Source organism: Paramisgurnus dabryanus, chromosome 1 (genome assembly GCF_030506205.2).
Source record: "Paramisgurnus dabryanus chromosome 1, PD_genome_1.1, whole genome shotgun sequence".
Classification (NCBI taxonomy): Eukaryota; Metazoa; Chordata; class Actinopteri; order Cypriniformes; family Cobitidae; genus Paramisgurnus; species Paramisgurnus dabryanus.
Window position 1 is genome coordinate 73016118 of NC_133337.1, and position 71564 is coordinate 73087681.

The 71564-nt window shown below is 37.2% G+C and overlaps 3 protein-coding genes and 2 long non-coding RNA genes across 10 annotated transcripts in view; 2 read left to right on the forward strand and 3 right to left on the reverse strand.

Moving 5' to 3' along the window:
- Positions 1-2828: 2828 nt before the first annotated feature.
- Positions 2829-8561, reverse strand: LOC135734544 (carbonic anhydrase 4-like). Of its 2 annotated transcripts, XM_065253389.1 has the most exons (9): positions 8474-8561; positions 8266-8338; positions 8116-8142; positions 4829-4996; positions 4510-4661; positions 4372-4434; positions 3972-4044; positions 3703-3866; positions 2829-3611 (listed from the first exon to the last, which is right to left on the reverse strand). In XM_065253389.1, the coding sequence occupies exons 2-9, from the start codon at positions 8336-8338 to the stop codon at positions 3378-3380; spliced, it is 954 nt and encodes a 317-aa protein (XP_065109461.1). In that variant the 5' UTR covers positions 8474-8561; the 3' UTR covers positions 2829-3377. The 2 variants fall into 2 exon arrangements, with proteins under 2 accessions (XP_065109461.1, XP_065109462.1); XM_065253390.1 differs by lacking the exon at positions 4372-4434.
- A 7891-nt stretch (positions 8562-16452) lies between these two features.
- LOC135734543 (uncharacterized) lies at positions 16453-18360 on the forward strand. Its single transcript, XR_010527400.2, has 4 exons — positions 16453-16679; positions 16776-16933; positions 17246-17322; positions 17418-18360. It is a non-coding gene; the product is annotated as an uncharacterized lncRNA (long non-coding RNA).
- Positions 18361-20060: 1700 nt separating this feature from the next.
- Positions 20061-28147, forward strand: LOC135734542 (uncharacterized). Of its 5 annotated transcripts, none has more exons than XM_065253383.2 (20): positions 20061-21091; positions 21172-21297; positions 21392-21430; positions 21513-22436; positions 22544-22683; positions 22760-22961; positions 23067-23183; positions 23277-23479; positions 23546-23693; positions 24129-24830; positions 25107-25213; positions 25355-25474; positions 25568-25615; positions 25715-25798; positions 26021-26086; positions 26933-26984; positions 27077-27127; positions 27424-27468; positions 27553-27617; positions 27690-28147. In XM_065253383.2, exons 1-16 carry the CDS (start codon positions 21022-21024, stop codon positions 26975-26977), a joined length of 3141 nt encoding a protein of 1046 aa, XP_065109455.1. In that variant the 5' UTR covers positions 20061-21021; the 3' UTR covers positions 26978-26984; positions 27077-27127; positions 27424-27468; positions 27553-27617; positions 27690-28147. The 5 variants fall into 5 exon arrangements, with proteins under 5 accessions (XP_065109455.1, XP_065109457.1, XP_065109458.1 ...); XM_065253385.2 differs by having other exon boundaries at positions 24129-24818; XM_065253386.2 differs by lacking the exons at positions 25355-25474; positions 25568-25615.
- A 7815-nt stretch (positions 28148-35962) lies between these two features.
- LOC135734541 (uncharacterized) lies at positions 35963-47247 on the reverse strand. Its single transcript, XM_065253382.2, has 7 exons — positions 46894-47247; positions 44471-44594; positions 41878-41977; positions 40785-41795; positions 40201-40359; positions 36749-36838; positions 35963-36611 (listed from the first exon to the last, which is right to left on the reverse strand). The coding sequence occupies exons 4-7, from the start codon at positions 41754-41756 to the stop codon at positions 36297-36299; spliced, it is 1536 nt and encodes a 511-aa protein (XP_065109454.1). The 5' UTR covers positions 41757-41795; positions 41878-41977; positions 44471-44594; positions 46894-47247; the 3' UTR covers positions 35963-36296.
- Positions 47248-65265: 18018 nt separating this feature from the next.
- LOC135734473 (uncharacterized) overlaps positions 65266-71564 on the reverse strand; it is a 6923-nt gene continuing 624 nt past the window's right edge. The window contains exons 2-6 of the long non-coding RNA XR_010527352.2: positions 66496-66562; positions 66329-66361; positions 65872-65949; positions 65678-65775; positions 65266-65573 (exon numbers count right to left, since the gene is read on the reverse strand). This is a non-coding gene — a long non-coding RNA (uncharacterized lncRNA). The remainder of the gene's footprint in view (positions 65574-65677; positions 65776-65871; positions 65950-66328; positions 66362-66495; positions 66563-71564) is intronic.

Genomic DNA, 71564 nt, shown 5'->3' on the forward strand with positions numbered 1-71564 from the left:
ATGCAGCGTTCTATTGAAAATTAATGTATGTATTTCTGAAGTACCAAAATGCAATGAAGCAACTGAACGTCTGACTGGGGTGTCACTTTTCCTCATGCACAGCACGCATGTACACACACACAGGTGCACGTGTGCGCACACACAGGTGCACGTGTGCGCGCACACACACAGGTTGCAGGGAACTACACTAACCTTTTCCACTGGTGGCACTTGCGCTACCAACTTTTTCAGTTACTGGCGCAAAATATGATTTGGTCGCACATATTTTTTTTCAAGTTATATTAAGGCGCTCTGGATAATAATGAACAATAATGAAACTGTATTGCATACAGATATGCTTTTTATTTTACTTGCCATCTTTTAAACCACATGCCACCTTGTTTTCTTAAACGTTGCAGTGTTTCCCACAGATCTGAAATTTACTTGGTGGTGGTAGCCGGTGAAAAGGGCAATTATTACCCACTGACAAATAATGGTCTACTATACATGTGATGTAGAACTAATAATGTGTGACACAACACAATAATTTGATTCATTGAAAATTAATATTAATTTCACATTATATTTCATCAATCTAACCACCTTAAACTTTCTTTGCCATTAACAAAGCTGACACTGTTTGTCAAAGCACCACGAAAAGACTTACTGTTTTTGCACTGATATATGAAGCAATTAGACCCCTTTTATCAAACTCAATATAATACAATACTATGTATAGTATATTAATAGACAGTGCAGGTCTATAGATTATAAATGTGACTGATGTTATAATGGTTATAATTTCTATTAGAAAGGCACTTTTACTGCTTCTGCTCTATCTTTCTATTTCTCTCTTGCCGATTTAAAAAGCTTAATCCACTCATTATTTCAGATTTAAAAGTCTAACTTGCTGTCCCGGTGACAGACTTTACATTGCTTTGCTCGTTCAGTGCAATTGGCTTGACATTAGCATTGCTTTTTGCTACAATCTCTGTCCAAACTTAATATGGATATGGTTTAAGAAAATATATGGTTAATTAATAATAAGATTATTAAAAAAATGTGAGAAAGAAAATGCAGCGCGTGGTCGTAACAAGAACCCTCGCCATAGAAACCGGAGGCACGCTGAAACTGCACTCGAGCTTTAGCGCGGTAGCGCTCATGGACGTTTTCCGATCGACTCGGGTTATAAACACAACATTAATCAGACTTGGGACCCAAAGTAATTAAACTAGGACCTAACCGGACCCGACAGACCATTTAAAATATAAACCCGGAACCATACGAGTCCCGCGTCCTCAGTGAAGAAAGCCTCTGCTCAAGTTCAGAAACAAGGAAGACACTGCGCTTGCGTCGCGTCCCACCCAATTCATTGAGAAACAGCTGAGCACGCAAACGCACACTGATAGGGAGAGACACGACGTGCTTTCACGCAAAATGAAGCCAACGTGTTGATGGCTCAGAGCACGTTATAAAACGTATTCTTAAGATCCACATTTCTGTTTTAATAAATGCTCATAGTAAATCATAGCATATTGTCTAAAACATTAGGTAGCACATTTGCGACCCATTAAAAATTAGGGTCGCAACGGCAGTTCAAAAGGTCGCATATGCGACCATTTTGGTCGCAGTGTAGCTCCCTGGGTTGTTACCATAGCAAATAGGCTCACCCCAGAAATGATATATTATTTGTTAGTAGCCTAATGGTAAATGCTGCAGGTGAAGAAAGTGTACATAAACCAGATATTTACTTTGATGTCAGGGCTAGATTACAGGATTAAAACCTGTTGTGCATATTAATAAATTAAAGTGCTTAATTGTTGGCACTGACACTTATAAACACTAAATGGGTAAAAATTGAAATAAATAGGCTTATTTTTTGCAGCCAAATGCCAATACCTCTGTTTTTTTAAGAAATAAAAGCCAAATGTTTGAACACTTTACAGCCACGTCATTTTCTTTATGCATAATTTGTGTTGGTTGTTTAAAAACACACAAAATTTTTATCAGATTACTCGATTAATCGATCGATTCAGTGCTAGATTAATCGATTACAAAAATAATCGATAGCTGCAGCCCTATTACGTTTCGACTTCGGACAGATGCGAGAGCGCGTGCACGTGAGACAGAGAGAAGCGCAGCTGCTTATGATGCTGGATTTATTTCAGATGCTAGGAGTCCAAGACATGCGCATTAAGTCCATGTGCGTGCAAGAAGGAATCCTCTCTCTACAAGCTCTCGCGTTAAGTGAAGCCCACAAACCCCCATGCGAGTTGTCAAATGTGCATGTTAATGTTAAACTATAATAATAAATAATGGCATATCATTTTTGTCTTCAAAAAAAAAAAAAAAGTAAAAATCGAGAATCGGATCGAATCGTGACCTTAGAATTTAAAATGTAATCGAATTGAGGATTTGGTGAATCGTGACACCCCTAGCACTGATATATGTTAAGATATGTCAGTGCAGTTGGTTTTCAAATCAAGGCAGCTCAAACATACATTTAAGTCTGGAACTAGGATAAGCGCTGTCTGGGAAACCGCCCCATAGTGTTTGTTAGTTTCACCAGACATGCTTTTACCGCTTCTATCGATGTTACAGCTTAGAAACTAGCATACTAGTGGAGCATGTAGGGTTTTGCTAGACACTTCACATTGTTAACAGAATAAAGGAGATTTTTATAAGGAAAACTTGATATGGAGACAAATCGAGAGCACCCCCAAGACAGTGCGCAAAAAGGGAATATGGCACTTTATAATTTTTAGAGTAACCCATAGCAATAACTTTTAGAACAAACCGCTTTGTATGGAAATTATCCATAAATTGAAATCAAACCTTGTCTGGGGGTTGATTAGCTTTTATTATTTACACAAATACATTAAAATAAGTTAAATTACAATAAATACTTAAGTGGTTCAACTCTTGACAGGAGAACCACAGACAGTTCTACTAACACAAATTATACTTCATATACTGCATGTGGATTACAGATCCAAGCTTGGAACACATTTCAGTCAGCATTAGTATATAAAACACCCCTTAGTGTAAACACGGATAACAGTATTTCATAAATAGCCCATTAAACAAAATTAATAAACCACAGTAAAGTGTACATTTAACCTTCTTAATCTTAACACAAAGCCATAACACACCTTTAGAAATCTATGTGTGTAGAGCTGACTTCAAAGAAATAAGTTGTCATTTCTGAGGTAGAAGTGTAACAATGAACTAGCAGAATTTAGGTAAAAATATAAAAGCGGATTGAGCATTATTTGACAAGACAATTTTTTATTACCTAAAAATAAAATACACACTTAAAACAATTAATAGCCATTAAAAAAAGTAACTGACAATGTAATGAAACATCGTCATATACATCTTATTCCACATAATATTTTTTACCAGTATTCTTCCATTACTAGATCAAATGTAGATTGAGATACTTCAGTCTGAGAAACAGAAGGGTCTGATAGACAAGAGTTTGTGGGTAAAGGTACAATCGGACCAGCAACATCAGTTACTTGTGATGTCACAATCCTGCCGTTGATGGGCTGGATATGCCTAAAGTTGTTGGTCATTAGGGATGAGCTGCTTGCCTTGTTGATAAAGACATTTGTACTGAATAGGTCAATCTAAGACATTAAAAAGGCAGAGGTTTATAGTAAATCAAGAACAATCACACTTTCCTTTCACCAATGCAAAAATTGACTCAAGTACACTCACCAAATCCTTGCTGACTTTAACAGGCTCTTTAAAGATCGTCCACATCACACCTTCGTTGCAGTTGGGTGTGGTCAAAGAACCATGATAGCGATAATATTTTGTTCTGTCCACCCCAGGAAGCAAATCATTCATGGATATATATTCGGTAATGCACGCTTCATCACCTAAAAGGTTATTAAATAACATTTTTAAATTAAATTCATTTGAAAAGCTCTGTCTGTGACATCCTGTTGTCAGTTTCCATATGCTCTTAACTTGCATGTTCCTACCTGCATTTGCAACATCTGCAAGATAAGACGTTAACGTCTTCCAGCTCTCTGGCTTCCCAGTGTCATTAGTGCCCTGTGGGTCAAAGGTCAAGTTACACTGCATTGTAAAAAAATCTTGGCTGCCCTAAAGGTTTCAGTTTAATTAACTAAAATGTACAAGTCATTTTAACTCGACAAGAGATGAGTTTCTACAACTTATAAAATATACCTGAAATAAGTCAAGTTAATTTTTATCAACTTATCTCTATCAAGATAAATTATAGTAAGTTAGAATGGCTTGTAAATCTGAGTCGATTAAAATATTTATGGCAGCAAAGTTTTTTTACAATGTGGAACACCTCAATTTCATTATTTTGGATGCTACAGTACAGTTACTTGTTAGGAGGAAAAGGAAACACACCTCAATAAAGAAACCAAGGACAGCCAATGTTGAATCAGTTAATGCCTTATTCACTATGTGCAACTGAAACAAATGGCAAGTAAATGAGTACCACTAATAGTTGTGGTCAGTAAACAGTCCTTTGGGCATTCTTCATACCTCCATTGGGTATTGTTTGCCATCAACTGTGTGTTCAGATCCAGGCATTGTACTCCCATTACCCCAATGTAGATGAAACTGCATACTGGTAAACAAGCCTGGCAGATCACCACCTTCCACATGCATTTTCTCGTGATCAAGTGCAACCTTAACTAAAACAAAAGCCATACATTCAAACATACATAGATACCACTGATGTGTTTGTCCTTAAAGATGTGTTACACAGAAATGAACAACTCCTGTACAATATAGTGAAAATTACAAAATTACTTAGCAACACAAGTGTAAACACAAAAATACAATGTGACCGTTTACTTACTTGAATGGCCAGTATTTTTTATCTCAATTAAGTTTGTGTCATCATCATAACCAGTGAAATTAAATGATGTTAGATTAGTATTAGCCTGAACATCTGCAGTTACAATGTTTATTGGAGACTGCTCAGTGCCATTGCATTCTTTACTTATTGTTGACCAAACAGTATCACCTGAGAAGCACAAACACAAAAACTACCTTTAAAATCAAGTGCAAGCAGCAGGCATAAGATTTGCATTTATTTTTGTGTGCATGTGATAGATATGAGGAGATCAGATGCAAATCTGACATGAACATTTTTAATCAAACACTTAATAGGTCCCGCCAACAAACGACAACTTTTGAATGGCTCCAGGCCGGGACTTAGTGGATTTGAAGCGAAAGTATATTTGATCATCTCATTTGACAGAGGTGTTTATCGGATCTTGCATATGAGCTCTGGGGGGTATTGCACAAAAGTAGAATTAAGTAAGCCAGGATAACAGAAAAGGCCCAGCTTGACCTAGTTTAATCAGCCCATCCTGGCTTAGCCTGTTGCACGATTGGTAAGCCAGGATGAGAACGGGCAGCTATGTCAAGCCAGGTTTAGCTAGCTAGGATAAGTGCACGTTCACGGAATTCTTAAACAGACCACAGGATCGATCACAGAATCACTGATGCAAAAATGGATAAAACTCATAAAAATTCATCATGAAACTGCAAACACGTAACTACTAATATGTGTATCTATAGTATTTGATGCAAAAAAAAAGTGTGCATTATCTTAAGAAAGCTATTTATTTCCTATAACAATTTATATTTGGTGGAACTAAACCAAAATCATTGAATTATTTTAAGATTTATGTACAGGATTTGACCAAATGAAGAATTTTTTTAAGCAAAATATTAGGAAAAGGCAACAATAAAAATGCCACCTCCTAAGAAGCAAACATGCTGGTTCCTCTGTAATACCAAGAAGCCCTCAATATGGGATCCTTCAGTGCATAAAAATGGATTTCAACCCCACCCCCAAACTAAAGCTTCCAAAATTACAAAATTTACTGTGATCTTCATGAAGTTTTCAAACAGTTTTATCATTGACATGCCATAATACACTAAATAGTATATTCTGGATTGTTGGTGAATAGCCATCATGTTCAAACAAGGCTGGTTTGGACTGGAATATTGGGAAGTAAGATGGTAAGTCCCTTGAGGGGGCCAAAATGACATCTGGAAGATATGTACTGTACGGTACCTAAAAGATGGGGAAAAGGAATCATGTCTTCTGAAATGTATTTACTTTCATGCAGGACAATACACTATAGCATGCTGCAAAAAAAGCAACACTGACTATTTAAATATGGGCATGAAATAAGAAAAAAATTAAGGTACAGTATAAATATCCTCTGACCTTAGTCTCAGGAGTCTATGAAGCATCATTATATGAATGATCTGTGAGGTGGACAAAACTATTATTCATATTCAAACATCAACTCTGGGATGCAATACTAGCATCTTCAAGCGAAATAAAGACAGAAACTATAGACTTACAAGTTTAATAAATGGGAGAGTTAAAGTCTTGTCAAAAATATGCTCATATATTATTATGTAACCTCTGTTAAATAAATTATTTAATGTTTTTTTGTCATTATGTGTCCATGCAGCACATTTGACAGATATCTGTTTTGTGGATTATTTTAACACACTAAATTTTGATAAAGTGCATTTTGCATAATAATTTGGAAAAGCATAATTTGCATATTTTTTAAGTATTAAGTATCTTTTGACATTTTAAATATGTCAAATTATGTATTTAAATAGAATAACATGCACACTGTCATATAACTATTGAGATTAAAATACAATTTGTAAATTTACGGACTTTATTTTAAAAAACAAACAAAAATAGCATGTGCATAATAATTTGGACCATCCATCACTTTCAGAATATCAAGATTAAGAACATTTTGCATGCTGGAGACTTGATTGCAGAAATAAATCTACACATAAGGTAGTGTCTGCTGACATATTGTATCGTCTTTACTAATTTTAACATTAAAAAAGTCATATATCTGGCACAGGGGTGCAATCCACTGCATCCATTGACAATAGGGAAAGCTGTAACACAAAATAATGACTGTTTTACGGTTACTGCCCTAATGTAACACTATCTGTTCCTGTTACTTGCAGTCTTGTAGAAGTGATTTCAGTGCTAGACTGACATTTCTTACATCACCTGAGAATCTGTACCTCTCAGTCAGATATTTCTCATGCCTTAATACTAGTCTACATATGTCCTTAATTGAAACCGCCTTTCAAATTCATCCGCCATTTCTTATATCAACAATTGCATTACTAAATGTATTCATCAAACCCCTGACAGCAGTCTTCATAATAACTAAAATAACAGTACGCATACTTAGATAAATTACAGTATATCTAGTATTTTAATGCAGGACCATGAAGTGACTCAAACACATTAATATCTAGTAGGATTGAAAGAGGAACTAGCCGATTAATCTGAAATGATATAGTCTGCTATACCATGCTGTGGATGTTTTATGAGTCTGTGGTGTTTAGCATCATTTTTTATGCAGTGGTCTGTTGGGGAATTAGTATGAAGGTGGCAGACAGAAATAAACTGGACAAATTAATTAGAGGGGCTGGCTATGTACTTGGTATGGAGCTGGACTCTGTAATACTGTCAAAACTTAATTCAATTCTAAACAATCCCTTTCACCCACTACACAGGGTGCTGGCCAACCAGTGAAGTACATTTAGTCAGAGACTGATCACTGCTTACTGAGCATTTTAGAAGATCTTTTATACCTGTGGCCATTAGGCTGTATAATTCCTCTTTGTAAGTGCTGGGACAATTCACTATTGAAGTATTTACCCTTTTTTATATGGTTATAGTTTATTATTATTTTTTATTTCTTATCTATTAATTTTTTAATCATTGATGGGCATATAATTATGTTTTTATTTCTTTTCTTTTTTTTTCATTTCTATAATTGTAACATGAAAGCAATGTCCCCCTGGGATTAATAAAGTTCTTTGAATTGAATTAATCACTAGGATTAATCTTAGCCTGGTTGTTAGCCTGCTCTGGAGCAGGCTAGCTGCAAAGAGTAAATCTCCATAGTAACTTCATCTAGATTAATTTAGCCTTCCTTCATGCAACCGAGTCAGGTCTAAATTCAGCCAGGATAACTGGAAAATCCCAGCTTAATCCCTTATCTTGCTTTTGTGCAATACCCCTCTGATGTGTGACGCATATACAATCAACTAAAAACAAAAAGGTAAACTTACTACACCATGGCATGTGATAGCACCAAGCTAAGAAAAGAAAACAAAATAACGAAATGATTCAAGTTGCAAACCACTTTAAAACAAAGAGGAGAGAGATATGCAATTTAATGACACTGAGGAGTCAGATGTCATATGAAAAGCTTTACTTACCCACAGAGACTGGGGCAGTGTGTACAAAGGGCAACAGACAAACAGCAAGGCAGGACACAAACAAAACACTCATCTTGAAAAAAAAAAACAGTTTTTAACTATTACATGAAACCACTATATGGGGAAAGGTTTTAAGTCTAACAAAATTTACAACAATTAAAAGTAAGTACTCTATTTCACATATACCTTACAATTTTTTTTAACTTACATTTTAATGAATTTCTCTTTTTTTATTAAGAGCCAAAACTACGTCATTGAATTGAAGCTTTAACCCTACCCAAGTCCAACACACAAACTTTCAAATCTTTAAGATTGACAACTACTATGAACAGGTGTTCCCATTATGGGTGTCAAGTTTGTTAAAGCCAATTTGGATCAGGTGTAGCAGATTAATAGCAATTGTTTAACATCGTATAGGCTGTGTCCAAAATCCAGTGTTGGGCTACTTGGAAAATGTAGTGAGCTAAGCTACCAGTTATTTCACATTAAATGAAGCTTCACTACACTGAAGCTACCCCCCTGGGAAATGTAGCAAGCTAAGCTACATCAATAGTAGCTTGCTACATCCAAGCTACTTTTTTATTTTTAACCAGTTTTATTATGTAATTATTTATTCAGTTTCAATTTAGTATTTTGGTAATTATAGGCAATACAAGTGTAATGTAGGCCTAGATACTTCACATTATGGGACGGTTTGCTGGACTTATCCTACTCCCAGAATAAAATGCATGTTTGAGCTGCCTTAATTTAAAAACACATATCTTAACACAGGGGTCTCCAATCGTGGTCTATTAATAGTTTCAATTGTAATATTTATTACATGTTTTTATATTAGCTTGGCTTGATGACAAATCAGAGGTAGAGCACGAGTCTTCACAAAATGCGAGTGGTAATGTTTTGTATGAAAAAATACGGGACAAACGACGTCATGTGTAAATTCAAAATGACGTGCTTATTCTCAAATTCAGGACGACTTAAGAAATGTTTGGAAAATTGTAGCTTGTGTGGAAGCTACCTCTCTACTTGGTCAAAAAAGAGCTTAGATAATGAAAAGCTATTTGATTTAGAAAGCAGCTAAGCTACCGCCAAGCTGAAAAATGTAGTTAAACTACTAGTTTCGCTACTTGTAGTGAAGCTACTGCCCAACACTGACAAAATCAAAAGCCACTGCCAAAATCAAAAGCCACTGCCTAGTCAGTCAATGACTTAACAGACAATTGTTGTACTGCCCAAAAACTTTGGTACTATTTGGTACTATACCATTACATCAAATTCTCTAGATTCTAGATTAAACTAAATTCTCCCGGGTGAAAAAATAGTATGCTAAATATATTTAATTTTGATATACTTCAGTATACTTGCAGTTACACTAATGACCAGTATACTTAAAGTGTGCTGTTGATTAGTGTACTTAAAGAGTGCTATTTTGGAACAACTAATTTTGTACTTAATATATTTAAGTTGTATATTAACACTCTGGGGTCGGCTGCGGCGCGGGCGCCACAAACTCTTTATTTTTCGATCACTCCCCAAAGAGACTTAGATAACTCTGCTGATTTTTGACATACAGATATGATTTATACATCATTTAAAACGTTAAATTGTCTAGTTTTTTTCTGTCCACTCCCAATAAAAACAGCATGTTGTGCTTTTCGCAAAATTAAGAAAATAAACATGATGCGCGTTTTGTTCTCTCTCCCTCAGTGAAGTCCTTTCAGAAACACGTCAGAAAAATTAACTCTAACTTAACGAATATTTGTCATATAAACAAAAGATAAATGTCTACATAATGCTTGGAATGTCTGCTTTTGGAAGATGTAAGTGAAATCGAAAACAAATATTGTAATTCGTTGTTAACTGTATTAGAAGAGAGAAATGTACCGTCTTTCTTCTGTTGCTTCATTATCTATAATGAGCCACGCCCCGCTCCATTGAAGAAAAGAGCAGAGATCATCCATATTCATTAGTCAACCCCACAGTCAATGGACATTCCGTCTCTGCAGCCATTCACTGCTGTGTTAAAGGAACAGTATGTAAGAAATTTATATCAATTAATCATAAAATGGCCCTGATATGTCACTAGACATTAAGAAATCATTTTCATTTCAAATACTTATATCACTCACAACAGTGGTCCGGCCAGGATATTGTCATTTGAGAAGTGGAGTTGCAGCCCTCAACTGTTGTTTATGTTGTCATGTTGTGTATTGGCCACCAGCTGTATGATTGCAGTACCAGTTTTGGCCACAAGTTTTGTGATTGCAATACCAGTTTTGGCCACAATCCTACATACTGTTCCTTTAAGTTTTAATCCGAGTGCTGGAAACATGACATCTACTTGTTTACTCGTGACTGTAACTAAAGTTATCTCCAGACGCGAGTGTGACTCGATCGACGTCCAAACGCACACACAAACACACAATGCCTCATATTTGAAGCGCTTTGTGGTATCATTATAAAAGATGCGATTGCACACATCACATACTTGTTTACTCGCGCCTAAATCTCCAGACAGACGCGAGTGTGTGTGCTTCGTCAGTGTGACGGGATCGATGTACGACATATAAATCCTTATTTACTTGCGGATGTGTGTCAGTATCTCCAGACGCGAGTGTTTTCTTTGTCTTCCGTCAAACAGCTGAGGCGACGGGAACGCACATACACAAACACGCGAGTCAGGAAACTCGACACGCTTTTTGGTATTCTTATAAAATACGCGATTGCAAACAGTACAATCCTTATTTAGTTGCGTCTAAGCGCATATCTCCGCATAGCAAGTTTATTAAACACAGGATCACTCGCATGTGCACACATTCACTGCTTTCATGATCAACACGTGAGGTAATGGCGGCGGCTGTAAACAAACATTGATAAGTTTATCACGCGTGTCCCTGGTTGTGTTTCTACTATAATGATTACAAAAACAGGAGTCCAGACAACGATAGGCAGTTGTTCTTTTGAGCTTTTTACTGCACAAAAGTAAACCTCTCGCTGGCCAACCAAACACAAACCCTGTGTTCACTTTATGATGGCCAAACAGTACCTTTACCATGATTAGGCTACTATGGTTTTTAAAAGGTAACTTATACTTGTGATATTAAAGGGATAGTTCGGCCAAAAACGATATTAAACCCATGATTTACTCACCCCCAAGCTGTCCGAGTTGCATATGTCCATCGTTTTTCAGACAAACACATTTTCGGATATTTTAGAAAATATTTTAGATCTTTCTGTTCATTAAATGTAATGTCACGGGGTCCAGCAATAGTCCACGACCTTCAAGTCCAAAAAAGTGCGTCCATCCTTCACAAATTAAATCCAAACGGCTCCAGGATGATAAACAAAGGTCTTCTGTGGGTAATCCGTGCGGTGTTGTTGTAGAAATATCCATATTTAAAATGTTATTAACGTTATAAACTACCTTCCGGTAGCGCCGCCATCTTAGACTCAGGAGAGAGTATTAGCGTAGTGTACGCACTTTTCTTAGTGACGTATGACAAATTCGGAGGGCGGGGGCACAGAGCAGCAGCAGAGAAACTCTGTACGCTGCGTAAGCTCTCATCCTGAATGCGGATCACTCCAAGATGGCGGCGCTACCGGACATTTTAAATATGGATATTTCTACAACAACACCGCACGGATTACCCACAGAAGACCTTTGTTTATCATCCTGGAGCCGTTTGGATTTAATTTGTGAAGGATGGACGCACTTTTTTGGACTTGAAGTTCGTGGACTATTGCTGGACCCCGTGACATTACATTTAATGAACGGAAAGATCTAAAATATTTTCTAAAATATCCGAAAATGTGTTTGTCTGAAAAACGATGGACATATGCAACTCGGACAGCTTGGGGGTGAGTAAATCATGGGTTTAATATCGTTTTTGGCCGAACTATCCCTTTAATAGAAAATATTTCAATAGAAATATATATATATATATATATATATATATATATATATATATATATATATAATGTGTGTGTGTGTGTGTGTGTGTGTTTACATTGTATTGAAAAGTAAACCTTATCATGGTTTTACTGAGGGTTACATTCCTGTTGAACATCCCCACAAGGCTCATTAGTGGCTCATTATTCAACTCTTTTGTCTCTCAGCTGTCAATCACTGATTATTCAGGAGCTTTCCCGCCTCCACGCATACAGCCTTTCCCAAGCAAAAGTGTCTTAGAAATTGTAAATCAATGCATTGCTTTATGTGATTGAGTAGGCCATATGATTTTCACATCATTTTGAAGAATAAACTCTAGACTACTAGATCCTGTTTGGAAAGTCTTGGGAAAACATGTTTAGAATGAGTTTTGTGGAGTTATATCAGTGACTTAAAAATTTTGCTTTTTCAAAAACCACGCATAAACATTTTTCTCTCAAAAATACAAACATGTACATACATGTTGATTATATGGTATTGTAGCCCAGTTTGTGATGAACACAGTGTTATGAGACTTTTGCCATTAATATGTTTTCAAGCAACTGAAAAAAGCACAAATGTCAGTGCATTTTAAAACTTCCCCAGGGCCCTAAAAACCCCTTAGACCCCAGAGGGTTAATTGTAACAAAGTACAACTTTAAGTGTATTTAGTGTACTTTTGTGTGCTAAAGTGGAACAACTTTAAGTGTACTTAGTACAATTTAAGCACATGACTGTGTTTGTGCTAAATTCATACTTGATAAGTGAATTTAGAGTGTGTTTTATTTATGTTATGAGTACATTACAAATGTATTATGAGTGTCTTGCAAACATACAATCAGTATACCTTGAATTGACTGTTTGAGTACATTCTATATATTTCTGGCCAATCCAAAATTCTAAAAACTGCCCTGGTGAAAAATGAATATGCTAAGTATATTATATTTTGTATACTTTTACATACTACATAGTAGGGGTGTCAACAATAATCGATTCGGCGATGCATCGCAATGCGCGCATGCCCGATTCAGCATCGATGCAGCAAAGTGCCATAATCGATTATGTCACTGTTTATTTTCTGGCCTCGAGTGGACAATAAAAACGCACCCCTTTCCATGGAAAGCAGACATATGGGCACATTTCGGATTCTACGAAGTTAATGGGAAACTAGACAAGACTTACGCTGTGTGTAAAATTCTCATCTCAGGTATATAATTGTCATTGTCTTAAAGCTGCTAAGCTTCCGTTTTTGTTGAGAATAGTTGCACTTGACTTTACTACTTGACTGATGAAAAATTTGCCTTGTCGTGTACAGTAGAATTCTGATGCATCGCAATGCATTGTAGAATCGAATTGAATTGAATCGTTACCTGGTGAATCGTAATTGAATCGAATTGTGAGGGCAGTGCCAATGCACACCCCTACTACATAGCTAGACTAGTAACGAGTATACTTCAAGTGCGTTAATTATTAGTTAACTTAAAGAGGGCTATTTTGGGAATAGATTACTTTAGCTGATAACGTAACCAAAATATTTTTTCAAAATAAAAGTTTCCAAATAAATAAAAGCTGATCAAACAGTCAAAAACAATTTATTTAAAATTTTTATTCACATCATTCAAAGTGTACAGTATTTGCCTAAAAATGGAACAATTACTCATTGAAGAATGTCAAGATGATTGAGTTTTCAACGTTGTTCTCTTCCAAATCAACTTTAGTCTGGCAGGTTTTGGTTCAGCATAAGGAAAGACAATAAGCTCAATTAACAAGTGTTTAACATTAAACATTGCATTTATTTAAGACTTGCTGTATTAAATCTATAGTTTACTGGCTAAAGAGAAAAATGGAAACTGAGCAGATAGTATATTTTTACCTAAACTTGAGCTTGACTAGAATGTCACCATATATTAAGTTTTCATTAAAATGACTTGCCTATATGGGCTGCAAAATCCTCCTTACATAAAATACTTTTTATTGTATTTAATTTAAATGTAAAACTTGTCAGAAAGAAAATGCAACAACCAGACAATGTGGTGGTTTCCTGGAAAGGGATTATCTTAAAGCAGGACTAGGCCTTAGTTTAATTAAGAAATATAACTAGTTTTAACAAACATCCCTTACTAAAAACATTACTTGTGTGCATTTTGAGGCAAAACATAGTTTCGACATATGCGGCTGCCCTGAGAATTTTTGCGTGTTTGTGTTTCACCTCCCACTCCTACAATGGGTTTAATGGTGCACTGGAACAATCCTTCCTAAAATGCATTAAACTTTCGTTTACAAAGACGTGAAACTTACTGAGTGGTCAGGGGTGTTCACTGATATGCTCACACAAAAATTGCTGCAAAAGATGCTTTCCAACAGGTGTTTTAGCATTCGTTGTTAACTTGTGGACCTATTTTTACAAACGCCTCACACCGGTACATTCTTCCACTTAGAGCTTGAATAATGGATACTCCAGCCCAGGTGGTGGTGCTAATCCACCATTTCCAATTGCAAGAATAGAAACAAAGTTCCCGGCGCGGAGTAATACCGTACCTCACAGCACATCTCATACAAGTCAATGGAGTTGGCAAAAACTACGATAAAACCTGTTGGAATGTGTATTTTGCAGCAATTTTGTGTGAGCATACCAGTAAACACCCCTGACCACTCGGTGAGTTTCACGTCTTTGTAAACGAAACCTGATAGCCTGCGCGAGGACGTGGATGTACTGAAGAGCTATTTATTTACATAATTTAAATGACTGTTAGTTTAAATGTATTTACATACATCATTAAAAAGTGTTTTGATATAAGATTTAGTTTTTGACCTTTATTTTAATCTGAGAATCCTAGTAACAATAATTTCTTCATTTTTTTCAGGCGTTATGAAAATGAAAAACGGTACATACCTTTAATTTGAAATATAACCCTCAGCCGCACTCATTGATAAAAATACTCCTCCGTGATCGTCATGAAAGCACTCGATAAAACAACATCCATCGGGGCTTTTAATTCAAAGTATGCATATTTGGAGAAATATTACTTCAATTTTATATGTTTATTTCAAATTTCTGCAGGGGGGGTAATATTTCACCCATTTTTATTCCAAACATGGCGATATGAGCAAGCTGGAGTCTGCAGTCATTCACACTCAGTTTGTTTCATTCATACGTGAAGCCGGAGGGCGCTAAAGTCTGAAACTCTCAATATGAAAACTTTCATAGAATAAGACGTCAGAGCTCAGCTCAGCTGTCAGATGTGAACTTGAACAGTGACGTGCAACGATCGATCGCTGTTTTTACAATAACATGCAAATAAAGATGTTTTGATGTTTTAAAACCATGGAGACAATAAACACGATTAAGATTATATATGGTTTGTCTGTATTTTTAACGCTATGTCTGTTATTTTCATAACAGTACTGTATATTATAATGCTATGCTAATCGAGCAAAGCTAACAGCATAAATAACATAAAATTGTTTATTTTCGGTCTTATTTTATGATTCAAAGCCACATCAGATCACGCATGATTGTTTAAGCACTCGACTTTTGATGTTATAATGTGAGTTTTATTATAAATGCTTTTATTTGTAGTGTTTTGATGGTATGCTAAGCTAACGTACTAGCTGTTCTGTAAACATCTGTGCTGTCTGGAGATATGAGATATGTGTTTCTAGGAATAATTTTGACTGGTAAAGCTTCTTTAAGGTAAGTTTCTTTTTGTAAGAAAGGACTTTAATAAAAAGAAAGTGAATTGAGACAAAAGGAGGAAATAAAACACTAAATAGAAATTATGAGCAATTATTATTAATAATAATAATAATAAAATAAACATTTAGACAGCCATATCCCGGATTAAAAGTTGTTAATGACTCATCCGGATGCTTATTTAATGAGTCTGTTTAAAACCTGGAGCAATAGGACAATAAACTACGGTGGCCTCGGGGTGCAAAAATAAATTACAATGGTAAATTACTTATTTACAAGATTAAAAACAAATTTACAACTTTTTAAACAAATTTATAATTTTTTTAACAAATTTACAAGTTTTTTTTTAACAAATTTACAAGTTTTTTTTAACACATTTACAATGAGTGAATAAATGTACAAGTTTTCTTAACAAATTTACAATGATTGAACAAATTTACAAGTTTTTTAAACAAATTTACATGTTTTTTAACATATTTACAATGAGTGAACAAATTTACACGTTTTTTTTTTTAAATTTACAAGTGTTCAAACAAATTTACAATGAGCGAACAAAATTACAAGTTTTAAAACAAATTTACGTTTATTACGGAAAGGGTAGGTACAATACGCTGACGTCACGCATCTGAGCCTCCGGTGGGAGGAAACCCGGAAGTATCGCCGTGAATCACATGAGAGTTGTGAATGCGATGTTGTGTATTAGGCTGTACATAATATTAACGGAAAGAGAGTGATAATATATAACCTTTCATCGCTTCCGAAGTGACTAAAAGGGATATTGGACCTTATTTTCAGGTAAGTGAAATAGTTTTAGTTAGCTAACGTTAGCTGTCCAAGTTGCACACGTTTTGGATGGCAGTTATCAAAATAATTCACTGACTTTCTCATTAGATTACAGACAACACGAGAGGGTGCTTCAAACTTTTTAATCAGGACTGCATTGTTTGTTCGCTCCCGGGGTTACATAGACTGAAACGAGGAAGTGTGACGAGTTTGTTTACATGGTGCTGTAAACTTCAACCCAGGAGGACACTTCAAAGGAATCAAGGGTGCGTTAACTTGTTCGATTATATAATCTGAATAATCTTTAAAAGATTAGGATTTTATGTAGTGACTAATGAGACGATTTGTTAAAATTACCTATATTTATACTATAAATTATATTTTCATTTAATCATTTAAACCTCTCTGAGTGTGACAGTATTGTAATGTTTTATCATATTACAAAAACTCTAATGTTGCCTAAGCAAACTGTCATTTATGTCAGATAGATAGATAGATAGATAGATAGATAGATAGATAGATAGATAGATAGATAGATAGACTGCCAAGACTGAAATCATGATTATGTTAATTTCCAGTGTCTGTGATATTGAAACACTAAAGGAAGAAGAGGAGGACCACCATTCGTTTCCTGAGCAGAAAAAAAATTAAGCATGTAATTCATTGATGAAAATTAGAACAAATAAATCTCATGACTTCATTGATCTTTCTTTTTTTACATGTAATTTTCTCCTCTTTCTCAATACACAGATCTAACAGTGGTTCTGGGGCATTGCAAGACTATGGTTACCTGGAAACATCTCCTATTATGGAAGATTATCGCAACATTTGTGTCTTGGATCATTTTTTCTTGTTTCTCTGCCACAGATTTAGCTGTAAGGTTTAAAGGTCCCGTTTATCCTGATCCCATTTTTTAAACTTTAGTTGGTGTGTAATGTTGCTGTTAGAGCATAAATAATATCTGTAAAATTATAAAGCTCAAAATTCTATACCAAGCGATATATTTTCTTTAATAGAATTTCCCTTTCAAAGCCTATAGCAAACGGCCAGTTTGGACTACAGCCCTCTACTTCTCGATTGAATGACATCCAAAGAAGAGTTTTTTACTAACCTCTGCCCACTGGAATATGTCAGTCGCCAGCTAAACTCAAGTGGCTCTACTAAGCTGCTGTTGAATCACAGCACACTAAACAAACTACATAATCAGAACTCGATAGGTATTTCTGAAGGAGGGACTTTATAGAACAAGGAAGACATCAGCTCGTTTTTAGTAAAGTAAAAACAGCGCTAGAGAGTATGTGAAAAATATTGTCTTTTTTTACACACAAAACATGAACACACGCTATATTGCACACCATAAACACAATCATAGTTTGTGTTAAATACTCTCATTCTCACGGCACCCATTCACTGCAGAGGATCCCATTGTAAGCAATGTAATGCTTAATTTCTCCAAATCTGTTCCAGTGAAAAAACAAACCATCTATATCTTGGGTGAAAAATTACTTTAATCCCAAAAACAAACGTTTTTCATTTAAATGTTTTTACTTTGCTTTATTGTTACAATTTGTACAGTAGATAGAAAATATACATTGGAACAAATGTATATACAGTGGTGTGAAAAGGTGTTAGCCCCCATCCAGATTTCCCATGTTATTATTGCATATTTGTCACACTTTAATGTTTCAGATCATCAAACAAATTCAAATATTAGTCAAAAATAAAACCCAAGTGAACACAACATGCATTTTTTAAATGAAGGTTTTTATTATTAAGGGAAAAAATCAAAACTACATGGCCCTGTGTAAAAAAGTGTGTTAGTACCCACTGGCTTTTAATGTAAATATGTTTGGTTCTAAAAATGTACATATATATTTTTTCATACTTGAGACAATATACATTGAAGTTCATTTATAAATAAAACTATATTTTGAACAATGAGTGAAATTAAGTTTCTTTAATGTAGAAATGAGTTGTTCTAAAACTGTACAGTTATTTACTTAACACGTATCTAATGTGTGCATTGCATGTCTGTTAGAAGTGTGTGTGCGCTATTCCTGGGTTTATAAGCATGTGTTAAGCAGCCAGTAGTTAAAAAACGAGTCCAACTTAATTTTTACTGACTTCCATTTCTCTAAATATACTATTTGGAGGGTTTAGCCTCCGCCCACATCTCCATCAAAGTAAATGCGTTCCAGGTGGATTCGGAAGTCAGTTCTGGTTTTGACAAAAAAAATCACACCATGTTATCCCTGTGATTCCTCTGATAGTGTCCTCCTGGGTTGGAGTTTACAGCACCATGTAAACAAACTCGTCACGCTTCCCCGTTTCAGTCTATGTAACCCCGGGAGCGAACGAACAATGCAGTCCAAAAAGTTTGAAGCACCCTCTCGTGTTGTCTGTAATCTAATGAGAAAGTCAGTGAATTATTTTGATAACTGCCATCCAAAACGTGTGCAACTTGGAAAGCTAGCGTTAGCTAACTAAAACTATTTCACTTACCTGAAAATAAGGTCCAATATCCCTTTTAGTAACTTCGGAAGCGATGAAAGGTTATATATTATCACTCTCTTTCCGTTAATATTATGTACAGCCTAATACACAACATCGCATTCACAACTCTCATGTGATTCACGGCGATACTTCCGGGTTTCCTCCCACCGGAGGCTCAGATGCGTGACGTCAGCGTATTGTACCTACCCTTTCCGTAATAAACGTAAATTTGTTTTAAAACTTGTAATTTTGTTCGCTCATTGTAAATTTGTTTGAACACTTGTAAATTTTTAAAAAAACGTGTAAATTTATTCACTCATTGTAAATTTGTTAAAAAACATGTACATTTGTACACTCATTGTAAATATGTTAAAAAACATGTAAATTTGTTTAAAAAACTTGTAAATTTGTTCAATCATTGTAAATTTGTTTAGAAAACTTGTACATTTATTCACTCATTGTAAATGTGTTAAAAAAACTTGTAAATTTGTTAAAAAAAACTTGTAAATTTGTTAAAAAAAACTTGTAAATTTGTTTTTAATATTGTAAATAAGTAATTTACCATTGTAATTTATTTTTGCCTTTCCAGGCCACGGTAATAAACTGAAAGGATGTTGTGAGATATAAATAAACAAACATTAGCTTAGCATTTTTGCTGTTTTCTCTAAATACATTTACATGACATGGGTCTAAAAATCATTTCATAAAATACAGAGTTTTAGAGGTATCATCTTCAGATTTAAAACAGAACATGGTCAGACCTGTGGCTTTATCTGCAGAGCATTTCTAGATTGCTCCAAGGCCAATTTCATTTAGATTTTCATAACAATATTTCATACATGTTTGGTGGAGTTAATAAAAAAGGAGAGGGGGTTCAGCGAAAAATCGGCAGCCGGCAGCAGGAAGTAGCTGACACTGGCAGCTGACGTCAGCTGACACTGACAGCCGGAAGTCTTACCATATTAGGAAGGACCTGCTATTTCGTGGCAGCCAATCAGTATCGTTCACCGTAGTAGCAACCAATCACATTTAACTGGAAACCCGCGAATCTTCATAATACCGGTGGTGTTTGGTTCGGTAAGTTCGTAGTATATTAATTATAAGATTAGTAAGTAATTGTTGCTTTGTAAGTTGGATTTTAACTGTTATGTTAGAGACAGTGTATCTGTGATTAACAGTTAGTTGAATTGATTAATTTAATAATTTGTAGAAATACCGCTTGTGTACCATGTGGTCCTGGTTTGTGAGGGGCAATCATTAACTTAAAATACTAACTTAATTTACTATTATTACCATTAAACATTAGCGTTTGTTAACATGTTAACTTAATCTATTGATTAGAATAAAGCTCATGCTGATTCATTGGAAGTACTGACAAGCTCAGCCTTGATGATTCAAGTACACCACTAACCATATCGTTTTTTGTGCATTTCATTTTTCAGGGGATTGTCTGATATTCAACCATTTACTGATTTTTGTTTTATTGCTATTGCTTTTTTAACAAAACAGTTCTTTTAAGAACTACCTTTCTTTCTCAAACTTTCTCAAACTCTTTACTGTCCTCTTTACCCACCTCTTGTGTAACTGCCTATCGATTATGGCAGGTAAGAAGCCAATTTTTTCCCTAAAATCTTACTAACTAAAGTTAATTTGAGCAGAACATGCAAACACCTCTCCATGGTTAAAATGTAATTGGACTTCTAAAATGTTTTACCTTTTATATATACTATGAATTTGTGTTGCTATTTTTAAAGTATGTTATTTTCTTGTATACACTGCATGTGTAGGAATACCCTTTGCTTTTGGAAAAGATGAAGTCTTTTCTGGGACAGGCAGCTGTCCCTACTGTACAACTGGGGTAATGTCAAGTCCTGAGCACTTTCAGGCAAAGCATGTAAAACATGCCATATATTTTGAGGACAATGGCATCCGTAAGCATTGTACAAAGCACACATGCATTTTACATGTTTGATGTAAGTTAAAATGTATTAACTTTCTTTTGTCTTTCTAGAAAAATATTGTGTTCCTTGCTTTTGTTTGAACACCCGACAACAAAAGAGGTGCCATTGGCATTGCCCGAAGTGTCAGCACATCTTGTGCCGTGCCCCTGACTTTATAAAGCACCTACATAATCATGGTATGTGCAATGTTATTAGTTCAATTTTCAAGTCTTGTTTCACTTTGTCATTCATGTTATGATTAACTCGCCTCATCTTTTGCCCTTTTTGTAGATCTTTCAGTTATAGGCAAAATTACCAACAAGCCAGACAGTATGTACTTTTGATGCTGGTATTTAAGAACGTTTAATATTGATCTTGGTCTACTTTAACATGTTTATATATTTTCCCTCAGAAGGGCCATCTTCAGAAAAATCACAGGCAGGGCAGCAGGTCAGGGAACAGCCACCTATCTTTTGTATTGATGAACGAAATGGAATTTTTGTCACCCCAAAAGATGCCCATGGACCTAGAGTCCCTCTTCACGTAAAGAAACACATGGTCTCGGGGTCTGTTGCCTGTGAGTCCTCTGTGTGTCGAGATTTTATGAGGATTGGAGTTGAAAGCGGCAATCCAGGCCTTGAATGCATTCACCTTCAGAGGACAAATAGAGCAGTGTGCTATTCTGCACCAGCCTCACTTAGGGAGGATTCTTTGCAGTCCATGGTTGACAATGGCCTGCTGTCAAAAACCCGACTAGATGAATGTGTGCAGCTAAGAAACCGAAGTATTGCTGGTGGTGTGGATTGTGTATTTCCCATTATTTGGCACGAGCAAACCTCTGTCAGTTTTTTTTATTTTTCAGTGTTTACTGGGGTAAAAGACAGCTGGTGTCAGTTCAAAAGGACCAGAGTCTCTTTTGATAGCCATCTGGGCAAGTGGCACTGCCAGTGCCGCAATAAAATAAGAAGCTGTGTCCACAGATACCTGTGCATGTGGTGGCTGTTTCAAGAGAAACCCCATATCCTTTCTTGTCAAACTGAAACACATGCTGAAGACAGTGATGTGGATGAAAGGGTCAGAGATGTTGCAGAGACAGAAGTGGCAACACTGGCTTCTACTGACATACAGGAGTTGACAGATTATTTGTGGAGACAAAAGAGGGTGCCAGAAAACCTTCCACAGGATTTGTCGACAAAAGAACGCCAAATCCCAGATTTCTTTGAACCTCTAGAGTCCAATTGTCCTTATTGCCCTGGTCCCACTCCGCCAGCTTTGGGGGAGAGGGTACTAATTACACGGCATGGGACAGTGTACGGAATATCTTCAGTGACTCGAGGTTAATTTCAGAAATGACATTTATACATTATGTATAGATCTCGTTCATGCATTTTCCACATTGTGTTTAACATTTAATTTTTTTTATACAATTTCTGTGTTCTCCAGATGTGCCAGTGTATGTGAAGAACTGCCTTGTCTGTAAACGTCCAGTGAGGTTTCAAGAATATCAGTCTGGTTTTCATAATTATGATAACAGGACCTTTTTGACCATTCCCCTCTGTTCTCTTCTGACATCTGGACTGGCAGTGAGTGAATTAATAACATGACATGAATTTCATAAATACTTCTACATATCAGTAATGTCTGTGTGTGTTTTTATAGAATCATATTGCCCTTGGACGTTTTCTGCAAACCATGGAGGATCATGCCAACATCACTTTTCCACACAATTTGATAAGAAAAGCATTTTATCATTTCTCTGCTCTGAGGGAGTACTCCTATAACTATTCATGTGTCAGATGTGGCCACAGTTCTCCGGTTTTGGTTGCCGATGGAAACTGGAAAATTGCATTTGATTTACCAGGTAAAACAGAGTGAGGGGGTATTGTGTGAATTGTTATATGTGAGTGCATATAATGACCTGTCTTGATAAATATTTGCTGCTTTTCTCATTGTCTTTGTGTATTAGCACATCTGTTTAGACGGCCAAATTTGGACAATATCAGCCAAGAGGATACTCAAGTTAATGTCAGCACAAGATGGGAGACGCTTGAGAAGGAAATGACTGCTGCTGGGTTCTGTGATGGTGAGTGCCATTTTGGTGGTGGAGTGGTGGTACCCATAGCTTGAATCCTGAAATGAAAGTTATATTTTCCTTTTTTTTTTAAATTAATTTTAGGCAACAAATGTGCCAATCCTTATTCACGTCCCTTGACATACACTGCCTTTACTCCTTGGCTGGGTAACTGTTCTAGGATAAGCGATATTGTTCCAAAGACAGAAGTGTACAAAGTTCTATCTCAGAAAGATCGTGCTTTCACCTCTAGCTGTGGCTTGGAGATCGATGAAGAAGCCATTATGCAAGTGCTGGAGTCCAAAACTGTATGTAGTGTACTTTATTCTGCTAATGATGTGTGTTTCTTTATTAACCATGACTTTTATGTTTAGCCAAAGAAAGAAGCCTTGGTCAAAGCCTGCAATGCCCTTGGAGTGTCACACGTGGGTAGTACCACTGACTTGATTAACCGACTTGAGGAGCTACTCCTTTACAAGGACTTGTACCCGAAAATGTTTGTTAAGCTTCAGAAGGCTGGTGGTAAGACATTATCATATGTTAAAGGGTTAAGTTCACCCATTTAGGAAATTGTTGTCATTACTCATGTCAGTCCAAACCCATAAGACCTTTGTTCATCTTTGGAAATGGAAATTAAGATATTTGATAAAATCTGAGAGGTTTCTTGAGCCCTCCATAGAACGCAACGAAATAACCACTTTATTTACCAGAAAGGTAGTAAAAAGTTTGTCTCCAGTAGATCAACCTAAATGTTATGAAGCAATAAAAATATTTTTTGTGCGCAACCCCCCCCCCCCCAAACAATTATGACTCTATTCAACTATATCTTCTCTTTCGTGTCAGCTGTTCACGTAGTGTGAACAGTCAAACGTTGTCATGCATATAAAATGTTTTGAGGATGTTTACTTTTAAATTAACAAATTTTCACAATTATTCTTTTTGTTTTGCCAAATGGAGGAGGTGTTTTGCACATGTCCTGCCCACACTCTGTGGTGTACTACCAGTCAGCACTGTGGTGGCAAGAGTCTGCACGCGATCATGGAGATGCTCTTTTGAGCTTTAAACACCCTCCCACAGTGTATGTATCAGACATTGCTGGACGTGTTGCAAGACACGTTAATAATCGCACCATCCAACGTTTTTTCCAGCCGTATGATGGACGACTTTGTGAAAACACTACTGCACACATCCAGGCAGCAGTGGAAAAACGACTTGAAGTCCGGTTCCCATGGGTGACAAGTGTTGGCTTCTCATCTAGAAAAGTCTCTGAAAATGAGGCCACCTATTCTTCTGACACTTTGTCCTCACTGCATCCTGTGACAGGAACCAATGCAAGATTCTCTTTGTATGATCGGTTCCATCAGAAAAATCAAAAGCGACAAGAGGAGGTTTTGAGAAGTTTGAAATTGGCACCACACGTGGCTGCTCTTGTTAACTCATCCGTAGCTGAACAGCTAAACCGGGAGTTGTCTTCCAGCAGATATTCTTTGTGTCAAATGAGAGATGAACATTACATGTTCTCCCTCCGACTGTACTTCCATCTTCACAACAAAAGAGTTAATGAAAAATACATGAAAACTTTGGGGGAACAGGCTAAGCATTCCATCCGCATTGGCCTACATGGGAAATTGACATTCAGGAGTGAAGGTAGTTGTTTTAGTGAGTACTTATTTTCAGTATTGCCTGTAATGCCCTTTAGATCGTTAAAGTTAGCCATAGATATGTATACATGTTGTTTTTTTGTGTGCTCTACAAGCTAGTTTAACAGAAGAAGGTAAAGTTCAATTGAATCACTGAAGTAATTGTAAATCAAGTTTTAGGTTTTTATACAAATCGTTATTTGGTAGCCAATATTCCAAATGCGCCATGTTTTAATACAAAACACCATTTGAATCAACATTACTTCACCATATTCTAAACTTCTGTTTTTTGTAGTTTCACAAAGTTCACCAAGGCCTGACACAGATTGCTGGGGACGGACAAACATACGTGCCAGGAAGGAAACCCCAGATTTCCAGTTGCAAAACCAACCAAATCCACTGGTATGTTTTCACATAAGGAACATAATGTTCAAATGTATTATATCCGGTCTTAATCAAAGCAGGCAAAAAGCATACTTTTTTTATATACAAATTCTAGTTTCTATCAAATTTCACATTTCAGTGTCCGTTTTATTTTTTTAGTTTGATCATGTTTTGGATGGGACCCAATCACCAGATGAGATCATAGGTGCAGTGGGTAAAACAGTGTTGAAAAGATCTGACTTGATGTCTTTAGGATTGAACCAGGAAGTGGAGGCAACAGTTAGTGGATTGGTTACATAATTTTATTTTAATATACTTGAAGTAACTGGGATCAAATTTTTTGACCTAACATTCTGGATCCTCGTGCAATAGGTGATGAACTGTTGCCTTTCTCAGCTATCCCACATTGCTGGAGAGAAGGTATTATGAGTGTCATTTGACAAACCTGGTTAATATAAACATAATTTATTATTATTATTATTATTATTATTATTATTATTAATACTTTTATTTTTACAGGGCAAGGATGTTCATGTTCTTGATTCATATGTGGTGGCCACTTGGCAACAACCTCTAAATTGTGATCCATTTCTGTCTCTACCAGTAAGTGTTTTTTGAAATGTTTGGTTTCATTTGATATCCTGCTTTAGAGGGAAATGTCACCCAAAAATACAGGGTTAAAACAACTTGAGGGCGAGTAAATGACGAATTTAAAATTTTTGTGAACTATCAACTTTAAGTTATCATCATCACTTCTTATTGTAATTTCTCAGAATTGCCACATTCAACAATATGTTCTATGTTTGTTTCTGTTCACTCCAACAGACTGATGCAGCCTCAAAAGACTGCATCCTATTTCCGATTTGCAAATCAGCTCACTGGACCTTATGTGTAAGTTGTTGATTTCTTCAAATAACATTCGTTTAATTTTGGAAATATTTTAATCCTTGCTTCCATCCAAGGTTTTGCCTGACAGCCATATTTTATATTGTTAATGTTACTTTCTATGGTAATCACAATTTGGCAAACTAACACACAGGCAGGCTATATTGTAGGAAGTTTGCTTTGTGTATTCTGCAGGTATTGCTCCAGAAACTTAAAAGGATACACATTCTTGACTCCACTGACCCTAGAGGTTATGGAGATGCTGACTGTGTATCCATGTTCAGGTTTACATACTGTATAATTCCATTCCATAGTCCAAAGTTCCGTTGGACAAAAACTGTTCGGTGTTCCAGTTATATATATATTGTTCATTTTTATATATATATTTAAATATTATGGAACTGTTCACTTGTTCCATATAACTTTCACCCCCAGTTTCACAGACAAGGCTCTAACTATTTCCAGACTAAAATGCATGTTTAACTGAAAGCAACTTGCACTTGCATATCTTAAAAGAAACAACGGCACTGACATTTTAAGATTCACAACAGTAATGTTTTTTCTAGGGCATATTTATTAAAGCTACTTAAATGTCCTAATTGCAGTAAGGCCTAATCCTGACATAATCTAAACCCTATCTGTGAAACCGGGTTTCAAAGTTTTACATATTAGTCCAGTGGTTCAGTTCAACATTTGTTCTCTGGCTTTAGATAGGCATAGACAGTGGCTCCTTAGTTAGGTATGCTGCTGTCTATGCCTGCTGCAAAATGGCTAAGTGGTTCAACACGGAGTTCATCTCTCTTGCTCTCGTGTGTGTATAAAATAACTAACTTTTTTCCCCTTCTATTTAAGCTCAATTGCAATAAAGATGGTTCCAGGATCTTGGAAGCTTGTTAAAAATAAGGTATTGATTTCATGTTACAACAATTGTTTTCTTTGCTATCTTTGGTGTATAAATAAAATGTTAGTTTCTCCATTAAGATTTTTTTTTCCCAGGGTGTTCCAGCACAGTTTGGATCTGTGGACTGCGGTGTATTCATGCTAATGGTAAGTTATTATGGTGGTTTTGTTTCCCCATAACATTTATTTTATGGATAACCGTAAAATAATTGTCATTAAAAGACATCAGGCTGATCCCAATGAATTTAGTTTTTTTCCTGTGTGTGTGTTCGGTTGTTTGTAGTCCTTAAAGTTCGTTCTTTAAAAAAACTCTCCCTTGCTTTGAACTTTGATTGTCATAACTTATTTATATTCCAGATATTGTTTTTGCTCTAATAGCAACATTACTCTACATAAAGTTCATAATCAACCACCTCTTTAAAAATGTGTTATCTGTTTGACAGTATGCACTGTACACCGTGTTTAACTGGGAGTTTGACTTCACCCAGGTAAGCACAATCCCTTCTTTCTATTTTTAGGGAAGGTATTACTTATTTTTAAACATTCTTTTCCAAATGTATCTTGCTTTTCAGCATGATATGGCCCATATCAGGCGGTGGTGGGTGAATCTGCTCTTATCAAAAATGACACATGGAAGGTATAGATAAGAAAATGTAAATAAAATCCATTTTGGTAATGTTTGGCAATAAAATGCATGTTTTTTTTCCAGAAAGAGGAAGTGCACATCAGCCTTGTCGGAAGTAAGCTGTGAAGAGACAAAACAACAGGAGGCAGGACAAGTACAGAACATCGATATCTTGATGGTAGAAGTATTCCATTCAATATGACAAAAGCAAAGTTCGAACAGGATTTCAAGCCTTTATTATCTCGTTATCTTAATTATAGTTTCTTTATGGCAAATACCATGTTAAATGTTTTCAGGTATTGCCTGTACCCATATGCACATTCTGTTTTAAGGGAGGTTAGGTCATGATGTTTGGAAAATGCAGTATTAATTTTTTTATTCGTTTGTAATACCCAATAGTTGCCAGACTCTGTCCTGTCTGAAATTCTTCTTCTCGTGGTCCTTGAGGAGGGGGATTCTGGATTGTTAAATTTGTCTTTAGTGTGTTCCAAATTCAGAAGTCTGGTGGATACAGACTCATTTAGGAGGAGGGCACACTTCTGCTGGCTTGACAGTACGTATATATTTTTTGTTTATATACATTTTCTTTTGCACATTTGATTTAAATGTGGTAAAAATAGAAACTGAGAAATGTAATGGTTTGGCAACATGTCTTCAATTATTCTTTTAATCATGCTAATTTTTATGTTTCTCAAATTCAAATATTCAGGTGTAACAAATTTGAGAGAGAAGTCTGTGACATGTCCAGAGTACTACCAGATGTACACACTGCAGCCCTGCAGACACTGCAAAGAAATTTATAAGAACTGCTTACCAGGTGTATAAATTATGAAAGAAAATGTGATCACTTCTAGCTGCTTAATGACACAATGTAATAAGAATAGTCATTCATGTGGCTGCATCCATGTGGCTGCATCCATGTGTACTGGTAATTTGGATATTAATGTCACAATTTTCTTATGAATCCTCTAGGTTATGTTGGAAGAGGAAAATTAGGAGAAGTGCAAGGGTTTTACTCGGAAAACACCCATCCAGGGTTTTGCAGTGATTGGTGCCAGCTACTGGAGAGTGAAACGTTCCATCAACCAGTGCCTTAAATTTTCTTTGTTTCTAATTCTTTTCTAGTTTTTATGGATAGATAGGAGGGTAGAAGATTAGTAGGAAAAACTCATTAGTAAGAAAATTAGTAAGTAAGAAAATAGTTTTTCTTACTAATCTTCTACTCTCCTATCTATCCCAGTGTAGAATTGTTATAACTTTGTTCTCTCGCAAATGACAAGTAGCCACATGTATGTACTGATGTCATTTATGCCCTTGGAACTAGTGTGAGATTGTGTACCGTAGAGTCTCTGGACTATTTTTCAATAAATGATTACTTATTTGATTGTACCTCATAACACCCATCCAGGGTTTTGCAGTGATTGGTGCCAGCTACTGGAGAGTGAAACGTTCCATCAACCAGTGCCTTACATTTTCTTTGTTTCTAATTCTTTTCTAGTTTTTATGGATAGATAGGAGGGTAGAAGATTAGTAGGAAAAACTCCTTAGTAAGAAAATTAGTAAGTAAGAAAATAGTTTTTCTTACTAATCTTCTACCCTCCTATCTATCCAAGTGTAGAATTGTTATAACTTTGTTCTCTTGCAAATGACAAGTAGCCACATGTATGTACTGATGTCATTTATGCCCTCGGAACTGGTGTGAGATTGTGTACCGTAGAGTCTCTGGACTATTTTTCAATAAATTATTACTTATTTGATTGTACCTCATAACTCCTGGTCTTCTTTCATCATATCTGGTCTGTGGTCTTTAAGCTGCTATCTCATAACTCTAGAAACATTTTAAATCATGTTAAACCAAGCTAGAACATTGTTAAACTTCAAACTTCTTAAATTTCAAACTTTCTGGCTAGGCTTTTTCAAGCAAACTTAGTTTTTCTACGAACTTTACAATCTAGTTAGAATTTTTGTTGATCATTCTAATTTCAGAAAAACAAATATCAAGCCGGTTTCAAAAGTTACAGCTGTTTTATGTATTGAAATGCTACAAATGTAAAACTGAACTTAAATGATGGCAAAATATGGTTTTAAATAAAGGCCATTGAGACAACGTTCTTTATTTCTTTTAGACAGGACTTTATTTTTGAATGTTTATGTACATTTAATAAATATACAATATGATTAGAGGCATTCGCTTTATTCCATTATTAAACAAACATGTACACTCATTCATAAATTATATTTATACATGTACAAATTCATAATTTCAAGTGTAGCTTAATGTTTGTTTTTGTATTATGATCTTCGTTAATTGATTTATATAAACCTTTTTAAATCAAATACAAAATAATTACAAATTTAAGTATTTCATTAAAATAAGTACTAAAATTATATATTAATTGATTTAATTTATTTGGAGAGTTTATTTGCCTTACTAAAAGGGGCATCCACCTCCGACTTCCGTTATTAGTGTCAGCTGACGTCAGCTGCCAGTGTGTGACGTCAGCTGCCAGTGTCAGCTACTTCCTGCTGCCGGCTGCCGATTTTTCGCTGAACCCCTACTGTAAAAAAGTATAATTTAAGCTCTCTATAACAACTTTTTTCATTTTAACAGTAACTAATGTTCACCTCTTAATAAACTTCCAAGTGTCTGCTTTCAAATGAGACCAAACTTATGCTTTTAGTGCAAAGACTTCATAAACTGTATCTATTTTAGTTTGGCTATGACAGTTTTTGTGGGGGGGTTCGGAAAATGGAAAGAGGGCTAACAGGTTAATGCATTTTAGGAAGGATTGTTCCAGTGCACCATTAAACCCATTGTAGGAGTGGGACATGAAACACAAACACGCAAAAATTCTCAGGGCAGCCGCATATGTCGAAATTTCAGTCAAAACCGTTCTATTTCATCTTAAACAATCTGAAAACAGGGCTTTAAGTGTAAAATACCGAACTTGTCCTTTAAGATATGTCAGTGCAAGTTGTTTTCAGTTTGAACAGCTCTTACATTTATTTTAGTCTAGGACTACTCTAATCCCTGCCCGGGAAACCGCCCCAATATGTATATATCTAAACTGAAGCTTGATTTACTACTTCTAATTAAATATTATATATTAAGAGTTAAAAATAACTTACCATGAGCTGCAAAGTCCTCCCTACAAATGTCTTTGAAAAACTTTAGCTTCTGAGGAAAGAATGCAGCATCATTAATACTGAATACAGTCTTACAACCTCTAAACAGTCAATAAATGGTTAACTTTCACGCTACATTACATAACAGATTTTTTGACGCTACCTTTATTCCTTAACATATATACATCAATATATATATTTAACAAAACAATCTGGTGTATTAATTTTCGATATAACAGGCTAACAGTGCTATCTTTCAAACCTTTAACATTAGCTATAAGCTAAGCTAACGTTACACAACAACTTATCACTAATAGAGAGTAATCGTTAGTATTGACAACATTTCGCATGCAAAATATGATTGTCTACTGATAAACTTCAGAATGGTCAAACGTTAATCAAATATATTAATTTTAAGATATTTTAACGTACCTTGGGACTGAATCCGTCTGACAAGAAAAGTTGAACGACTGGTAAAAAATCAAAATACGTGCGTTGTGACGTCATCCCACACGTCAGATGCATTATTCAAATCTCAGAATTCACTTCTCTCTGAAACGCATATACGAAAACTGTTTAAGTTAATTAATGTGTACAGAAGAAAGCGGTATGCAAATGACATAAAATCTATAAAAAAAAAACACCCATATTCCACTTACAAAAATGAACCATGTTTTTTGTGGTAAAAGTTTAGTAACCATGTTACAATTTTTTGGTGTATTGATTACTATTAGCAAAACCATGGTTTTACTACAGAAACCATGTTTTAACTATGGTTTTTGAATACCTTTGTTTTCAAAACCATGGTTATTTTGTGGTTAAACACAGTTAATTGGTTAATCCAATGCTTGACTAGTGAAGTTAAAGTGTACCTTATTTATGTTAATAGTACATTACAAATTTATACATCTACAATATAAAATGTAACTGAATATACTGCTCTCTCATAATTTTAAGTCTGCTTAATTTCTCCATAAAATAATATACATTTGTTCACCCCATATACTTTCAAAATATACTGTTTTTAAAGAATACTAAATAATGTATTTTAGAAATATGCTGTCAGTGCATTATTATAATGATAACTTTAAGCATACTGATTAAGTATATCTAAAATATATTTTAAAATAAGTTTAAATTTAGTATACTTTAAAAATTGCACAAAACTTTAACTTAAAGTATATTTTTCTAAAGTATACTTTTAGAAAATATACTAAAGTATAATTATTTTGAAGTATGCTAAAAGTTTAATTGTAAAAATACGTGCAAATATGTTGTAAGCATACTTTAAATATATGTACATTTCTTTGTAGGTATATTTGTAATGTACTATTGCAAAGTTAAATATACTTGAAATGCAATAAAGTATATTTGTTTTTCACCAGGGCTAGAAAAGTGAGCAAATATGAGTAATGACAACAAAGACTAAAAAGCGTATTTCTCTTTAAGAATTGATTTACTTCTAAACTGCTTATTAGACACAATTCTAACCTATGATATCTTGTAGGATATTACAAGCTATTAAAGTTTAGAAATCAACATTGATATTTCTTAAGACAATCTGTTTTTTTCTTCTGTTTTTTATGGACAGGTATTGTCTATTTGTTAAATAATTTCCTCATTAATGGCAGATGTTAAAGGTCTGGGCCCGTATTCATAAAGATTCTAAGAGTCCTCTCAGAAAACTCTTAATTTAGCTTAAAAACTTTTACGTAGGAGTCTTAGCTTAAGAGCGATTCGGGACTGACCTGAGAGCAACTCTGAGGCCTTGTCCCAAATGGCGCACTTCATGTGGACTTTCATTCTCGTGGCCTTAAATTGCGCATGCTCGCTTAGTCTACGAGTCAGTAGGGTGTCCCATCTGTCATTTTTACGCTTTGAAGTGTGCTCATCAGCGCCTCCTTTGCCCCCTTCTGCAGCAGGCTTTGCGCATTTTACCAACCCAGAAGTCCTTGCGAAAGAGCAAATAGACCAATCAGACCGAGGAAAGGGAGGAGTTCACACTGACGGGCAACTTCTCTACCTATTTCCGGTGTGACGCTCGAGTCTGTCCCAAAATATGACTCTGGGGCACCCACGTGGACTCACATCAAGGGTCCCTAAATTCTGGACTAGCTATGATGTCACCAAGTGGATAACAATATAAATGGGAGTGCTAATTATACACAGATGAAGGTAATTACATACAATATTCCAATAATTCATTAGTAAACAAAATATAAATTCCATAAATTTCGAACCATCAATATAAGTAGATTAAAAAATACAAGCAGCAAATACACACATAGGCCTACATTTAAATAAGACACATGCTTTTTCTTCTAATATACTAATTTGGATGATTATTTCTGTCTTTTTGAATCGTGTTACTGAACAACTAAATTATTTTTATTATTATCTAAACAGTTTTTCTGATTTCTTAACATTTACTTTGGATGCTAACCCAAATCAAATCAGCTTTTTAGACTTGTGGGTAGCTCGTAATTTTTATATAGGGATCCGATTAAAAAACCTTCAGCTCGTAATACACTATTGAGAGTGGATTCTTATTGTCATGAGCAGGGTCGTACGCAGGATTTTATAAATACCAAGGTCCATATGTATTTTTCTAGGGCATGCACCTCAGGAAAAAATTTCATATTTCTCTGCTCTACATATATGACTTCTAAAACATCAGAAAATCAATCAAATAAATATAGATGTCAGTATGCACAAGACTTGTGTTGTTTATTAGTAATACATTAAAATAATTATTTTACCATCCTGGGCACACTGCTGTGTCAGTAAAGTAAACATAGGCTAACTCAAGGGCGTAGGCAGAAATTGTATTTTGGGCGGGCCGGAGCAAAAGTGAGTGGGCCTATAGTTTATCAGAATAAAATTACTTAAATAATAAATAAACCTTAGAGTGGAAAAAAACAATAGACAAACTGCAAAAACAGTGACATCTTTACTTTTCAATTTTTGGCGAAGTCAATAATAAAACACTGTCTAAACATGTTCAACCAACAGAGCTCAATAAAGGCTGGACAAACCAGGCTTATTCAGACTAGTCAGCAGTGCAAAAACAGTTCACCTGAAATAAAGTAGGCTAAAAATAAATTGAAATGACGAAAACTCTCAGCAGAGCACGGTTTGAAATAAATAACAACACACTGCCTAAGTTATGTTAAATCAACCATATACAGTGCAATCAGCCTGTTGGAAATTAAGCTTTTGTGCCAAAAATAGCAACTCATTTAAATTAAACAATGTAAGTTTAACCTCCCTTGTGAAAAAAAAGTGTGCTTAAGTGTACTTTTATAAAGTGTACTTATTACATAAATAATACACTTTAAGTATATACACTTAAGTGTGAATTAAATGCAATCTTTTCGGCGCACTGAATGCACATTAAGTGTAATTAATTTAACATATATCATATATTAAGTTGAAATAAAATGTAATAAGTTGCCATTAAGAGTGATTTTTTGGAACAACTTAATTGGTACTTTATTACAACTTTATACCTACTTTCATAATTGCTTCTAGTGTTTTTAAAATATACTTAAAGTGCACTACACAATATAAAGACATGAAATTAATGTGATTTAAAATGCAATTTAATGTCTGTTAACAATACTCTTAAGTGTGAATTAAATGCAATCTTTTCGGCGCACTAAATGCACATTAAGTGTAATTAATTTAACATATATCATATATTAAGTTGAAATAAAATGTAATAAGTTGCCATTAAGAGTGATTTTTTGGAACAACTTAATTGGTACTTTATTACAACTTTATATCTACTTTCATAATTGCTTCTAGTGTTTTTAAAATATACTTAAAGTCCACTACACAATAGAAAGACATGAAATTAATGTGATTTAAAATGCAATTTAATGTCTGTTAACAATACTCTTAAGTGTGAATTAAATGCAATCTTTTCGGCGCACTAAATGCACATTAAGTGTAATTAATTTCACATATATCATATATTAAGTTGAAATAAAATGTAATAAGTTGCCATTAAGAGTGATTTTTTGGAACAACTTAATTGGTACTTTATTACAACTTTATATCTACTTTCATAATTGCTTCTAGTGTTTTTAAAATATACTTAAAGTCCACTACACAATAGAAAGACATGAAATTAATGTGATTTAAAATGCAATTTAATGTCTGTTAACAATACTCTTAAGTGTGAATTAAATGCAATCTTTTCGGCGCACTAAATGCACATTAAGTGTAATTAATTTCACATATATCATACACTGTAAAAAATGATTTGTTGACACAACTTGACTTGGTCAAGTCATCTTATTGCATTGACTCAGTCAAGTTTAGCCAACATTAGGAGTTAAGTTAACTCAACTTATATATATTTTTTGAAATAACTTGAAGAAAATTGGGCCAACGTACCATATCAATTAATAAGCATTTAGATTTTTTTGTTAAGTAAACTTAAACACATATTGGTTGAACTTAATTTTTCATGTTTTCACAACCATTAATAAAGTCTAATTGACATAAAATAGTAATTTTTCCTCAACATCAAAACTTAACTTTTTGAGTTTACTAGACTTCATTGCTTGCTTTGACAAGAAGTTCTAGACGGAACCAGATTTTTTTATGAAATCAACACAACTGCAAAATTGAAACTCTCAGCATTTATTTTTTGCTTGCAAAGATATAAAAACATCACAAGAAAAACCCTCACATATATTCAGCTCACACAAGCACGTGAAAACTTCTTTATGCACAGACTCATTCTTAGAGAATAGTGCAAATAACTCATGTCAGATATTTTCATGTCATGAACAACTGACAAAGAATTCACTGGTGTGTTTAACAACTTCAAATAAAACAGTCTTCTATTCCCAATCAAATGTCAGACATGACAAGGAAAGAGAGGACAAGGTAACAAGAACACAGTCTGTTATTCTAGAATTTTTTTAAACAATGTTAAAATATACAGCTCACAGAAACACGTGCGAACTTCTCTATACACTAGGGCTGCACGATAAATCGCATGTGATTGTCACGTGCATCTCGTCAGTAATGCTGGTTCCTTGATTAGAAGTAAATCACCATCAGCTGTTTTCAGATGGAGCTACATTTACTACACAGAGCCGTAGTTCACTGACAATTGGGGCAATTTGGCCCAGCTTCTGTGTAGTAAATGTAGCTCCATCTGAAAACAGCTTATGGCGATTTACTACTAATCAAGAAACAAGCATTACTGACGAGATGCATGTGACAATCACATGCGATTTATCGTGCAGCCCTACTATGCACAGAACCAGTTTACTCTCCTTGTCATTACAACTATAAAAATTCACTGTAAGCGGTGTTTAACGACTTCAAATAAAACGGTCTTCAATTCCCAATCAAACGTCAAACATGACAGGGAAAGAGGAAGCAGGACAAGGTAACAACAACACAGTCTGTTTGAAAAAATTTCAAGAATGCCAATGTTACACTTAAAACAATGAGATCTAAAATAACAATGGTCTTATAGTTTAAAACAGTGTAACAGTGTAAGTGCTAACAGTAGAAAGAAGAAGAAGAGGAGAAAATTGTTTCTTATCTCAGCAACTTGCTCTTCAAAGAGTGAACTCTTGCGGTGCAAGACTCTGATCCAACTCCAATGAACAGGCGCTGTATCACTTCAAAAGTGAATTTTAATTCCTTTGGGTAGTCAAGGTTTAATGCGTACACCAGGCCCATCAGGTTCAGAAAAGCATTAGGTATGTCACTCAGGTGACGCATCACCACTTCTTCCTCAATCACCAGGGCAACGTCATTGTAGAATTCTGGGAGAGGCTCCATCACATTTTCCACAACCACTAGGATTCCGATCACCACGCCCTTGATCACATCCTCTTCACGGTCACTGGGCTTTGTAGAAGGAAAACAAAATTAAGGTACTATTACTTAAAACCAATTTCACAAACAATTTAAAGTCCCCAGACCCCTACAAATAAGATATCTAATGTTCAATTTTCCCTTGTTTTGCCTTAAAGGTTTCAGCTTACCTCACATATCTTCATAAATTTAGAAGGAATCTCTCGCATGTACCACGGCAGGCCAAGCAATGCTGCAGTCCTCATCCTTTGGTTTGTTGTCTGTAAAATATAGGATGGTTAAAGTACCTGCTTTATTGGTTCAATCCTTTGTTTTTCTTTTCATTTATCCTTTCAACCCCTCCCTCTGTCTTGAAAAATAAAAACATTAATTTCAAATATGTGCATTTTTGTATACTTTTGTTGTAAATAAATCACCAATGATGTGGTACAACAACAGTTGTTTGTTACCTTTTTGTTCAGCACCAAAATAAGATGTAATAGTATATGTAACCAGCTCATGGCACTTAAACCAGGAGTGTCAAAGGGTGGTTTCACACTGGGCTCGTTTGCTGCGGTCTGAACTCCAAGCCCGATTGTTCCCGACCCTGGCAGCGTTGGTCTGATTTCACACTCAACTGGATTCTATCAAACCCTGGTGCGTTATTACGTCATGACAAACGTGCATGACGCATAAAAGAAAACAGAATGCTGGTCAATATATATAGTTTTTTTATTATTTCAGTGCTATTACTGAACAAGTGCGCACGCAGCACGGTTCGAGTGCAACCGAACAAAGAACACTTCCTACAGATAGTCTTGGCTTCGGTACCCCAGTGCACACCCGAGTCCACATGACAAAATCAATGTGAACGCTGTCACGTGGACTTGGGTGTGCACTGTTTCAGAAAGTAATGTGACCTGAGCATACGTTTTAGCCTATTATGATGTATTTTGTTAAATATATAATACATGTAAGGGATGATAGTGTTGATGATTTACCTTGGATACAGCGAGAGTGAGCCTTCAGTGTGTTCGCGCATAGTGTGTGGAATCAGAACAACAAATCTGAAAATCCAAGTCTCCTCAAAAGAGTAAGTTTGCAAGCAGCAAAAGCCCACATTATACGACACACACCATAAACCGGTGTTGTTCACTCAGCTGCGCATAATAGCACAGAATTCATTAAAAAACCTATATATTGACCCGCATTGTTTTCTATCATGCGTCATGCACGTTTGTGATGGCGTAATAAGGCACCAGGGTTCGATAGAATCCAGTTGAGTGTGAAACCAGACCAACGCTGCGAGGGTCGTCGGGAACAATCGTGCTTGGGCTCGGACCCCAGCAAACAAGCCCAGTGTAAAAGCAGCCTAATTCTGCTCCTGGAGGGTCAATAAGCTATTGCAGAGCTCCAACCCGATTCAACAAACCTGCCTGAAAGTTTGTAGTGATCCTGAACAACTTGATTTGCTGGTTCAGGTGTGTTTAATTTGGGTTGAAGCTAAGCTCTGCATGATGTTAACTCCCCAGGAGCAGGATTGGACACCCCTGCCTTAAATTCATTGGGGTTGTAACACTTTAAATCAGCGGTTCTTAACCTGTCCTGCAGGGATCCCCTGACAGGCAATGTTTCTGTTTTAACACTGAAATGGCACACCTGATTCAATTAATGAGTATTTATTAGAGTAAGAAGAGTAGGAATTTTTCAATTAATCAATTAGTCAACTACTCATTAAGCTACTCAATTGAATCAGGTGTGCCATTTCAGGGTTAAAACAAAAACATGACCTGTCAGGGGGTCCCTGCAGGATAGGTTGAGAACCACTGCTTTAAATTATTGAAAAGGATAAGTTACCAAAGATAATAATTGTCATTTACTCACCAACATGAAAGTCCAAACACATGCAAACATATTCATACCAATGAAAATGAACAATGGCTATTCTGTTAAGATCTAAAGGACAAGTCATTTTGCCTATTTTAAAAGTTTGTGTAATGAACTGATCATATCAGTTTTTACTACAGCATACTACAACAACATCAAACCTTATTAGTTCTTGTGTCATGACATTTGATCAAAAGATCAACCAATGAGGCTTGATATTCATGTAGTGACATTTTTATGTTTTCATCATACAAAAACTTCAAAAGACTTTGAATATGACATGCAAATTGAATAGGTTACTTTTTAGATGCTTACTCTGAAGTCATTGTATGAAAAGATGTCACTATCAATAGGTTTATTATGCGAGTACCCAGCTAACAGAAAAAAGTTCTAAGAATGTTCCCTGAAAGTTCCCAATGTTCCCAAAAATGTTCTGCCAACGTAAAAAGTGTCCAGTTTTCTTGACGTTCTAAGAACGTTTTTGTGTTGTCTGAATGTTAGAGGAACGTTACGTTTTACCATTTTTAAACGTTATGACAATGTCATGTTTTAATGTTTACACAATGTTTAAAACAACAACAACTGTTTTTTATATTGACTCGTTTGCTTGTTATGTTAATGATAGAGAAACATTGCATTTTATTATTTTAAAACTGTTATAAAACATTATTTCTGAATGTTCAGTAAATATATTGCTATATAAAACACAATTCACTTATTAGGTTTAGATGTTGATGTTTTGTTTCATTTTAAGTCACCATTGTTGTGATTAGTGTTTGTTTTAGTTGGACTCTTGACTTTTTGCTTGCTAGCTTGTGTTAACTTTGTCTTAATACATCACATTTGTTATGAACATGTAAAGTTAATAGTGTAATTATGTGGTGGTTGGTACATAATGGTAAAGATCATCTAATTAAAGTACTAATCAAAAGTTTATTTTTTGTCAACAATGTATATGAGATCCAGCACTTTCACAGCAGTTTGTCATTAAGGAGTTATAGAAACTTTTGCCCAAAAATATCTGCTGTATGCGGATTATTGAAGCACAGACATCAATAATCAAAGTTTCTAAAACTCCTTAATGAAAAACTGCTGTGAAAGTGCTGGATCTCATATACCTTATTGACAAAAAAAAAAAAAACTTTTCATTAGTACTTTAATTAGATGATCTTTACCATCATGTACCAACCACCACATCATTACACTATTAACTTTACATGTTCATAACAAATGTGATGTATTAAGACAAAGTTAACAAGCAAAGCAAAAAGTCAAGAGTCCAACTAAATCAAACACTAATCACAATAATTGTGGCTTAAAAAAAACATCAACATCTAAACCTAATAAGTGAATTGTGTTTTATACAGCAATATATTTAATGAACATTCAGAAATGTTCTATAACAGTTTTAAAATAATAAAATGCAATGTTTCTCTATCATTAACATAACAAGCAAATAAGTCAATATAATAAACAGTTGTTGTTTTAAACATTGTGTGAGAATTAAAACATGACATTGTCAAAACATTTAAAAATGGTAAAATGTAGCGTTCCTCTAACGTTCAGACAACACAAAAACGTTCTTAGAACGTCAAGAAAACTGGACACTTTTTACGTTGGCAGAACGTTTTTGGGAATGTTGGGAACTTTCAAGGAACATTCTTAAAACTTTTTTCTGTTAGCTGGGTAGTGAGTAAATGATCACAGAATTGTCATTTTGGGGAGAGAAAGGCTGGTTTAAAATAAATTGACTCACATTCTTATCAAGGCTCTCCAGTATGGAAGTCATTTCTGGAACGTCCTCATAACGCTTTGACCGAAATAACTGTATCAGCTTCGAGAGATGGCCATCTAAGCCTTCCAAAAAGGACTTGCTCAGGTCCTTTGACACAAGCCTGGTGAATTCTTTGCTGATCTATAAAACAAAAATACATTTACAAATTGAACAAAGATACCAGGGTCTCAGTGACAGTCTTAAAACATTAACAAGTTTAAAAAAAATGTCACTTGACATGAAAGAACTGGTCATATAATCTTAGGATATTACATTTGCCTTTATCCTCTAATACAGAGGTTCTCAACGTTATTCCTGGAGGCCCACTGCTCTGCATATTTTGTATGTATCCCTTATTTAACACACCTGATTCAAATTATCAGCTCATTAGTAGAGATCTCTATGAACTGAATTGATTTTGTCAGATGAGAGAGACATACAAAATGTGCAGAGCAGTGGGCCTCCAGGAACGGAGTTGAGAACCACTGCTCTAATAGAACAGCACAACTTTCACAGGCCAATATTTTCTGATTACTTCAAAGCACACAGAAATGAACACAATTTACCTGTCTTTCCGTGAAAATTGCTGGCCATCGGATTTTCATTTGTGACACTGGTGGCTCCTCATCAACGACTTCTTGTCTTCTCAAAGAATACGTGCTGCTCATAGCAGCATCAACAAATGTGATGTCTGGAGTCCTCTTCGTCATCTCCACAGCCATTTGCTCTCTTTCCTTTTCTAGACTTTCCCGGTCTTTGCCCTGAGGTAGATCTGGTAGAAAATTAGTTTCACATCGTCTTGGTTTCTTGACTTTGTTTCTCTTTCCTCTGGTCTCCCCAAGACCTCTCCTTTCAGAATTCACTTTCAGTTCCTGACAACCAGCATCTCTCAGCTTTTGCCTGTAGTTGCCCATTTTAAACTTCAAACTAATTTTCCACCCATACCACCCAGATGTGGAGCTTGGCTCTTTGAGACAGGGGTGTTTTTCAATTAATGCAGCCGCTACACTCTCAATCTCTTCATTCCCAGGATAGGCTTTGTATGAGTATATATTTTCTGCAAGTTTCTCAAGAATTTCAATCTTCATGTCTCTGGGAATTGACAGAAGTGTTCCATCCTTTCTAAATGCCTCATTACCTTGTCTTAGCCTCAGCTCCACATCATAAGTAAAAACAGGGATGGGAAAAGTGGTTGGCCATGGATGCGAACGGGCGACAGATAACTCTGAATGGATGCTGGGTGAAGAAGTTGATGTAGATGACGATTCACCTAAAATTGCAGTGTCTAAACTAGAGTCTGACAGTGTATCTGGACAGGTGAAAATGACCTTCAGTGTCACCTTGTCTTTGGGCAGATCAGCTACGCAGGTAAGGTTACAGAAATCATGGAAGTCTTCATCTTCATATTGAAGGTCAAAAGAATCTGTCAGCTGGAGCTTGCTTTTGAGTTCAAGCTTAAGGCCATCAACAGAATCTGGAACAGGATCAAGTCTAACTTTTTGAATGTTCTGTGGGGAGACGATCACGCGGAACAGCATTTTGAAATAGGAATAGAAAATTCCAGGGGTTCTCGTCAACTGGGGAAAAAATAAAAATATGTTATTAATTTGATTGATGATTACATATTTTAATGTGAACACCTAAAAAAAATGTATGTACCTTAGTGAAGCAAGAAGGTTCTTGGTGTGATATTTAACTTGCCAGCTCTGACATAAGGATAAAGTGGATGGTATCCATTAAGCTCCTGGTGTTCAACAATCTGTAGTTCAGAAGTGCAACAACTCGTTAGCTCATAACTTCGTAAATGCTCTATGTACCAGGCTTTGAAGGGCTTGAGGATGAATGACACTTTGTTGTTCACAATTATCATTTTAACAATTTTGCCAAAGTCAGGCAGTCCACTGGTGTGCCCTACAGACAAAAACATTCCCTCCGAGTACTTGGTACCATAGATGCATGCATGGGTTGAAAGAAGTACAGTGTTTAAGTTTCCATATTTATGCTCAATGGCCTGCCTCACTGAATGTTCAAGTGTGTCAGGTGAAACGACAGCAACACGTCCTACCTCTAGATCAGGTTTGAAAACACTTGGCAAATCCAAGAAGTAAGCCAAAGCAAGCTGATGCTTTTTTGCCTGAGTGAGCAAGACATTCTTGAAGTTTTTACTATCATGTACAACTCTCTTAAAGAATTTGTGCTTTGCCTCAAAGCGAATAGTCCAAAAATCTGTCAGAGGCCCAAATCGACGAATCATCTCAGGATAGTGTTCCAAGAAGTGATGTTTGGGGAGAATATGGAAATCTGGGAAACACTCTTTGAGCAAGCACCTGTGTTCTGAGATTTTGGACTCCAAGTAGCACAATGTCTCATCAGAAAATTGTCCAGTAGCTAGGAGCTCAACAATATCTTTCAGATCTAGTAAGATTTGCCAAGTTTTGTCTCCTTCTGGTACTCTGTGACCCATCATCAATGGCAGTAGCCTTAACAGAGTCCAGTTTTCATGGCAGTTTCCACCAATTGAATGTTTTGAGACAAAAGTCTTTGAAATTTGTTGTGGTTTGTTAGTTTTATCAGTAAACTTGAAAGGAAAAGACTTGATGACAGCATTAAGGTCATCTAATGTGAAGTACCTTTTGGAAATAAAGGACTTTATGCAAAGACTTAACTCTGTTGGTACTATACCTTCAAACAAGTCGTGCATAAAATCGGGAGGAAACCCTTGAACTGTCTGAAAATAATTCAGTTTCTCAAGAACACAGCCTCTCTTTACTCCATTCAGGGAAACCAGTGAATTCCTCTTCAATTCATCAAGGGTGTGTTTGTGAGTTTCAATTGTCCTGAGTGGAAACACCCCCTCTCTGACTTCATGCAAGTCAATATCCTTGCGACTAGCTAGGCAAAATCTGCAGAATTTATCTACATTGAAATTTTCTTGGAAGCCAGCTAGTGAGTGGGCCCCCAAGTTGTCCGCTGACACATACAACACAGAACCCTTGACACTTGTTCCCAATTTTTGAACATATAATCCTTCCTCTTCAAGGACTTGAATGTCCTTAATGACTGGTTGAAAAATGGCATCATAGCCATAAATCTTTACATCACTGCTATTACACAGACAAGCCAGATAAATTGATTGTACCGAAGACCTATACTGTGCTGGCAAGTTTGATATTAACCAATACACTGCACAGACCTTATGCTTTTTTTTTGATGTGCCCAGTGGGTTACATACCTCATAGTCATCTATATACATCCCAAGTGCAATGTTTAAACTCTCTGAGGAGAGCAAAGGATTCCCTTTGCAGCACAGTCCATCTCTGTATGTTTTAATCTGACCGGACTGGTCAGCAGTCTCCTGCAGGATTTTATCCAAAATGTCATCACGGTTCAACAACTCAGTCAAAACTTCCAAAATTGGAATATAAACAAACTTTCTTTGGGAGGACGAATCTAAAAAATATTCAACTGGCTCAATTACTTTGAAGTTGTCCTTGTAATAAGTGGTTCTTTTGTATTCGGATGCAAAAGGGCCACTCTTTGAAAGGGAAATTAGGGGATTTGTTTTTTCAACTATCTCAGCTAAGGCAGCAGTCAATTCATTGGTTAATAAACAATTGTGCTTAACCAATACACTTTCAATTATTCTTGGAGTGAACTCTTGCACAATTGAATAAACACTGCAAAGCTCATTTACAATTTCCTGTGTGGTGGCCTTTGAGACGTGTAAAGTTGTTTGCATGCGAAGTAACAGTGATGCTACTTTGTGTTTAATCAAATCCTGTAGGTCTTCAACATCTATGTCACTATCTACTGTTGAGCAATCCGGGCTGAATGAATGGGTTTCAGAGTCTGCAATTTCAGGGTTTGAAATTTCAGGGTTTGAATCATCAGGAATGCAAGCTTGATACAAGTCTGTTCGAAAATCTTGAAAAGTGCTGTGGCGATGATTCTTACTTTTGTGAGCACGGAAAGTGCTGCACACACTGGTCTGGAAACTACAGTTTTGAAAGGGGCACCTCACTGACTCTTTATTTTTAAAGTGTTTTGTAAGATGAGCAAAATACTGCGAAATACTGCAAGCCTCTGAAAAATTACACAGGTCACAGTTCACATTTGATGTTGCTTCAGGCAATTTTGAGGAGGCTTGAAGACATTGACTATGTTCACAAGTTAAATGCTTCTTCAGAGACAGTTCACTCCTAAATGTGCATACACAATCTTCATAGATGCATGGGAGAGGACTGTGACTTGCCTGATGACAGTGTTTAAGCTTGTAGTGTGTGATTAGGGCACGCTGGTTGGGCGAGGAAAATCTGCAAATCTTGCAACACCACCTCATCGATATCTGCTTCCACTCTGCTTGGGCTATACTGATCCTGCAAATAAAAAATTCAAAAGTAAAACTTCATCCAAGTACACATACATGTTACATACAGAAACATTCACTGAACATAGGGCTGCACAACTATTCAAATATCTAACTGTTAACATAATTAGCAATAACATAATTGTTCAAATGAGAACGCAGCACAATAGGAACTACCAGTGACGCAAGTGTACACTGAAATAAAAAAAAGGCTTGTTCGACTTCATGCGGCTCTACAAGAACCGACGGCCGGATGATGTCAAAGTACCGCAAGAATGATTAGAGAAATCATACGATGTCTAATTTCTTCTAGCTCTCACGGTACTTTGACGTCATCCGGCTGTCGGTTCTTGCGGCGCTGCATGAAGTTGAACAAGCTTAAAGTATCTCACCTGTCAGCTGTTATACTACAAACTCTTTAATTGCACCCTGTGTTTCACTTCAATACATATAAAGCACAAAAGAGAATGAGCATGCAACGTCGATTCGTTGTAAATTAGAAAGTCACAAAATAAAAGTAAAATACCACGTTACTACTTGTACGTCATGTTAGCTGAGAAGGATTTGCATGCAGGTATGATGTTCATTCTATTTATCAGGAGCAGTTTCTGTGTTGTATTAACAGTTTTTGTTAGTATTGTTTATTTACCATGGTAAGTATTGTTTCCACAACCCAAAAATGGCAATTTATGTTCATTTGTCTTATTCTGTATATAGCCTGATATTAACTTTGTTTAAAAACAAATATTTTTAAAAGACTCTGGTAAATCCAACATTGTATTAACAAAACTAGTTTGGTACAGCTATTAAATAGCTTAACCCTGTTAAGCGTTTATTTATCAGTATTAGTCATATTCTTACAATTTATGTGTTAAGTAAAGGGGGACAGTACTTGTTTGAGTCTATAGTTTTTGTGTAAACAAATTTATTATAATAGGCAAATAAAGAAATTGCAAACATTTATATAAAAGTTGCACATTAAGTAAGGTCTGAAATTAGCATTAGGTACAGAAATAGAATAAATAAATCATAACACTGTCTTAAATGTATAAATTAAATAAAATTATTTTTTTAGAGCTACAGAAGTGATTTTCTCTCTGTCTTGGGTTGTTTGATTAACATTAATGACACAGACTTAAGTAGGTTAATTGAGGTTACAGTCCAAATAAGCACAGACTGATTTCTGACTTTAATCTATACATACACTTAAGACATAAATAAATGTTTGTATTAGAAAAAGAATACTGTGTGGAGAATATTTTGTTTGTATGTGCCCTGTCAATGTAAAACGCGTTTCTCTTGTGTGTGCACTACTGAGTGCCCTAAACCGCGCGCACTACCGAGTGCCCTAAACCGCGCGCACTACCGAGTGCCCTAAACCGCGCGCACTACCGAGTGCCCTAAACCGCGCGCACTACCGAGTGCCCTAAACCGCGCGCACTACCGAGTGCCCTAAACCGCGCGCACTACCGAGTGCCCTAAACCGCGCGCACTACCGAGTGCCCTAAACCGCGCGCACTACCGAGTGCCCTAAACCGCGCGCGCACACAGAAACCGTGGGCGAATCCCAAACAGAGCAGCATAAACAGTCGCTGCATAAAAACGTTACGTTGTTATTCATTGCTTTATTCGCCAAATGTATGTTAATACACTATAGTATGAGACACAGTAGCGCAACTCTTTCTAAAGTTTACACATCAAGAGTTCTGATCTTTGAAAGGCGTACTCACTGTGATGATCACGTCTGTGCCTCTGTGCGTACAGAAAGCTGCTCCATTTAGTGCCTTTTTGCGGTTTAACACATCCACACCGCAGACATGTTGATTCAGACAAGCACGTGCATGTCGCGGTTTCTGTTTGCATCATCAGAACATTTCGGCTGTATTTCGGTGATAAAAGTCTTTCTGACGAAAGTTTTCGGTGGCCGAAAGTTCGGTGCATCCCTACTTCTATTATGTGAAAATGTTTTATATAATTAACAAAACCCTGAGCTTAAAATATTATGAGATCCGATCAATTAACATGCTAAAAAGGAACTTTACACGTTTTTATCCAAGTAATTTACCAACATTAACTTATAATAGTCAAAGAAGACTTCTCTTTCTGCTTACGTTTCGACAGCAACTCGTTGTCTAACACTGTATAGCTAACAAAAATGTGCGTGTGGCTCCTGATTAACGTTAAGTTAACTTACTAATCAAGTTGTCTGTTTGTCAAATGTGATAGCCTGAAATCAATACACGGTCGGTGAGCGCAAACGAAACAAGCCTAATTTTTACATGAAAGAGAGAATAAATTAGGGTACTTACTATAAAAATCCATCTGTAGTCGTTCCATTAAGAGCTCCTTCGTATTCTTTTTCCTCGCATCAGCAGCTCGTGTAATAATCTCGTCCTCTCGTGCAGAAAAATGGCGCTGGCGCGTCTTGCTCAAATTCGTTAAAGTAGTACGTCATTATGACGTAGAGATTCTGGCACATGCGCATGAGGCAGAAAATTGAAATAGCATATATTTTGTTGTTATATGAACACGTTATTTTAAGTTTTCAATTTCCCTTCAAGTTGAGGTTGTTATAACTCACCCTATTGCATATTGAGACGCTGCAAGTTGACAGGACATGATTTTACTTGTCCACCTGACTAAAACTCAGAATCATTTTTTACAGTGTATATTAAGTTGAAATAAAATGTAATAAGTTGCCATTAAGAGTGATTTTTTGGAACAACTTAATTGGTACTTTATTACAACTTTATATCTACTTTCATAATTGCTTCTAGTGTTTTTAGAATATACTTAAAGTGCACTGTTCAATCTACTGTCAAGCAATTAATGTGAAATTAAAAATAAGTTAATGTATATTAACAGTACATTTAATTACTCATTAAATGTAATGTTTCAAATAAAAGTTTGCCAAATAAATTCAAATATATAAAATTAAATCAGTTGAACTGTGATTTCAGTGCAGTGAAGTGATTTCAATGCATCTTTCTACAGTATGTACTTTCACTACTTCTATTGTATGTGAAATATGGTTATGTACTTCTCAAAATACTGAAAAACAAATCTAGTTAATTAAATATGTATTCATTTCAGTTAATGCATTGCAAACAAACAAAAACCACAATGCTTACACTGACAATAAAACAGTTTGGTAGTCAAATTATGAATCAGATTTTTTGTTTTGCAAAAGTACATTTAATAAATTAATTATGAGTTGTATATGTCCAAAAAAAAAAAAAAACTCATTTTAATATTGTTAAATTGGAATCAAACAAACAACTATCAATATTGAATAATTACATCCCTTAGAAAAAAATAAACTCAAAGTTATAATTTTTTTACATTTTAACAGACAACTAAAAAAGAACTGCATGAACTTTAAATTAACAAGTCTTTGGTAGGTCACATCAGTCTAATGATCATTTATTAAATGTGTTTAGAAATATTGCCATGAAAGTGTACTTTCTTTATGTAGCGGGTATTAACTCACTTACTTATGGACCAGGCATAATAATAAGATCAGAAGGGTGCACGGTACGAAGGAGGAGGTAGCAGTGATAGTGAGCAACAAGCAGAGACAGAAGGTAAGTTGATTAATAAATTATTTTACTTTGAGTATTGAGAAACCTTTCTTTTTCTTTCCTTAATCACAAAAATAGTAACAACAATGAAAATACAATTAACTATATATACTATGGGTGCACCCTCTAAATTACTTCTCATTTACAGAAATCAGTCACAATCAATGTACAAAGATGGTACAAATTATATATGTAACACACTGAAATCAGTATTCAAGTTCAAAGTTCTTATCAATTGGAGTATTGATCAGTCTTAAATTATCAGAATTGTGCTTCTGAAATGTTTCATTTCAATAAAGTAAACAAACAAAATAAGGAAACAGTTTCTGAAATGTATCCTCTTACTTGTCTGAAGAAAAATATTTAAAATAGAAAATTGTCCTTTCCTCTAGATTCGTGATCCAATCAAGTCGAAATGGGAGGCTCGCCATCAATTAGGAAAATCCAGCTCAAGGAATGTTCATCAATATTGTGTATCAATAATGATTAACAATTCTACATAATAAAGGAAACAAATAAAATACATACATAAGTGCCATCATCATAATAAATGACAATTTAGACAAATACCTGTCCATTCACGTGTTTCCTTCTCTTTTAGTCTTTCACAGGCACGTGCAACCAAAATGGCGTCAGCGAACAGCAGTGAACACAACGCACCATGTGGTTTTACATAATCACACTGCAATGAACAATCCAACCCATATAACATCACAATATAACACTATTTTGTCTCGTATGGATTAAACAAATAAAATGATATGACATTTAAAGTGTTGACATTCGTTTTTATGGCTAATATCATTGGTAATTATAACAAACTCACCAGGTACAAAATGAAAGCTCAAAAAGTGCTCAATCCACACAATCACGCTGTATAATTGAATATATGCATGTTAAATTCTGATTTCTTCAGTTTATATGAACTTAGGAGTCATATTTAATCAAAATAAACACTCTCGCGTCAGATCGAGTGTCTCTGTCGCTCTGCATCTCTCAGTCTGAACTAGACCTGTTCGAGTCGCGACTCACTCGGATCTTTAACCCGGATCTTTAAATTAACTCATGAGTCGCGAGTCTCTAGTGTCATTAACCCGGATCAGTTGAGTCCTACTACAATTCAATGTAAAACCATAAACAGCGCCACCACACACACAAACCTCTTTCAACATTATTGATGAGACTTCGCTCGCACTACAAATCCACTCGTAACCGGCTGATCTGCGCGAGAACTGACCCGAGATCTCACTCAGAGCCGGAAACATTGCAAACTCAAGAGACCTGCGGATCCGTGCGAGCCGCGAATTGACCCGAGATTCTCACTCAGAGCCGGAAACATTGCAAACTCGAGAGACCTGTGGATCCGCGCGAGCCGCGAACTGACCCGAGATTCTCACTCAGAGCCGGAAACAATGCGGACTCGAGAGACATGCGAATCTGCTCTGACTCGAGAGTCTCTCAACTCGTAACCGGCTGATCCGTAACCGACTGATCCGCCGGCTGATCCGTAACCGGCTGATCTGCGCGAACTGTCTCTCCGACTCTGGGGGCTAACGTACATAAGCAGGACAGTTCTTTTTTATATTTTCTCTATATTATTATGCTATTGTTATTAGGCTTCTTTTTTAAATGGTCGACCATACACACCAAACCTAAAACCTATAAGCATGTTATTTCAGAAGTGAAAGGCTTTTGTTATGGATTTGCTTTTGAGGAGACAGTCGCTCTATAGATCCACTAACCGGCTCCGGCTGATCCACGCGAATCAGCCGGTTAGTGGGATCTGTAGAGCGAGTCTTATGTCCATGGTCTGCGAGTCTGCAATGTTTCCGTCTCTGAGAATCTCGAGTCGCGTGGATCAGCCGGTTACAAGTGGGTCTGTACTGAGTTTCCTTGGCAATTTAGCAATACTGACTCAAATGACTCAAGTGAATCACAAAACCCGGATCACTTTAGTGAGTGACTCACAATAACCCGGATCCTTAAAAGGAATCGAGTTTGCCAGGCCTAGTCTGAACTGAGACTCGATCTGAAAGCAAAAAAAGGGCGGAGCTTACAATTAAACACTCTGATTGGTTTACTCATTTCAGATTTATAATTCAGATTGAATTATTCACATGTATTTCCTCATTTATAAAATAAATGTAGATGTATGAATAGTCTCTATTATATTTAAGCACACTTTTAAAATAATAATATTTAATTATTTAACCAGGGTTACATTTAAGTAAAACTAAATTAGACAAAGTGCATTTTTAAAAAGTGTAATTAGGTATGTTAAGAAATATTGTGATGAAAGTGTACTTACTATAAGTTAAGCTTAATTAGACAGTATTAAAAAGTGCATTTTTAAAAGTCCACTTAAGTGTGTTTATAAATATTATGTTGAAAGTGTACTTACTATAATTTAAAATTAATTAGATATTATTACAAAGTGCATTTTTAAAAAGTGTCCTTAAGTGTGTTAGTGAAATATTATTATGAAAGTGTACTTACTAAAAGTTGAAATTAATTAGATATTATTACAAAGTGCATTTTTAAAAGTGCACTTAAGTGTGTTTATAAATATTATAATGAAAGTGTACTTACTATAATTTAAAATTAATTAGATATTTTTACAAAGTGCATTTTTAAAAAGTGTCCTTAAGTGTGTTAGTGAAATATTATTATGAAAGTGTACTTACTAAAAGTTGAAATTAATTAGGTATTATTACAAAGTGCATTTTTAAAAGTGCACTGAAGTGTGTTTATAAATATTATAATTAAAGTGTACTTTCTTTAAATTAAGCTTAATTAGACATTATTAAAAAGTACATTTTTAAAAGTGCACTTAAGTGTGTTTATAAATATTATGATGAAAGTGTACTTAATATAAGTTGAAATTAAATACATATTCTTAAAAAGTGCAGTTGTAAAAAGTGCACTTAAGTGTGTTAATAAATAGTGTCATTAAAGTGTATTCCATTTAATTACGCTTAAGTGGTCTTTAATTTATATTATATTATATTATCAGCAAGTGCACTTCTCAAAAAGTATACTTTTATTATTTTAAGCACACAAAAAGTATGCTTTCAATACACTTAAGTACGCTAATTTTTCACAAGGGCTATAAGGCTGGCATACATCTATACACAACACACCACTTAGTTAAATCACTTCACGAGCAAAAATAAGGAAATTAGTTAAACAGCATGCCTACCTTTGTTGTTTTAATTCTACAAAACAAGACGCAAACGCCTGGGTTTGATGTTGAAAACAGAAATGATCTCATTATAGTCCAAAGAGTCACAGAGTTCTTTTTCAAAAAACAAAAGGTTGTTGAGGCGGGTAGTAACTCATGGATGCAAATTGGGTTGTGAAGGTGGTTCATCAATTGCAGTTAGATCGGCGGGTAACCTGTGTCAGACTGACCGGGAGAGAGCACTGGAACTGCCGCCAGGGAGCAAGCGGCAGCCGGCGCCACCAGCGTATGAAGAACTGGGCTGGTAATACTCGGTAGTTGGAGGCAGTGGCGTATCTTCTTCATCAAATCTTCCTTTTTTAAATAACACATTAAAGAAACTTTAGCCATTATTGTGGCAATGTTAATATTAGCTAAAAAAGCAGTTAGCAAAGTTAGCTGGCAAACTGCCAGAGCCCGCCGGCTGCCGCCCCCCACAGAGTCTATCTATCAGAACTCCTAGCAACCAAGCAACCAATTACGTTTCGGAAGCTTCCTACAACTTGCTTCAACAATTCCATTTTATTTAGAAAGCAAATTAAACACACACAAGTCAATAATAAATCCGGTTTATGTTAATATATTTTATTAAATACATTTGAATAATAAAAATAAACAAAAAATGTATTTTGGTTAAACTTGCCTGGGCGGGCCAGGGAGTTATGTGGGCGGGCCAGTGCCGCCCTGGCCCATTACTGGCTACGCCCCTGGGCTAACTGAATACAGGATCATTTTAGTGAATTAACTAAAGGCTATCAAAAATTTGTTTATTAAATTCATTCACAATATGCACACACTCATTATACACTTAATATGCTGAAATACAACATCAATAATGCAGTGGCAGAACTAGAATTGTATAAATGGGGTGTCCAAGGCTTTTTGAGGGGGTCCATATCCCATGAAAGAAAACAAAATGTAATTATTATAATACTTCACATTACCCCATATTAGATAAATATTCTTCTTGCCCTGAATTCATTAGATGCATTATACTAACTGTAAGATACAAACATAATGCAAGGCTGAACTTGCATAATATACCAATAATAATCCAACTTACTTCAAAGAGCAGGGCTCAACATTAAGGATTGTTGGTGTGACGGATGTAAATCAGAGTGCATGCTCAATGTAAAAATGCATTTCAGTAATAATCCCTTCTTTTTCATTTTTACGTATTTACTTGATGTTTATTTGTTCATGGAAATGTTTAATTTAGCTTTATACACATTTTTGTCACTCCTGTAAAAAAGAGTTTGTTTATTTGGCGCGATGACGTCATTACTGTTTGCCCGCGCTGCGTCCTCAGACCGCGTTGAGCGCGCTGGGGAGAGGTAAGCGGTTTGTGGTGCTCCTTCAATATGAGCCTTTAAAAGTTCACAAAAGTCCGATTAAGAGGATAAAATCAAAGACTTACACTGTATTCATTCCTGTACTCTCTTTATTTCATCCAGTGCTGTCCACACACTTCCTGTTGTCCTCCACAATAAATTCAACATCAGCAGCAATTTTTGAGTCCCATCTCTTCATTGAAACACAACGCAGATCGTAACAGAGAAAGAGTAGAACCGGTTACATTGGTGCCGTGACCCGGATGAAGATTTGCTCGCTGTGGATCTTCGTCCAATGATCAACATCATTTGATCGCCAGGGGACGCTGCATTTCATACAAGGTTTAGAGAACAATAACATAAATTGGACATTTTCTTGCATAAATAGTGCCATTCACAATTTTTTTCTTTCACCTGGTATGTTTTTATAATTCTGTTTTGCTTAAAGTGTTTAAGAACATCCTGCCATTGGTTAATTTTTATTCAGTGTTTGGTAATTTAAATGCTAATCAGAGATAATGGCACAAGGTTTTAAGAGAGACTATTTTGATTCTGATGGGAACATGTCAGATCCGAGTTTTGGGAGAGGGAGACTTTTCAGTGACAGTTCATTCACACCAATTGCAGGGAAGGGCAATGTAAGAGAGACACCACCTGCATTCTGTTCCACACGAGTAACTGAACAGACACCTCATCAGTTAGGCGGTGATCCATTATTAGTCAGTCCTGACTTAAGTAATGCAGCATTGCATAATCTCATTACACACATCGCCCAGCAAGTTGGGCAAACCATACTTTCCGCACAGAGTGGAGTAGGCACCAGTGAAAGAGATACCTCCAATGTGCAAACTCCGAGTTTAGGTGCAGGTCAGTCTTCCTCAGATTCCCCCTCATTCAATTTGACAGGGGTTAAATTAGTTATGCAGTCTGAAGCCAGAGAGCCCCCTGTATTCCGAGGAGACATATCAGACAAGCTCACTGTGCATGAGTGGGAAGATTTAATGGACACTTACCTGCGAAAAAGGGGAACACCAGTGGTTGAGCACCATCAAGAAATTCTTTCAAAGTTAATGGGTAAAGTTAAAGACATCGTTAGAATTATCCTTCGCAGTAACACTTCTTTGACTCCTTCTGAGAATCCCAAAGTGATATATGACATTCTAAAACAGCACTTTAGTGAGGTCAGGTACTCGTACATGCCCTTGGCTGACTTCTATGGTACAGTACCTCTACTAGGTGAGAACCCGGTTGACTACTGGCTCCGTTTAAATAAGGCTGTGGATGTCGCAGAAGAAGCCTTAGCCCGGCTTGGGCGACGGATGGATGACCCATGCCAGGAGGCAGCCATGATGTTTGTCAAATACTGTCCTGACCAGACTCTGTCAGCCATTTTCCGATTAAAAGCACCAGATAAGTGGACAGCTAGTGAAGTGCAAGAGCATCTTGACAGATATCAGGCTGAGCAAAAAGAACAGTTGGCAGCCAAATACAAGCGTAACACTGCCATGAGAAATGTTATAGCTCATACTCAGTCATGCCCTGTGGAGGTTGAGGTTGCGGCCGGTGGCTGCCCTGTTGTGTCATCTGACAATATCAACACCAGTGTTACATCTCACCCACAGAGCGAAGAAAATTGCATGAAGATGCTTATTGGTCTGCTCGACCGTGCTCTTACTCAGAATAGTCAAATGAAGATGAGGCGCTCCCGACCAGGCCAGTCATCTTATGAGAGTATGCAAGGTATGCCTTTCCCATGACCATTCCACCTTAGCAAACTGCCGACAACAGCGCCTTTGTCTTGCTTGTTTCCAACCTGGTCACATAAAGAGGAATTGTACAAATACTCAACCCGACCCTGAATCTCAGTTCACACACACGCCTCAGAGTTCGCATCCTTTAAAATAGTTGGCCCACACTCGGAGAGGGGATGTGTGGGCACAGTGAAACAAACCCTCAACAATGAAGATCTTGAGCAGGCTTATGAAAGTGCATGTAAACAAGCACCAAGTGAAGTTAAAGTGATTGCACAAAATATCCAAGCTCTTGAAACATTTGATGAGTTGTTTTATGCTCCAGTAATTGTTAATGACAAATTTCAATTGAAAGGAATGATGGACTCAGGATCGATGGCATGTACTTTAAGTGAGGATGCAGAAAGTAGAATGCTAAATGAAAATGTGCTGCTGAAACCCACCACATTGGCACAGGAAATAATGTTAGTAGGATGTGGAGGCAAAGTGACCAAACCTAAATGTATGTATGAAGTTGAGCTTAAGATATATGGAGAAAGATGTCTGGTGCCTGTTCTTGTTGTGCCTGGACAAAGAGATGACCTAATCATTGGAACAAATGTGATTAAGTTTCTTATGCACCAAATGAAAGGCAGTAGTGACTATTGGAGGATCCTTTCTAACAGTACTTTAGAACAGTCCTCGCTGTGTGAACTTTTCTTGGATGTAATGGCAAACACTTGCCGATGGAGAGGTGAAGATCTACCAGAAAAGGTGGGGACTGTCAAACTCCAACGTGCAGTCACATTAATGGCAAAACAGGAACATCTTGTTTGGGGAAGGTTGGCGAGTAATGCTCCTATGTCACCATGAAGCACTGTAGTTGTGGAGGCCACTTCCTCCAAGTCTATGCTTTGAGACATCATTATCGGACGCGTTGTTACGCCTCTGTGGGGTGATCGTTGGATCCCCTTAAAGGTTACCAATCTTTCAGACAAGCCAATCACTCTTAAGCGGAACCGTAAGCTAGCAGATGTGTTCCCATGCATAGCAGTGGAAGATTTCGAGCTGCTGCAGGGTTTCAGTCATGTTCAAGTGCCTGTGCCCGTAAAACATTGTTCTCCTGATGCCACACATGGGTTAAAAGAGAGGCTGGAGACTGTAGGCCTCAGTGGTATTGATATTGATTCATGTTCTGTCAATGACACCACAAAAGAGAAGCTCGTTCTGTTGCTTGAAGTCTACAATGATGTCTTCTCCAAACATGCACTGGATTGTGGTGAGGTTAAGGGCTTTGTCCATCGCATCCGATTAACAGACGACCGCCCATTCCGACTTCCATACCGTCGAGTACCGCCTGCTTCTTACCAAAAACTACGCCAGGCTCTTACAGAAATGGAAGAGCAGGGAATAATTCGAAAATCTGTTAGCGAGTTTGCTTCGCCCCTGGTATTAGTATGGAAGAAGGTTGGCAGCCTAAGAATCTGTACGGATTTTAGATGGTTAAACGCACAGACTATCAAGGATGCTCACCCGCTACCACACCAATCCGACTGCCTGGCTGCGCTGGGTGGAAACACTCTCTTCAGTAGTATGGATCTTACATCAGGCTTTTACAATGTCCCCATGGCTGAAGAAGATAAAAAGTACACCGCGTTTACAACTCCAGTAGGACTACATGAATATACTAGGATGCCACAGGGGTTATGCAACAGCCCAGCCTCTTTTATGCGTATGATGTTAAGCATCTTCGGAGACCTCAATTTAAGCAGTCTGTTGTGCTACCTCGATGATTTGCTTGTTTTTGCGCCTGATGAAAGTGTGGCTTTGGAACGCCTGGAGGTAGTGTTTCAACGATTGAGGCTTCACAATCTCAAGCTAAGCCCGAAAAAGTGCCATCTATTGCGGGCATCTGTTCGATTTTTAGGCCACATTATTGACGGACATGGTGTTTCTGTGGATCCTTCAAAAGTAGAGGCCATTGCTGAGCTGTCCAAAGCCGACCTTATGGAGGAAGACGGGTGTACACCATCTGTACGGAGAATTAAGTCTGTTTTAGGGATGATTCTCTATTACCAGCACTTCATACCAAATTGTTCCTCTATGGCCAAACCGCTCTTTTCCTTAACAGCTGGACAAAAGAGGAAGACAAAGGTTGGAACAGATGTTAAGGCTGGCACATACAGGAAGCTTAAACCTTCTGATTGGACTCCAGAGTGTGATGATGCGCTCTCCAATCTAAAAGAGAATTTACTTCACTGTGCAGTTCTAGCACATCCAGATTTTTCTCTTCCTTTAATCCTGTCAATTGATGCTTCTTTTGATGGACTGGGGGCTGTTTTATCACAGGTGCCAGCAGGTGAGGAAAAAGCCCGCCCCATAGCGTTCGCAAGCAAAAGCTTAAGTAACTCTCAAAGAAAATACCCTGCACACAAGCTCGAGTTCTTAGCCCTAAAATGGAGTGTGTGTGAAAAATTCAGTCATTGGCTCAAGGGTCATACATTCACAGTATGGACCGACAATAACCCACTCACCTATATTCTTTCAAAGGCTAAACTTGATGCATGCGAACAGCGCTGGGTGTCCAAGCTTTCGGCATACACATTCGATCTAAGGCATATTGCAGGAAAAAAGAACACTGTTGCTGATGCTTTAAGTCGTGACCCATTTGCAAAAACAGTCAGCCGCAGGCTTATCACAGAGCAATATGGAAGTTTACTTGCTGAGGCAGAGGGAGTCAATGAAGATGGGATCCAAGACACCTTCCGTTTGAAAGCAAATAACGCTTATGTGTCCCCTCAGCTGAGTCCAGTAGTGCCCTGTGATCACACAACAGTCAACGCACAATTGACCTTTCATAACCAATGGGAGACTGTGGCAGAGTTAAGAGCTGTGCAAGCGATTCAGTCCATTCAGAGTACTATGACACCAGGCCATGACACAATATCAGCCATCTCCATTGAGGAGATACAGCAGGGCCAAGAGTCGGATCCAGCAATTTCAAAAATCATACCCTTCTTGAGTCAAGGAAAGCAGCCATCAAGGCGTGAAAGGGCTGGAATGAATGTAGGAGCTCTAGCCCTTCTTAAGCAATGGGACCGGCTGAAGGTTCAGAATGGAGTGGTCTATCGAGTTTCTAAAGACCCGCTCAGTAATTACAGGAGATTCCAACTTGTGCTGCCTGTGAGTCTGAAGACCAGAGCTTTGAAAGGTGTACATGATCATGCTGGTCACCAGGGGCAGTCGAGAACTCTCCATCTGACTCGACAACGCTTTTATTGGCCAAAAATGGAGCGTGACATAAGAAAATATGTCAAGTGCTGTCATAGGTGTATATTAGCTAAAACTCCAGAGCCCTCTGCACGAGCCCCTCTTGAAAACATCAGGACCTCTGCCCCTATGGAGTTGGTGTGTTTGGATTTCTGGAGTGCTGAAGACCACAAACAGCATTCTGTGGATGTATTAGTTGTAACAGATCACTTTACGACGTTGGCCCACGCCTTCCCGTGTGTGAATCAGACAGCTAAACAAATAGCCAAAAAGCTGTGGGACCACATCTTCTGTGTTTATGGATTTCCAACACGCATCCATACGGATCAGGGCGCCAATTTCGAAAGTACCCTTATAGCAGAACTGCTCAATTTGACAGGCACAGAGAAATCACACACAACAGCATACCATCCCATGGGAAATGGTGGAACTGAACGCTTTAATCGAACCTTAGGCAGTATGCTGCGCTCTCTGCCTCTCAAGGAGAAGCACAAGTGGCCAGAGCAGATACAGACGCTGACATTTGCTTATAATGCCACAGTACACGAAACCACTGGATACGCCCCTTTCCAACTCATGTTCGGCCGCATTCCAAAGCTTCCTGTTGATGTCATGTTTGGACGGGTATTACATGACCCAGTGATCGTTGACCATGACAGTTATGTTAAAACACTGACGTCTTATCTTCATGAAGCTGCAAGCATTGCTCAAAAACACACTGAGAAAGAACAGAAAAAGCAGGCTAAGGTTTATAATCGGCGAATCAAGGGCACATGTCTAAACATTGGGGATAAGGTGCTTATCGCTAACAAGAGTGAGAGAGGAAAGAAAAAGCTTGCTGATAAGTGGGACCCCACAGTTTACACGGTTAAAGACAGAAATCTGCAAACAAACATATACAAACTGATTGATGATGAAGGAAAATTAAAGGTTGTGCACAGAAACTTGATTCTGGATATCAGCTTTCTGCCCATAGAATCACCTGAGGAGGATAAAGATATCCAGTTTGATACTGAGGATGCAGAGAGCCAGTCTTGTATGTCCGAATTGTTGGATTCATCAGAGGAGGAGAATTCTGAAAATGGAACAAGAGCATGGGAGTTTAATGATCTAGTTGAAACTGAGAGTCAAGAGTCTATAGGTGATGGTACCCAGAGTCCAACCATTCAAACCAAGCACAAACTCCAGCAGACACACAAGCACAAACTCCAGCAGACACACAAGCACAATCTCCAGCAGACACACAAGGTGTACGAACACGTGCATGGAGAGTAGTCAAAAAAGTAAGCCGTTTAATTGAGTCCTTAGCACAAAAACCTCTTTATATTCAGGGAGTGGGGTCAACTTCAGCAAAGAAAACTGGATCAATTCTTTCTTTATTTTAAATACAAACTTTATATTCCATAACAATACTGTGAAAGCGTAGTTGCAATGTTTGAATTTCATTAAGTGTAATACAGACCAGATTATTGTATGTTGTACAAGGCAGCATGCTGTTCTGAGAATGTCTAAGACTTGATCAACCTTGGACTTTCTTAATCCATAAAGTGGGTAACTTACTATGTTGAACTGCGAATGAGATTCGTCAAGAAATCTGTTTCTGTTGTATCAATTATGTTAATTGGTCAGGATATTAGTGAAATTCAAGAGGGGTGAATGTGACGGATGTAAATCAGAGTGCATGCTCAATGTAAAAATGCATTTCACTAATAATCCCTTCTTTTTCATTTTTACGTATTTACTTGATGTTTATTTGTTCATGGAAATGTTTAATTTAGCTTTATACACATTTTTGTCACTCCTGTAAAAAAGAGTTTGTTTATTTGGCGCGATGACGTCATTACTGTTTGCCCGCGCTGCGTCCTCAGACCGCGTTGAGCGCGCTGGGGAGAGGTAAGCGGTTTGTGGTGCTCCTTCAATATGAGCCTGTAAAAGTTCACAAAAGTCCGATTAAGAGGATAAAATCAAAGACTCACACTGTATTCATTCCTGTACTCTCTTTATTTCATCCAGTGCTGTCCACACACTTCCTGTTGTCCTCCACAATAAATTCAACATCAGCAGCAATTTTTGAGTCCCATCTCTTCATTGAAACACAACGCAGATCGTAACAGAGAAAGAGTAGAACCGGTTACATTGGCAAAAAAGGTATTTATTTAAAAGTAAATATGGATTTTTTTTTTTAAGAAGTTACAGTCAGGACCAGTGAGTGATTTTCTCTTCTTTTGTTATTTAAATAACTTTAATGACTTCAACAGGTAATGTTTATTAGGCTTTAAAACAGAATGTAATAAAATGTTTACATTCGGAAGACATATTAAAGGAACAGTATGTAGGATTGTGGCCAAAACTGGTATTGCAATCACAAAACATGTGGCTAAAACCGGTACTGCAATCACACAGCTATGGCCAATATACAAAATGACAACATAAACATCAGTTGAGGGCTGCAACTCCACTTTTTAAATGACAATATCCTGGCCAGACCACTGTTGTCAGTGATATAAGTATTTGAAATGAAAATGATTTCTTAATGTCTAGTGACATATCAGGGCCATTTTATGATTAATTGATATACATTTCTTACATACTGTTCCTTTAAGACATAATCAGTAGTTTACTATGCGACTCATTAAAACCAGAGGTGTAAAGTACTTGAGTAAATGTACTTCGTTACTGTACTTAAGTATTTTTTGGGCTACTTTGTACTTGTACTGAGTATCAAAAATATAGGCAACTTTTACTCTCTACTCAATTACATTTCTGATTGGGTATTTGTACTCTTTACTCCACTTTCACATTTGAAATGACACTTAACGTTACTCGCTACATTGTTTATACGTCAAATAAAAACGAGACGAAAGTGTCAGAGGGTGATGATGGATAGAATCTGTGGTCGCGACGTTACACGGAAACACACAACTGAGGGACTTCATTTGGCGCTGCGCAGAGCAATCGTATGAAATCAAAGTACTGCGAGAGCGAATCAAATGCATATGGAGAAGTCTGGTCTCGCGGTACTTTGATGTCAAACGCTGAATGGCTTGCGTTGAGCCACCGTAGCGGGACATCTGCGTGCTGCGTATGTCATAAACTGTAGAGAAAAGTTCGCGTCTGGTCTCAGAGAAGAGATAAAGAGCAAACATATGGATGCATATCACATTTGCTTCAGTCAAGGGACCCTTTGTTAAACATGTGATGCTACAATCAAAACAAAAGTGATGCGCGATTGCAGGAGGGTCACCCCGCAACTCAAAGGCAAGCACAAATGTTTATATACTCTGATGCTACTTTATCAGCTAACCTGAGCTGTTAAGTTACATAACTTGATATAACTTACTATATAAGCCAAAATAAACCAGCGAGGTCCTGTACTGATTGCCCGAGTAACTTAAGTACATTATAAGATTGATAATAAGTGTACAATTTCACTGTCCTCACATTTAATCAAGTATGCTGTAATGTATTTACTGTAAGAGGGATGCATGACGGAAGAAATGTAGTGCACTTAATGTGAGAGTGGTGTTACGTACTACATATGTTTACTATTAATCTTTCAAATGAACAACTTCACGTTTTTAATATGCATTATCATATTTCTGTTAGTGTAATTTTAGTTTACTGGAATTTTTTAAATATTAAAATTATATCTTTTTTAGGATAGGCCTATATAAGAATATTTGGTAACACTTTACAATAAGGTTCATTAGTTAACAGTAGTTAATGTATTAACTAACTTGAACAAACCATGAGCAATACATTTGTTACATTATTTAGGGGTCAAGCCCAGAATGGGCGAGACCCCTATTGGGATTGTTAGTTTTCTTCTTATTAGGGGTCAAGCCCAGAATGGGCGAGACCCCTATTGGGATTGTTAGTTTTCTTATTATTAGGGGTCAAGCCCCGAAGGGGCGAAGACCCCTATTGTATTTGTTAGTTTTCTTATTATTATTATTATTCTTCTTCTTCTTCCGCCATTGCGGTCTATGGCAGCCCATAGAACCGTACGTAGGAAAGTTATGAAATTTGGCACACTGATAAAGGACAGTCCAATGTGTCCCCACAGCAAATTTGGAGTCTCTAACTCCAACCCTCTAGCGCCACCAACAGTCTAAAGTTGCACTTACGTTTTTGTTTATAACTTCTGACCCGTACGTCCTAGAAACGAAATTCTTGTTTCCTCTGATTCCTTGGCTCAAGACGATTCGACTGGACCCTATGACGTCATTTTCCGTCATGAAAATTTTTCCGCCATTTTGAATTATTCGTAAAACCTACTTTTGCGAACTCGTCCTAGAGCTTTTGCCCGATTTCCACGAAAATCGGTATGTAGCATCTACAGACCCTCACGGCAAAAAGTTATGGAATTCATGTCGATTCGCCAATCTGTTTGCGTAAACCGCGTCAACAAATTTTACGTAGAGTGCAAAAAAACGGATTTGAGGCTGTATCTTCGCCAAACTTAAGCCTATTGAAACGACACTTGGTACTTGTGATGCCAGTCAGGAACTGAGAGCGCATGCCCAGTTTCGTCGCAGCGCCACCTAGTGGTAAGACGAATGTTTTACACACCTATAACTTTGGCTGTGATCGACGTATTTTCATGGGACTTGTTTCCTTGGAGTCCTAAATAGTTGCCGAGTCCAACGATACCAAACATGCCAGAATTGGCCTTACGGTTAACCCTGCGCGGCAAAATAGCACTTAAAAAACACGCGCGAATATCTCCGCGAGCGTAATTCTAATCGACTCGAAAACATCATAGGAAGAATATTGCATTACCTTCTGAACAAAAAGTTCTATTGGCATTGTATTAAAATTTTCATCAGAAATGGCTGAAAATTGCAAAAAACGAAAAATTACCTTTAAATTTTGTGTTTTTACACATAAATGGCTATAACTTCGTAACGCAAAGAGATTTTTTTACCATATTTGATACCCTGATGTATGAGCATATTTTGAGGCCACACAAAAAAAATTGTATGCTTGCACCACTAGGTGGCCCTATAATTGAACAAAACCTTTGATATCAAGCCAGCCCTATGGTCATACAACTGTTTCTTCACTAAACTAAAGTGTATAGTCATAAAACTAGCTAGATGTAACACAGTTATGACCTGAGGTTGCATGCACAATTTTGTCATTGCGCCACCTACTGGTTTTGAGATAGAATAACGCATTTTTTGCCTAAAACTACTGCAACAACACTTCTAAAACCATGAGTCATCATGGATTATTCCTTTCATGGCTTTGACTATAATCACAGATGGTTGCCAATTCACTCCCTAGCAACCAATGAGAATACCTTATCAACCGTTTTTGCAAAAGCTATATCTCTGCATCGGAACACCGTAGAGACACGGGGGTGGGCTCTTTTCACTAATTAAACTTGGTTTAACTAGGTTCTTCAGTCTGCTTATCCAATCTCAATTTTACAACCTTTTGGGCCCTTTTCGGCTTGACCCCGGTATTGCTGCTTGCAGCTATATTTATTATTATTATTATCTATTATTCTTCTTCTTCCGCCATTGCGTCTATGGCAGCCCATAGAACCGTATGTAGGAAAGTAATGAAATTTGGCACACTCATAGAGGACATTCCAAATAGTCACCACACCAAATTTGGAGTGTCTATGTCAAACCCAATAGCGCCACCAACAGTCCAAATTTTCACTTACATTTTTGGTTATAACTGCTGACCCGTACGTCATAGAAACGCAATTCTTGTTTCTTCTGATTCCTTGGCTCATGCCGATTCGATTGCACCATATGACGTCATTTCCGTTATGCTAATTATTTCGATATTTTGAATTGTTTGTAAAACCTACTTTTTCGAACTCGTCCTAGAGCTTTTGTCCAATTTGCGTAAAGAATGGGTGTGTAGCATCTAGAGACACTCATAGCAAAAAGTTATGGAATTCGTGTTGATTCACCAATCCGTTACCGTATAACGCGTCAATGAATTTTACGTAGAGCGCGAAAAAACGGATTTGAGGCTGTATCTTTACCAAAGTTAAGCGTATTCATACGAAACTTGGTAGTTTTGATGGCAGTCACGACCTGAGGGTCCATGCCCAGTTTCGTCACAGCGCCACCTAGTGTTCACGAGATTTGAAAAATGGCTATTTTTGCTTATAACTACTGCAAACTTTAGTCTAAAATTATAAAAGTGCTATTGTTAGATTCCTTGAGGCATGCCGAGTCAAACGATACCAAAAGGTTTTCGGTCGGCCATTTTGGGGGTCGGCCATTTTGAATTGTAACTTTTTTTGTAGGAAAGTTATGAAATTTGGCACACTCAAAGAGGACATTCCAAATAGTCCCCACACCAAATTTGGAGTGTCTATGTCAAACCCGATAGCGCCACCAACAGTCCAAATTTTCACTTACATTTTTGGTTATAACTGCTGACCCGTACGTCATAGAAACGCAATTCTTGTTTCTTCTGATTCCTTGGCTCATGCCAATTCGATTGCACCATATGACATCATTTCCGTCATGCTAATTATTTCGATATTTTGAATTGTTTGTAAAACCTACTTTTTCGAACTCGTCATAGAGCTTTTGTCCAATTTGCGTAAAGAATGGGTGTGTAGCATCTAGAGACACTCATGGCAAAAATTTATGGAATTCGTGTCGATTCGCCAATCCGTTTCCGTACACCGCGTCAACAAATTTTACCCAGAGTGGGAACAAACGGATTTGAGGCAGTATCTTCACCAAAGTTAAACATATTCACATGAGATTTGGTAGTTTTGATGGCAGTCATGACCTGAGGGTGCGTGCACAGTTTCGGTACAGCGCCACCTAGTTTGTGCATGTTGATGAGCATGCCGCAATGGATTTGCGGCTATATCTTCGCAAAAGTTTTGCACATTGGCAGTGGTTCAGTGGTTCAGGGGTTAGTGGTGGTTGTCTACAAATCGGAAGGTTGGTGGTTCAAACCCCAGCTCCACCCGCGGGGGCCGCCCGTGGATACCTGTAGAACGGTGACTAGCCAATCAGAAGCGAGGAAAAATTTGAGGGCGTGTCTCAGGGTGGGCGCACTTAAACATCGGTTCGAATCCCAGTAAAGGTGAAAATGAAGACGTTATTATTACCTTTTGACACATTTACTCATTCATATATTTAATAATTATAATCAGTTATCACTTTACTTTGTTTTTTTTTGTATGAAACTTGTTTCTGAATACTTTTTACTGATGCAATGTGTTATAGAACTTTATAGTGTTTATAGTGTATAAATAACTAGTTTTCAGGACATTTTTAGATAAAACACTTTTTAATAAAATTAATATTTAAAAGAATACAATTAAATGCATGCCTATTTAATTTTATAAGACAATCATTCTACCACAAGAATATAAACATGTTAAGTGCACAAAAATGTGAACAAAGGCAATTATATTGAATGAACACATACTGGAAATATCTCAAGATGACCAAAATAAATAATCAATCTTTGAAATTAAGTGACAGTTTAAAAACATCTACTGAACAAAGAACTATGGAAGAATATAAAAGAAACAGGCTGAATAAGGCTACATAGTACCTTTTCAGTTAAACACAGATGAATCCTACTGCCCATGTGAATGTATACAGTACAGTTATAAATAGGATTGTGCCAAAATTAATAAACTACCACAGTGGTTTCTGCATTAAACAGATATCCATAACAATCAAAATACAGAGTTATATTTTTATGTTACAATAATTACAATGCATACATTCAGAAACAGGAGACATGAGGGCAGTCACTTTGAGTTGAGGGGTACCCAGAAGAGGCTGCAGGGAGTCCTGAGAAAGACTGGACAGCAGCTGCAGGGAGAAGTAGAGTCTGTAGACTGTGCAGAGGTCACTGGGAGGAGGGATGCAGGATGACATTAGTCATAGTTGAACATTACATTTGTTAAATCTGCTTTGAATTTGATTAAGTAAAATTATGTTAAATTAAGTCCTTACACTGACAGAAAACGGTTTCATGCACTGGTGTTAATGGAGATGTGGTCTTGCTTGTAGATAATTAAACAACTCTGGAGGTACTGGCAAAGGAACCCTCACTGGATTAAAGGGAATTGGTGAAAAACAATAACACTGATCAGGAACAGGCATATCTTTACAGTCGAGTCGGCACGCGTACATGTCCATATACCGACCTGGCCGTGGAGATGAAGTAGCACTGTATTCATCAGGCCTGTCTGGTTTTGAGAGAGTTGCTGGTGGTTTATGCCTACCTAACACAGAAAAATGTAAATGTGTTAATTAATAGTAATGTAAATGCATGCAAACCCATAGAACACATGTTAAGAATTTTTATAATATTAGGGGTGTGGTATGATCTACAGTACATGAGTACTCTACAGCTTCATGCATCTGTAAATCATGTGCATATCAAACTTTTAAAGAATAACATGCAAAAAAAAACATGCAAATCACGAACTCTGTAGTTATATATATGTACTGATATATAAATATTTTCAATGTTAGAACAATTGACACAAGAATTAGAACAGGCCTGAACATGGCCTAACCAACAAACAGCAACAAATTAATGTAGAAAATATAATCCTGATTCATGTCAGAATCATTCCTAGTGTGCAGAAGGAATAAGACCTTTGACCACTGGGATTCCAACAACTTCTGAATCTGAAAGCATAGTGAAAATAATGTACCTTTTAAGCATTTATAACATAAACAGACAGAATTACATATAAAAGCTTTTACTGTCACATATAGAGGACTGAAGTATATGTTTGTTTGAGCATGTATGTGGTTCTCACTCAGTTGGGCTTTTAGATGAATTTGTGGGTAGCATCATCCTCCCCAATTCTTCACACTCCTCAACTTCTATGAAAAAAGAACAAAACAAAGATTGGTATAAAATAATGGAATTATAAATATCATCAACTGTTGTTTATTCAGGGAAAACTGACTGAGCATTAAACTCTTTTACAGCAATACCTGTGTCAGTTTGTCTCTGTGTGCGTGTATGTGTCAGTTTGTCTCTGTGTGCGTGTATGTGTCAGTTTGTCTCTGTGTGCGAGTATGTGCCAGTTTGTCGCTGTGTTCGTGTATGTGTCAGTTTGTCTCTGTGTGCGTGTATGTGTCAGTTTGTCTCTGTGTGCGTGTATGTGTCAGTTTGTCTCTGTGTGCGTGTATGTGTCAGTTTGTCTCTGAATGAGTGTATGTGTCAGTTTATCTCTGTGTGAGTGTATGTGTCAGTTTGTCTCTGTGTGAGTGTATGTGTCAGTTTGTCTCTGTGTGAGTGTATGTGTCAGTTTGTCTCTATGTGCGTGTATGTGTCAGTTTGTCTCTGTATGAGTGTATGTGCCAGTTTGTCTCTGTGTGCGTGTATGTGTCAGTTTGTCTCTGTGTGCATGTATGTGTCAGTTTGTCTCTGTGTGCGTGTATGTGTCAGTTTGTCTCTGTGTGCGTGTATGTGTCAGTTTGTCTCTGAATGAGTGTATGTGTCAGTTTATCTCTGTGTGAGTCTATGTGCCAGTTTGTCTCTGTGTGCGTGTATGTGTCAGTTTGTCTCTGTGTGCGTGTATGTGTCAGTTTGTCTCCGTGTGCGTGTATGTGTCAGTTTGTCTCTGTGTGCGTGTATGTGTCAGTTTGTCTCTGAATGAGTGTATGTGTCAGTTTGTCTCTGTGTGCGTGTATGTGTCAGTTTGTCTCTGTGTGCGTGTATGTGTCAGTTTGTCTCTGTGTGCGTGTATGTGTCAGTTTGTCTCTGTGTGCGTGTATGTGTCAGTTTGTCTCTGAATGAGTGTATGTGTCAGTTTATCTCTGTGTGAGTGTATGTGTCAGTTTGTCTCTGTGTGCGAGTATGTGTCAGTTTGTCTCTGTGTGAGTGTATGTGCCAGTTTGTCTCTGTGTGCGTGTATGTGTCAGTTTGTCTCTGTGTGCGTGTATGTGTCAGTTTGTCTCTGTGTGCGTGTATGTGTCAGTTTGTCTCTGTGTGCGTGTATGTGTCAGTTTGTCTCTGAATGAGTGTATGTGTCAGTTTATCTCTGTGTGAGTGTATGTGTCAGTTTGTCTCTGTGTGAGTGTATGTGTCAGTTTGTCTCTGTGTGAGTGTATGTGTCAGTTTGTCTCTGTGTGCGTGTATGTGTCAGTTTATCTCTGTGTGAGTGTATGTGTCAGTTTCTCTCTGTGTGAGTGTATGTGTCAGTTTCTCTCTGTGTGCGTGTATGTGTCAGTTTGTCTCTGTGTGCGTGTATGTGTCAGTTTATCTCTGTGTGAGTGTATGTGTCAGTTTCTCTCTGTGTGCGTGTATGTGTCAGTTTGTCTCTGTGTGCGAGTATGTGTCAGTTTGTCTCTGAGTGAGTGTATGTGTCAGTTTGTCTCTGTGTGCGTGTATGTGTTAGTTTGTCTCTGTGTGCGTGTATGTGTCAGTTTGTCTCTGAATGAGTGTATGTGTCAGTTTGTCTTTGTGTGCGTGTATGTGTCAGTTTGTCTCTGTGTGCGTGTATGTGTAAGTTTGCCTCTGTGTGCGTGTATGTGTCAGTTTGTCTCTGTGTGCGAGTATGTGCCAGTTTGTCTCGGTGTGCGAGTATGTGCCAGTTTGTCTCTGTGTGCGTGTATGTGTAAGTTTGTCTCTGTGTGCGTGTATGTGCCAGTTTGTCTCTGTGTGCGTGTATGTGTCAGTTTGTCTCTGTGTGCGTGTATGTGTCAGTTTGTCTCTGTGTGTGTGTATGTGTCAGTTTGTCTCTGTGTGCGTGTATGTGTCAGTTTGTCTCTGAATGAGTGTATGTGTCAGTTTATGTCTGTGTGAGTGTATGTGTCAGTTTGTCTCTGTGTGAGTGTATGTGTCAGTTTGTCTCTGTGTGAGTGTATGTGTCAGTTTGTCTCTGTGTGCGTGTATGTGTCAGTTTATCTCTGTGTGAGTGTATGTGTCAGTTTGTCTCTGTGTGAGTGTATGTGTCAGTTTGTCTCTGTGTGAGTGTATGTGTCAGTTTGTCTCTGTGTGCGTGTATGTGTCAGTTTATCTCTGTGTGAGTGTATGTGTCAGTTTCTCTCTGTGTGAGTGTATGTGTCAGTTTCTCTCTGTGTGCGTGTATGTGTCAGTTTGTCTCTGTGTGCGTGTATGTGTCAGTTTATCTCTGTGTGCGTGTATGTGTCAGTTTGTCTCTGTGTGCGAGTATGTGTCAGTTTGTCTCTGAGTGAGTGTATGTGTCAGTTTGTCTCTGTGTGCGTGTATGTGTTAGTTTGTCTCTGTGTGCGTGTATGTGTCAGTTTGTCTCTGAATGAGTGTATGTGTCAGTTTGTCTTTGTGTGCGTGTATGTGTCAGTTTGTCTCTGTGTGCGTGTATGTGTAAGTTTGCCTCTGTGTGCGTGTATGTGTCAGTTTGTCTCTGTGTGCGAGTATGTGCCAGTTTGTCTCTGTGTGCGAGTATGTGCCAGTTTGTCTCTGTGTGCGTGTATGTGTAAGTTTGTCTCTGTGTGCGTGTATGTGTCAGTTTGTCTCTGTGTGCGTGTATGTGTAAGTTTGTCTCTGTGTGCGTGTATGTGTCAGTTTGTCTCTGTGTGCGAGTATGTGCCAGTTTGTCTCTGTGTGCGTGTATGTGCCAGTTTGTCTCTGTGTGCGAGTATGTGCCAGTTTGTCTTTGTGTGCGAGTATGTGCCAGTTTGTCTCTGTGTGCGTGTATGTGTCAGTTTGTCTCTGTGTGCGTGTATGTGTCAGTTTGTCTCTGTGTGCGTGTATGTGTCAGTTTGTCTCTGTGTGCGTGTATGTGTCAGTTTGTCTCTGAATGAGTGTATGTGTCAGTTTATCTCTGTGTGAGTGTATGTGTCAGTTTGTCTCTGTGTGCGTGTATGTGTTAGTTTGTCTCTGTGTGCGTGTATGTGTCAGTTTGTCTCTGTGTGCGTGTATGTGTCAGTTTGTCTCTGTGTGCGTGTATGTGTCAGTTTGTCTCTGTGTGCGTGTATGTGTCAGTTTGTCTCTGAATGAGTGTATGTGTCAGTTTGTCTCTGTGTGAGTGTATGTGTCAGTTTGTCTCTGTGTGCGTGTATGTGTCAGTTTATCTCTGTGTGAGTGTATGTGTCAGTTTGTCTTTGTGTGCGTGTATGTGTCAGTTTGTCTCTGTGTGCGTGTATGTGTAAGTTTGCCTCTGTGTGCGTGTATGTGTCAGTTTGTCTCTGTGTGCGAGTATGTGCCAGTTTGTCTCTGTGTGCGTGTATGTGTCAGTTTGTCTCTGTGTGCGTGTATGTGTCAGTTTGTCTCTGAATGAGTGTATGTGTCAGTTTGTCTTTGTGTGAGTGTATGTGTCAGTTTGTCTCTGTGTGCGTGTATGTGTCAGTTTGTCTCTGTATGAGTGTATGTGTCAGTTTGCCTCTGTGTGCGTGTATGTGTAAGTTTGCCTCTGTGTGCGTGTATGTGTCAGTTTGTCTCTGTGTGCGAGTATGTGCCAGTTTGTCTCTGTGTGCGTGTATGTGTCAGTTTGTCTCTGTATGAGTGTATGTGTCAGTTTGTCTCTGTGTGCGTGTATGTGTCAGTTTGTCTCTGTGTGCGTGTATGTGTCAGTTTGTCTCTGTGTGCGTGTATGTGTCAGTTTGTCTCTGTGTGCGTGTATGTGTCAGTTTGTCTCTGTGTGCGTGTATGTGTCAGTTTGTCTTTGTGTGCGTGTATGTGTCAGTTTGTCTCTGTGTGCGTGTATGTGTCAGTTTGTCTCTGTGTGCGTGTATGTGTCAGTTTGTCTCTGTGTGCGTGTATGTGTCAGTTTGTCTCTGTGTGCGTGTATGTGTCAGTTTGTCTCTGTGTGCGTGTATGTGTCAGTTTGTCTCTGTGTGCGTGTATGTGTCAGTTTGTCTTTGTGTGCGTGTATGTGTCAGTTTGTCTTTGTGTGCGTGTATGTGTCAGTTTGTCTCTGTGTGCGTGTATGTGTCAGTTTGTCTCTGTGTGAGTGTATGTGTCAGTTTGTCTCTGTGTGAGTGTATGTGTCAGTTTCTCTCTGTGTGCGTGTATGTGTCAGTTTGTCTCTGTGTGCGAGTATGTGCCAGTTTGTCTCTGTGTGCGTGTATGTGTCAGTTTGTCTCTGTGTGCGTGTATGTGTCAGTTTGTCTCTGTGTGCGTGTATGTGTCAGTTTGTCTCTGTGTGCGTGTATGTGTCAGTTTGTCTCTGTGTGCGTGTATGTGTCAGTTTGTCTCTGTGTGCGTGTATGTGTCAGTTTGTCTCTGTGTGCGTGTATGTGTCAGTTTGTCTCTGTGTGCGTGTATGTGTCAGTTTGTCTCTGTGTGCGTGTATGTGTCAGTTTGTCTCTGAATGAGTGTATGTGTCAGTTTATCTCTGTGTGAGTGTATGTGTCAGTTTCTCTCTGTGTGCGTGTATGTGTCAGTTTGTCTCTGTGTGCGAGTATGTGCCAGTTTGTCTCTGTGTGCGTGTATGTGTCAGTTTGTCTCTGTGTGAGTGTATGTGTCAGTTTGTCTCTGTGTGCGTGTATGTGTCAGTTTGTCTCTGTGTGCGTGTATGTGTCAGTTTGTCTCTGAATGAGTGTATGTGTCAGTTTGTCTCTGAATGAGTGTATGTGTCAGTTTGTCTTTGTGTGCATGTGTGTGCCAGTTTGTCTCTGTATGAGTGTATGTGTCAGTTTGTCTCTGTGTGAGTGTATGTGTCAGTTTGTCTCTGTATGAGTGTATGTGTCAGTTTCTCTCTGTGTGCGTGTATGTGTCAGTTTGTCTCTGTGTGCGAGTATGTGCCAGTTTGTCTCTGTGTGCGTGTATGTGTCAGTTTGTCTCTGTGTGCGTGTATGTGTCAGTTTGTCTCTGTGTGCGTGTATGTGTCAGTTTGTCTCTGTGTGCGTGTATGTGTCAGTTTGTCTCTGTGTGCGTGTATGTGTCCTATTGTCT

Excerpts from the sequence above, each read along its gene's own strand:
- LOC135734542 (XM_065253383.2), top strand. The coding sequence starts at position 21,022 with ATGTCAAGTCCTGAGCACTTTCAGGCAAAGCATGTAAAACATGCCATA. Across the intron at positions 21,298-21,391 it reads AAAGCACCTACATAATCATG|ATCTTTCAGTTATAGGCAAA; the intron begins GTATGTGCAATG and ends CCCTTTTTGTAG. Across the intron at positions 23,480-23,545 it reads AAGTGCTGGAGTCCAAAACT|CCAAAGAAAGAAGCCTTGGT; the intron begins GTATGTAGTGTA and ends TTTTATGTTTAG.
- LOC135734541 (XM_065253382.2), bottom strand. The coding sequence starts at position 41,756 with ATGCTGTTCCGCGTGATCGTCTCCCCACAGAACATTCAAAAAGTTAGA. Across the intron at positions 40,360-40,784 it reads CAATTTTCACGGAAAGACAG|ATCAGCAAAGAATTCACCAG; the intron begins GTAAATTGTGTT and ends TTTGTTTTATAG. Across the intron at positions 36,839-40,200 it reads TGGAGAGCCTTGATAAGAAT|ACAACAAACCAAAGGATGAG; the intron begins GTGAGTCAATTT and ends TATATTTTACAG.
- LOC135734544 (XM_065253389.1), bottom strand. The coding sequence starts at position 8,338 with ATGAGTGTTTTGTTTGTGTCCTGCCTTGCTGTTTGTCTGTTGCCCTTT. Across the intron at positions 4,997-8,115 it reads CTATCACATGCCATGGTGTA|GTGATACTGTTTGGTCAACA; the intron begins GTAAGTTTACCT and ends TGTGCTTCTCAG. Across the intron at positions 4,662-4,828 it reads AAAAAATACTGGCCATTCAA|TTAAGGTTGCACTTGATCAC; the intron begins GTAAGTAAACGG and ends CTTTTGTTTTAG.